Here is a 72,089-nt window from a genome sequence, read left to right as displayed (position 1 = left end):
AACAAGAATACCAATGTTTGAAGACATTAATTTTGTCCAGGGGAAGCAAAATGTGTCATAAAAAAAAAAGTGTATTTTGCATATGTGTTTTTAAACCAAGTAAAGTGTCTTGCATGTTCACCTTACCTTCTCAAAAGGTCCTGTAAATTTCAATATTTAGTTCTGCCAAACTGCCTTTTTCTTAGGAAATAAAAAGAGGAAAGAAGCAACAAGACTTCCCCTGTATTTTAAGCATAACAGTTGTACTCTCAGGTGCCTCAAATATTACATTATTTTCACCTGTAAAAACAACCCAGAATGTGAAAAGCAAAGGCAGTTAAAAATATCTAAAATATTTCCAGACTGGAAAGGTTAAAGGAGACTCCCAGTCTGGGAACACCTCTTTTCAAAGACTGTTTCTCTGAGGAGAAGCTGTGGTGAGGGCTCTCTAGCTTAGGAGGGAACAGAAACGCCTTTTAGAAAACGTGTAGGATGACGGAGAAGTAGTGACATCATCACTGTGTTTTAAGAGAAAAAATAGCTATTTAGCAATTTTGAATATAAGTTGTACCTCTCCCCTGAGTTGGCCATGAGGAAGCATAACAAGCCTACTGCACCCTTTTCTCTTAATTTAAAGCCGTTGCAGAACACTGCAGAGAGGCTTTGGCTCTGGAGAGCTGGAATAAAACAGAGCTACTGAAGGTTCACTCTAAGGCGGTGTTCGAGCCCATTCCTGTGACTGCCCTGACCCCTAGTGACTGCAGAGACAGTTAAATAATTTACAGATTCAATTTAAAAAAAAAAAAGAAAAATATATATTTACATAATGTCTTGCTATACAAGGGAGCTTTTATCAGCACATGTCTTCATTAGGAGGAGATTGTCAAAATTCTTCTATTTTAAGCAATCTCTACAATTCACTAGAAAGTTTCATTCCATTTTTATTTTACAACAACCATTTTTTTTCTCATTTGGGTGTTGACTTGAGATGGATTTTGCTATCTTAATTGATAAATAGCTTATTTAAAATATCAGTGCTGCTAAGATGCTGGGAGTTAATGGTTGAAATTTAGCCATATAAGTTTGTTCAGGAATGCAGGATCTTAGGCTGAAAGCTTTGCAAACTTTTAATAAAATACAGGTGGTACCACTGTCAATCTGTTTGCTATCTAATATGATTCACCTGCATGAGATGTCTTATGACCTTTTAGAAGTACCATCTGGAAAAACATTAGTATATTTTAACATGTATAAGGTGAAAGGAACAAATAATTTCTTTCCCTTGGTGTGGAAATTAAGAATTGGTAGTTAGCAAAATGTAAACTGACCTTGAGGTTAGAAGAATGATTGTGGATGAAGGAGGCAACATTACGGAACACCGTGTTGCGAGCTTGAGAAACAACAGGTCGGAACACCACCTGCAGAGTGCATGGTGAGCGTGTGAGCAGTAAACAGACAAAATCTGAAGGTCAGTAGGATGTAGAAGTAGAAATGAACCTATGTAAACAAGTGGTAATAAATTGGGAGCTGGCACACAGTGCAGCAGCATTTGCTCTTGGCAATGCTCCCCCTTCAACAAACTTGAGCGAGTTTGTCATTCTTCTGCGTGTCGCCCCAATCCTGGCTGGTCCAAGATCAGTAGTTTGGACCCCAAAAAAGGGCTTGTACCCTCAAAAAGGCAGGTTCAGACCCTAAAATAAGGGTTTGTAACCTAAAAATAAGGGCTGGAGCATAAAAAGGAGCCTTTAGAACATAAAAATGAGGCTTTCAACCCCAGAATCAAAGCTTTGGACTCTAAAAAAAAAGCCTTTGAGGATAAAAGTGAGGGTTCGGGCCCTAAAAGTGAGGGTTCGGAGCATAGAAAGGATGCTTTCAACCCTAGAATCCAGGTTTTCTAATGTTGCACTGCAAACCATGACCCTTTACATTGGTGAAACAACTGTGCATTGGCAACAGTGCTATCTGGCAGAGAGTCAGACCTGAGCGAGAAGGTAACAATTTCTCTGGCTACCTTATTTCAGTTGGCTGCACGATATCTGCCAGAAACATTAAATATCTGAGGAGCAGGATTAGGTGAACCCCCCCAACCCTAATCAGTCATGCCCAATAGTTTATACCGCCACAACTTGCAAAGATTTTTCCCCACAAAACTCCCCTCTGCTGCACAAACAGCATAATCAGCGGCTACTGTCAACTGATTAACTGCCCCCCAAATCTGACTTCAGTAGTGTTCAGTCAAAGTTCAGTCTGTAATCTCACTCACTCCTGACAAAGGGCCTTCAAGTTTGTTATCAGAACAAACATCACCTTTGGGTGGAGTCCAGCAATGGGTCCCATAGTATGTCTGAAGAAGGAGATATTCAATACCATCTGTGACCTCTGAAGATGGTGCTGCAGCCTCCTGTAGATGATCAAGCCACATGCTCTCACAGCCATGCTCCTCTGTTAACTGCATGTGGAAGAACACAGGGGATCGAGCAGGAACAACATACAACATGGAGTTCAAACAGACTAGTTGTATTTAGTCAGGAAATGTATCTTAGCATGGGCTAAAAGTCATCCAACCCTTTACAGTTATTAAACAATTAAACTGCATCCTAATAATTATCTTTGAAATGTAAAAAGTCCATTCCTTTTAAAACCAGGAAACAGGAATCTATATAAAAGCTCTAAAAAAAGTTATCAAGAAGCATGAAATATGACCTGCATGACATTTTTTTGCAGCTGATATATTACAAACCACATTGTAGGGAGAAAAAAAAATATAAAGCAAAAGGAATGCCAGTGATTCCCACTTTGAAGCTTTTCCACTGCAAAAATCCAAAAGCCCTGTGAAAAGATAATACCTCAACATTATTTGCATACAGAAATAGTTACCGAACACAGATCCCCTGCAGCAGATAATTCCTCAAGATGCCCATGGCAGAGCTGAGAAAAAGAATACCAGAGGACAGTGATGGGCAGAAACAGACTCTAGAACTCGGAGAGAGTTATAAAGCAGGTATGTTTATTCCAGCATCTGGGTGCAAGGGGATTTGTCCACAAAGCTTGCACACCCACATCACATTTTACCAGAAATTTATAGAGTGTAGATATACATATTCATAGAGTCACACAATACAAACATACATATGCATGAGTAAGGCTGGGTTAGTTCAAAAGGCTGGTGTCAGCAGTTTATGTTCTCTTTGCACCTGCGCATTGCCTCCTGGTGGGCATCCTCAGAGGTCTTCTGGAGGAAAGTTCGTAGTCTTTCTCACCTTGTATTTTTCACTCCGTTCCTCGGAGCATGCACATATCCTCCTAAATAATTTCTTGAGCCACAAGAGTGGTCCCAACCAGTTTACTCCCTCTATCTTATCTAAAAGCACTAGCATACTAGTTTCTACTGTCCATACATGGCTATCTGTACTCCACAAGGACTTAGCTTGTTAGAACACATCTGTTTCCCAAGGACATGTCTCTTGTTTTTGCCAAACACATTAGTCCTTGGTAAGTTTCCACAGAACAGTCAGGGCAAGTAGGATTATTAAGCAATATTCAGAAATCATTATAAGTTGCAAAGCAGGTGATCATTTCCCTGTATCAACAGGCTCTCTGTTGTCTTGGCTAGACGTGAGGCTATTATACAAAACTAAAAGCTTCTTGGCATACACATCAAGCACTAATTTGATGTAAATAGCAAAGAATACACCTCTTAAGTGACAAATATTGTAATCAATAAGCTACATAGCCAGGACAACCGGTCCTATACAGAAAAAGACAGACTGCAATGGAAATGAGAAATCCATTTTAAAGAATATGACAATCCCCAGTCCCAGGCAAAGATTTGTACTTTGACAGAACTACACATTTTAACAAATAATACATTTACACAACAGTGGTTTTCCCTGGGATGCCCAGTGAGGTATTGTGACACCTCCAGTTTCCAAACTGTGAAACCACAACAGACTCTTCTACCAGCAACCAAGCCCCAGCTGTCTGGGTTAACCTCTCTTTCAACACCTCAATTAGTTTCTGATCAGCCATACCAAAGATAACACCTACTATCAGCCACCAAATCCACAGACAGCACGGGGATCAACTCTACCAAGAGGCCGCACAAAGCGGCAGACCAGCCCCATCTCCCGCGCGTGCCTGGAAACGCAGCGCTCAGACGCCCAGAACCTGAAAGGACAAACACCTCTGAGGGCTGCTAGGCTTCGAAACCCCCTCCCCTCCCGGCGCTGCCAGTCATCCCGGGGCCACCACACCCCTCCCTCCCACCCGTAGAGGGTGGGTCCCCAGGTGCTACTGGGCCACTCCCAGAGGGCAGAGCATCCCCAGCATCGGGCTGAGGCGGGAGAGACTAGGCCTGGCGGCCCGGAGGAAAGCAGAGCCCCTTCAGAGCGTTGATATGGAAACGGAACAGATCCGATGCACACCAAAACACTGAAGAAACCTACCATGAAAGCTTAGGACCCGAACTACCCACGCCCTCACCTTCACTTCTAGGCCAGGGAGTAGGCGTGGCGTGGCGCACGACTGAAGGTAGCTTCAACCAATCACAGCGGCACAGGCGCCGGAGGCAGCTCCTCCCCTCTCATTCCGTCCCGCTTCCCCCTTCCGCTTTTCTCTCGGCTCCGCCCCCTCCGGCCGCAGAGACCTCGGATTGGTTTCTCCCCGCCGGGACATGTCCCATCTGCACTTCCCCCTCGCCCCGTTTGTTGGCTGTGGGTGTGAGTCTGCGCGTGAGCATTTGAAGCGGGAAAGGTGTTCATGCTATAGAGACTTGGTCTAGTTGCTGCTGCTAGAGCATCCGTCCCTCGCTTTAGTGGCGTCACTGCCGGTGAGTGGCTGCGGGGGCCTCCGGCTGCGAGGGTGCCTTCCTGTCGTGAAGTGAAAGTAGGTGAGAGTGAAAGTAGGTGAGGGTGAAGTGAGTGGCTGCGCCGAGGGAATATTCCCGGGGGCTGTCACCTTTCCCAGGTGGCAGGGCAACGTCGTGGTTTCTCTCAGCCCTGTCCTGCTGTGGAGCCCGAGCTGGCTGCAGTTCGGTCTGCTGGGCCACCCTCTCCTACGGGCTCTGCCCGGTTCTGGTGTGTGCGGGCAAGAGAGGGGAAAAAAAACCCCAAACAACCAAAATGGGGCAGAACATCACAGGGAAGGAGAGGAGAGCCTGAACATGGCGGGGTGCAGGGGTTGCTGCGGGAGGGGCCCAGCAGTTGGCAGGATGTGATGCCCCTGCCTCAGCCCTATGCTTTTTCTTCCAGTGGATGAAGCTATGAAGTTCCTCAGTCTGGGACTACATTCAGTGAGGGAAGCTATAAATCCTTAAAGGGCTATATTCAGTAACTATGACCCCCCTGAGTTGTACAGTATAATTCCAGATGCATGGTGGTTTGTTTTGATACAATTTACCTGAAGTCATGGCTAACTGGGGAGGTCCCATTGGACTGGAGGGTGTCAAATGTGACACCCATCTACAAGAAAGGCAGAAAGGAGGATCCAGGAAACTATAGACCTCAGTGCCAGGGAAGGTCATGGAGCAGGTCATCTTGAGTGCCATTGAAAGTCATACAATGGACAACCAGGGGATCAGGCCTAGTCAGCATGGGTTTATGAAAGGCAGGTCCTGCCTGACAAACCTGATCCCCTTCTATGACAAGATGACCGGACTATTGGACGAGGGAAAAGCTGTGGATATTGTCTACCTGGATTTTCGAAAAGCATTTGACACAGTTCCCCATAGGATTCTCATAGAAAAACTGGCTGCTCATGGTCTGGATGAACGAACGGTCTGCTGGGTCAAGCACTGGCTGGATGGACGGTCCCAAAGAGTGGTGGTCAATGGAGCTAAATCCAGCTGGCGGCCGGTCACAAGTGGTGTTCCTCAGGGCTCGGTGTTGGGACCATTTCTGTTTAACAACTTTATTGATGATCTTGATAAGGACATAGAGTGTATCATCAGTAAGTTCGCAGATGACACCAAGTTAAGCGGGAGTGTCGATCTGCATGGGGATAGGGAGGCACTACAGAGGAACTTGGATAGATTGGATTGGTGGGCCAACGTTAACGGGATGAACTTCAACAAGGCCAAGTGCCAGGTCCTGCACTTGGGCCACAACAACCCCATGCATCGCTACAGGCTTGGGGAGGTGTGGCTGGAGCTGTCTGGAAGAAAAAGATCTGGGGGTTCTAATTGACAAACAGCTGAACATGAGCCGGCAGTGTGCCCGGGTGGCCAAGAAAGCCAACAGCATCCTGGCTTGTATTAGAAATAGTGTGACCAGCAGAAGTAGGGAGGTGATAGTCCCCCTGTACTCTGCACTGGTGAGGCCACACCTTGAGTATTGTGTCCAGTTTTGGGCACCTCAATACGAGAGAGATATCGAGGTGCTGGAGCGAGTGCAGAGGAGGGCAACGAAGCTGGTGAAGGGCCTGGAGAACAAATCCTGTGAGGAGCGATTGAAGGAGCTGGGACTGTTCAGTTTGAGGAAGAGAAGGCTGAGGGGAGATCTCATCACTCTCTACAGCTACCTGAAAGGACATTGTAGAGAGGTTGGTGCTGGTCTCTTCTCACAGGTGATTAGTGACAGAACAAGAGGGAATGGCTTTAAACTGCAACAGGGGAGGTTTAGACTGGACATTAGGAAAAAAATTTTTCACAGAAAGAGTGGTCAGACAGTGGAATAGGCTGCCCAGGGAGGTGGTGGAGTCACCATCCCTGGATGTGTTTAAGGGTCGTTTAGATGAGATGTTGGGGGATATGGTGTAAGGGAGAACTCTGTAGAGTAGGGCTGATGGTTGGACTCGATGATCCCAAGGGTCTTTTCCAACCTGAATGATTCTGTGATTCTGTGTGAATTGTGAAATAAATATTGACAGCCATTTGGTAAATGTTGCTGGCAAGAGAAGCTCAGGTACAATTTTCAAATAATCAGCATTCTAACATAACTCAGAATATTTTATTAGTGTGATGTTGAATATTAGACACTTTCTATTTCCATGCAGCTGTTGTTTTAAGCAGTTGTCAGGAATCAGCTGTAGGATGGAGTCTTTTCTGCTGAGGTCACCATACTTAGTGTGAAGGAATGATTATGAAAAATACTCTGTTTGAAAACAGAAAAAACCCAACATTTAGTTGTTGGTTTTAAGCCTGTTTCAAAGAACACTGAAATTAATTGTAGTTCTGGTAACTGACTCTGTCAGTTGTAAAGGATGTAGGAGTATTGCTGCAGGGAGAAGATCTGCATCATGGTCCAACTGTAAAATAGTTGTCAGTTAACGTTAAAAGTATTCCCCCCTTTCCAATTACTGTTGCTATTGTCCTGGTTTTGGCTAGGATAGAGTTAATTTTTCTTGAGCTGGGAAGGTGCACAGCCAGAGCGCTGGACCTGGATTGGCCAATGGAGCATTCCATATCATGTGACATCATGCACAATATATGAAGGGGGGGCAGTTGGGAAGGAGGGGGTTCTTTCTTACTTCTGGGATTGCAACAACAGGATCTTGGTTCTTTAGGGATCGCTGGCTAGGAGCAGGCTGGGTATCGGTCGGCAGGTGGTGAGCAATCACATTGTGAATTACCCGTTTGTACTTTCTATTATTGTTATTGTTTTGTTTTATTGCAATTACTAAACTGGCTTTTTTTATCTCAACCTAAGAGTCTCCCCATCCCCCTTCAGTCATCTTCCCCCATCCCCCAGGCAGGGGGAGGGTGAGCAACTGGTTGCACGGTGTTTGGCTGCCGGCCGAGTTCAAACCACAACTATACAGAAACTATAGGTGGTGTCTACTGCTACTATTCAGCTTTTTTACTCATATCTTCAAAACAGGCTGCTACAACGCTTGTTCCAAGAAGCAACAGAACGTTTGATACTATGTTGTGTACATGCACAGGGAGTTGCATGGTGTAATCCTATGATCTTACAAAGTGTTCTGCTGCAATGATCTATGAATGTTTCAAATTGTTTCACAAATCCCAACCTACTGCATTAAACTAAAATTATGAATTTGTGTTACAGTAGAGATTATCTCTTCTTATGGAGCTTGTGCTTATAAAAGTGCAACTGCATCCTGACCCTGTTCTTAACAGGAATACCCTAGTATCCAAGGGATGGGGTCAGAATGATTAAAAGTCAAGTGGTTTATGTGGTGCTCTGGAAAAGCAAATAAGCCATTTACTTCTGGAGAGCTAAATGAGATTTGGCTTTGGATCACAGTTTAAAAAGAGCTTAATGTTCAGATGAATAAGAAATAAAGATGGATGACCGGTGACATGAATTAATAAGTCTTCCTTTTCTCTTTTGTAGGATTGCCAGTAAAGATTGGCTTCATCCTGGTCTTCTGCTTCTATACCTCAAAAACCAACAAACAGCTTAGCACAGAGACTGTGCTGAAGACTTATTTGGGGTAATGTGGTGGTGTCCACTAGAGCCTTATACTCCTGAGGGTGTGACGTTCCAGGTCATCAAATCCACACAGTCCAGTAAACCTGGTTGTCCCTTTCCTCCATCTGGCTGAAGGCAGGGCCCCTCTAGTCCTGGTCATAGTATGCTCTACTCGCTTCTTGTAAAAACGGACTAGAATTCCTTTCCATAGGATCAGGAGTAAAAGCAGCCCTTCCACTCTGGGAAACTGCCTGCTGGAAACTGGAGTGGCATTTTTCCTGGAAGAATCCCCTTTTGTGATTGTTATTCCTTGCAACTCACATACCCATGCCTCTAGGGTTGAGGTACGTTTTCCATCCCGCTTTCTCATGTCCTCTCCATGGTCACGCAGGTAAAACCACAGGGTACCCCATGGTGTGTACCTTCTATCTTCTCTCTCTTGAGCAGGGGAACTCTTAATCCTAATGGCTGAGATACTAGTACGTACAGGTGGGGGATAGGATATATCCTCTTTGAACTGCTGGAACTCTCGGGATACTTTCTCAGCTAGTATGTCCGGTAACTTCTCCAGAGCCACGACAAGGGAGGAAGAGAGACTTCCTCCGTATTGCCAGAGTCAGTGAACCAATTCATCCACCGTTGGTCCCTCTTCATCTTTCCAGTCTGTTACTGCCAATGCTTTGGCATATGACAATGGTGCACTCTGTACAAACTTCCGCCACATGGGCCGGGTGCATTGGACTTCATCTGGATCTGTGGGTAACTGCGCATCGTCTGGGTCATAATAAACCATCTCCTGCACGGCTAATTTCCTCAAATAATGGATACCTCTCTCCATGGTGGTCCACTTGCCTGGATGACATACAATGTCTTCCTGGAAGGGATACCTTTCCCTCATGCTTGACAGAAGTTGCCTCCAGAGGCTGAGGGCTTGTGTCTTTTTTTTTTTTTTCCCCAATTGTTTTGTCAATGCCCCCTTCACTAGACAGGGATCCCAGCTGCTTGGCTTCTTTACCCTCTAATTCCAAGCTACTGGCCCTATTATCCCAGCATCAGAGCATCCAAGTGTGCTCACCTGAATGACAACTGAAAGCTTTTCGCATATCTTGCAGGTCACTCAGGGATAGGGATCGGATGATTACCTCTGGTTCTGCCTTTTCCTCCTATTCTCGTGATGACCCTGGTTCATCTTCATCCCTTACTAAGCAAACTGATTTTTTGGTATATTTCTTCTTCTGTATGGGGCAACTGATACCGGCATGGGTTGGTTTGCTGGTTCAGGTGCACTGCCTGTTGCTGGGGTTTGAGTAGCCGCAGTGCTTGTCACGGGGGTTGATCTTTGGGTGGTATTCTTAAATAGTTGTTTAACCCTAAACAAGACCTGAACCGCATTCAGGATTCCTAGCAATAGGACCATGCTGGTTTCAACATTCCAAGGATATTCAAAATTTTCAGAATTCTCAAACGCTATTGTAATTAGCCTGGTGGAGAAGGGGAAGATCTGGGAAGATGTCTCCTTCATACATTGGCTCTCCAAGAAAAGGTAAAGGTGTAAGTATGAATAGTTTCCAATAGCGGGCTCCTGAAATACAGAGGTGACAACAATGCTGAGTATAAATACCAATTAGTTTCATGACTAACACTTATATCATGAGCCAGCGTTGCCACCAACAACATGATAACTCTAGCTGAGTTCCCACGGGTGATAAACAGCACAACAGGGAGCATATACTCTGCAAGTAAGGTACTACGTAATGCAGCTTTAAGAACAAGCGCACCAACTTTGAGAGCATATGAATCAACGTTGTGACCAGCAACTATTAAACCAATACAGTGAATAGTTATAACAAATTTCTTTTAACACATTCTGATCAGATCTGTCATTATCTTAACCCTTTGAGTCCCACGTTGGGTGGAAAAAAGGGCTGTCGTGGTTTAACCCCAGTCAGCAATTAAGCACCACACAGCCACTTGCTCATTCCTCCCTGCTCCCAGTGGGATGGGGGAGAGAATCGGGGGGGGGGAGGGGAGTAAAACTCATGGGTTGAGATAAGAACAGTTGTAATTACTAAAATATAATAATACTAATAATCATTGTAATGAAAATGAATATAGCAAAAAGTGAGAGAGAAATAAAACCCAAGAAAAGACAAGTGATGCACAATGCAGTTGCTCACCACCTGCTGACCAACCTGAATGATTCTGTGATTCTGTGACTGTTATTACCACTCCCAAGGGACAGGGAGAGCAGGAGCCAGGCACATCAAGGGGGTGCCTTAACACTCTGGTCCACTGCCATTTGCAATCCATATCGCCCTAGGTTGGCGCATGGCCCAGGAGGGGGGTTGGAATCACACCAAGCACCAAGCGGCCTAGCAAGGAGGGGGGAGGGGAATTGCACTGCCACATGGACACAGAGGAAGCTTCTAGCAGCTTCTTACAGAAGTCATCCCTGTAGCACCACCACCCCCCCACTACCAAAACCTTGCTGCACAAATCCAATACAATCATTAACTCTGTTGCATAAAAACACATAAAAATGATGGCTTCACATTTACTTTTGGGGTCTAGTCCTGAATGGCACCAGTGTCACATCTGCCCATGAGACCAGGAGTCACTCAAGAGCTGAGAGCTGATTCATTTAGCAGCTGAGCTGTCAAATTAAAATAGTGCAGTGTTGGCATCCATGCAAGGGTATGGGCTTGGGCCAGAGTCTTGCAAAGGTGCAGTTCCCTCTGTGCCCAGCCCTGGGCTGTCGGCTCCCAGCTTTCCCCCTCTCAGAGAGGGTATCTGACTTCAAACTGGACTGACCTCTTCCCACGTGGATACAGATACAGAAAAAAAAAAGGGAAGGTTGGGGTAAGTTCTTGCTCTGGCAAGGGTGCTCCTGTCTGGCAGTAGTGTTGTGGTTGAGAAAAATACTGCAGAACTGGTATTACTGCTTTCTTTGGGATTACTGGTCACTTTTCCCCATGGGAATGTGTCAAGTTGCACTAAATACCAGGCATTTTTAATTTAAAAAAGAACAAACGTTAAACTCTCCTCTGCACAACTGGGGTTGAAAACGCAAATATTCTCCACTGCGTTTGCAGAGCGAGCATGTCTCTCCTGGGGAGGAGGAGAAGAGGGAAGAGCTTGGGGTGGAGGTGTCTCCCTGGTGGATGGAGAGTGTCACAGCAAATATCCTGGTGAAAAGGTCACTGTGCTCTTCTACCATGGATCATGCTACGGCTCTGACCCTGGGAGGTGGTACATCTGTGGCAACTGAGGCACGGACTCCCGAAGAAATCCAGAGAGAAAAAGAGTTTATTGTTACAATGATACATACTTATGCTCTCGGACGCTGTCGGAAAAGCTCTTACTTCATAGTTAACAAATCAGCAATTAGACAGCTCTCAACCTTTTCTCCTATCAGCATAAGACCACTCTCACACGCGCTGTGCAGACCAATCACCCTCTCGTTCACGCGCTGTTCTCGCGGTAGCAACTTCTCACAGTTCGGTACTTTTCCACAGTTCAGTGTTGCAGCTGTCCGTTGTTTTTCCCTGCCACCTTGGCATAGCTCAACAGCCTCTTATCTTTCTTCCAAGGCCTGTTTTTCATCAAAGCCTAGCACTTTCTCACAGGCTGTGCAAGGCTGACAGGCCAATGCCTCCTACATCTCCCCTTTCTTTGTTTTGCACCTGCACCTGCAAGACTTTATCAATTAAGGGTTAAGCAAACTTGAAAAAACACAGCATACTTAATATAGTTCCACAGAAGGCTAGAAACAATACAGCAGTTACAGTTACTAGTTAAAAAGAGTAGGCTAATTTCACTACTTTGAGGGATATGAATAAATACTACAAAAATAAACAGTAAGGAAAATACAGAATAGCACACTTACTTAATGGGGTACTAATATTCAGATCCGCAATTGCTGGGGAACCCTGGATGCAGCGAGAATTTAGAGTACCCTTCCTCGCAAACCAGAAATCCTACGCGATGCGTCCATCCGTAGGTGAGGCATCCAACATCGCTGCAAGCAGGTCCAGCCTCTAAATCAGCAGGCCAAAATAACTGGCAATTTTCTTTGAGCGGAAACATCTGATCTCATCCTCCTGTTGGGTTCCACCCAGAGCCTGGCCACCACTCAAGGGGGAAAACCAAGGGAGTTTCTAATAAGGTTAAACACTTGAGTTCCTAATTCTTAATATTGCTAAACAAAGAAAGTTGAATACACACATTCTTACAGCATTTCATCCTTATTAATAACTACATTTTGTCTAAGCTACATCTTTCACTGGTGATTAATAAGCTTATATATTTCATTAAGAAGTTGCAATTACTGTTAGCATTTTCTCTTAAAAGAGTTGGCAATGGTAGTGTATTTGGTCCTATTGCAGCAGCAAGCATTACCCATACATTCTGCTTAAATGATCAGTCGAAGAGACCGCAAACTGTCGGCACAGGGGCACCCACAGCACCCACAGCCGGCTCCTGAGTGTCCACCAAAAGCTGCCTCTCACGCCTCAGGTATGGTCGCACACACCTTGCCAGTAACCACCGGGGACCGTGACCTGTGGAGACACAAGCATAACCTCTTCCCCAGGTTATTAAAGGATATGGTCCTTCCCAGTTACCACTTTCCAGGTTTTTTGCTAACACTTGAGCCTTGCCCTGGACTTCTTGTTGATCTGGTATCTGCGACAAGAAGTGATGCAATATTGGTGGCACCTGTGAGACAGGGGAAATGTTTAAAAAGTTCATGACATATAATGCCTTATTTAGCCTTTCGTGAGGTGTAGATAGATACCCTCCATCTCCCCCTTTTTGTTGTTGTAATAGATGCTTTAGCGTGCCATGCGTACGCTCCACAATGGCCTGTCCGGCCGGTGAGTGGGGAATGCCGGTCAGATGCTTGACTCCCCACTGTTGAAAGAAAGAAGAAAGAGAAGCAGAAACATAACGAGGTCCATTGTCTGTCTTAATCTGTCCTGGCACGCCCAAGGAAGCAAATGCAGCTAAAAAGTGTCTTCGCACATCGCGTGCTTTTTCACCTGTATGGCAGGACGCAAACAGTGCTCCAGAAAAGGTATCAACAGACACATGTACGCATTTTAACGTTCCAAATGCGTGACGGGCTGTATACTAAAGCTGTCCAGGGTAGTCACAGATCGCTGTCTGGAATTCTAAAGACATTTGTATTAGTCATGTAACATGTGCAGAGTAACCGGAACAATGATACACACATGTTCCTGACCAGCAAGTAATAGTAGGCGCTGCCTACCTTTCATGATCAGTTTGGCAAACATTTCTGGACAAGTAGTGACCACCTTGTGCATTTGGTGTGACAAAAAATTCCATACCATAATAACAAGAGGGTCACTAAGTGTTTCATCCCATTGAAACAGCAGAGCATAGGGCTGCCCTGAAGGATTAATCAATATCAGTTGATACGGATGGCCGGGCACACATCGCGATGCTTGTGTTTGAGATGGCGTTAGCTACCCGGTGGAGATCTTGTTTCGCTTTCTCTGTAAGTACTCTGGGTGATGTCAGTGAAGGATCTCCTCGCAAAATATCAAACAAGCTATGCAGATCATCATTAGTTAGGCCCAACAACGGCCGTATCCAATTTATGGCTCCGAACAGTTTCTGTAAATCATTTAAAGTCTTAACATCAGTTTTAAGTTTAACCTGTTGCGGGACAATGGTCTGTTCACAAATTCTCCACCCCAGGTACTGCCACGGTGATGATCGCTGTACCTTTTCAGGTGCTATTTGTCACCCCATTTGAGATACTGAGTCTTTGGTTAAAGCAAGAGCCTTTTCCATGATCTCCTGTGTTTCTGCTGCTATGAGGATGTCATCCATATAATGATATATAACAGCCTGGGGGACCTGCATTCTAACAGGGCTCAAAGCCTTTGCAACAAACTGCTGACACATCGTGGGACTATTTTTCATGCCTTATGGTAAAACAACCCACTGGTACCGTCTTGCAGGTTCACTAACATTAATAGTGGGAACAGAAAAGGCAAATTTAGGTGCATCATCCGGATGCAAGGGAATGATAAAAAAAAAAAAAATCAATCCTTTAGATCAATTATTACAAGATGCCAGTTTCAGGGAATCATTGTTGGGGAGGGCATTCCTGGCTGTAACGTACCCATATCCTCCATGGCATCATTAATGTGTTGGAGATCATGTAAAAGTCACCATTTACCATTTTTCTTTAAAATAACAAACACCAGGGAGTTCCAAGGACTGGTGGTAGGTACCATATGTCCAGCACTTAACTGTTCCTGAACTAAATCCTTAAGGTGGCACAACTTTTCCATTGGCAAGGGCCACTGACCCACCCACACAGGTGATTCTGTTTTCCAGGTTAGTTTCAGGGTGGGTTTAGGGGTGGGTTGTGCTGCAGTGGTGATTAAGACAAATTTGATCCAATTTGAGTTCCCCATTGAGCCATACAGTCACAACCCCATGATGTAATAGGGGTTTCCAATATAAATGGATGAATATTTGCTACCCAGTTTTCTGGGCCCCTTACATGAATGAGATCTTTGCTTTGAAATGTTACAGCAATTCAAGACAACAATTAACACAGAATTACTGCCTCCTGCTAGAGGAGATATTTCACCTGTGACACTTAAAACACTGAACCTGAACAAACAGGCAGCACCAGTGACCCAGCAGGCAGGCACTAGGGCGCTCTGTCAGAGAACTCCGCACTCCGCAGCTGGGCTGCGCCTCACACCCGCAGAACAATCACACACCCACACAAAGGGGCCCTTACACTTATTACTCACACAACATCAAATGACAAAGACTACAAACATCAAACCACCGTTAAGAATATATAAAGCCATTCCTTATTGATTATGTGGTGTTGGCAGACAAGGGACGCCGCATCCCAGTGTCAGCAGCTTCTGTAAAAACTGCCGCTTCTGGCGTTGGGGCGGGGCGGGCCGAGGGCGCGGTGCCGGGCTCGGCCGCAGGCGGTTGCTCCGCGGTGGGGGGGGCTCGGGGAGGCCCGGGGCCGCCGCCGCCAACTCCGCGCTGGCAGGTGGGGGGGGGCGAATGCTGAGTACAGAGATCCACACACTCGGTTTCCAGATAGAATACTGTGCCGGCGTTAGTACCGTTTTTAAAAGTGCCAGCCAATCCCATGGGACCAATTGATAGCCATGAGCGATTGCCTCCAGTATACCTGTTGTAAAGGAGTTTTGAAGCCCGTCCTCATTGTTATAGATTAAAAGTAATTTAGTGGGAAATAACCACTTCTCAATTTTTAGTGATCAATAATAAATTTATTAGCAAGCGGCGAGTGAGCAAAACAGCACTGGGTGTGCCGGGAGTCTCTGCTCTACCAGGACACACACCTGACCCGGCAGAACCGAGTCCCTTTCTAGTGTAGGCTTCATCCATATTCATGATGGGCGTACCCTGAGGGGTCTGCAAAGGTGTAAACAAGTTTTCCCGGGCTTTTCTCAGGTTTTCGCGGGCTTTTCTCAGGTTTCGGCGGGCTTGTCTCAGGTTTCCGTCACAGAAGGGGGGATGACTCAGCACAAGTGTTTTTGTAGTGGCTTGAAGATGGGGGCCATTTTAGCTCCCTTCTAACAACTGATTTTAACAATAGAAACTATATACATATATCTTATTTCTTATTTACATAAGAGAATTACAAAACTGTTCGGCCACAACATCCTGACTACAACTTCTTTTTCCCCTTGAGATTTGAATAACAAATACCATATATGTTTTATTACACTCATTAACACTTTTCTGTCGTTCTTTAATAACAGAAAAATGCAGTCCTTCCCAATGTGACTGACGTCCCGGCTCATAGATTACAGGAGCAACAATCTTTCTGGCCGTGTCCATATCCCCTTGCGCCAAGGCTTCTTGCCTCACTTTTACCCAAGATCATCCCCAGCTAAGGGAGGACACAGGCCAGGTTCTCTTTTGGGATTTACAGTGTCAGGGTCTAAAAGATTATCACAGTCAAAAGACCCAGCATATAAAGCTTGCTGCAGGGGTTCAGGACATGTGTTCTCGCCCTGTGTGTCCTCATCCTCTGTCTTAACAGCCTGGCCATGTTCCTTATCTTGTCTTTTTATTACCTCAAAAAGAGTTCTCCATGTTGGTAAGAGTTCTGCCGCAACCTCATTCCCTCGGGTTGCACACTCCCACAGTCTTACTCCTGCTTTATCCCATATCGGAACAGTGAATATAGTAACCGCGGCTGCTACCCACTTTAAAATTCTCTTCAAGGCATGCAGATTAATATGCACCTTATATTTAGCTAACAGTCTTTCCATCAGTGCAAGCACTGACTTTTCTTCCGAGGATATTAGACTACCCATCGCTTCCCCACAGCTCACCTTGCTCACACTGCAACGGTGATTGATGACAGGTTCTGCTTCCTTTCAGCAGCTAGTTAAGTTCTGTGGGGTTTGCCACCGGGGTGATCCAAGTTGGTCACACTTATTTCCTGCAGACACGGGGCACCATTTGTGGCAACTGAGGCATGGACTCCCGAAGAAATCCAGAGAGAAAAAGAGAGTTTATTGTTACAATGATACATACTTATGCTCTCGGACGCTGTCGGAAAAGCTCTTACTTCATAGTTAACAAATCAGCAATTAGACAGTTATCAACCTTTTCTCCTATCAGCATAAGGCCACTCTAACATGCCCTGTGCAGACCAATCACCCTCTCGTTCACGCGCTGTCTCGCAGTAGCATCTTCTCGCAGTTCGGTATTTTTCCACAGTTCAGTGTTGCAGCTGTCCGTTGTTTTTCCCTGCCACCTTGGCATAGCTCAACAGCCTCTTATCTTTCTTCCAAGGCCTGTTTTTCAAAGCCTAGCACTTTCTCAGAGGCTGTGCAAGGCTGGCAGGCCAATGCCTCCCACAGTACATCTCCTGTGTTTCTCCTTCTGGCCCTTCCATTCATTTCATACAAGGGAAACCAAGGCTGCCATCTGCCCAAAGCCACGAAGGCTGTCTCTGAGCTCCTGAATCCCAGATTTCTCCCAATTCACTGGATCACGGTTGCTTTTTAACACCCAGAAAGACTTTCCCTGTACATGCCAGGAAGGTGTCCTTCTGCCAGGCATGGGGCTCTCAGGAATATTTACTGCAGTTTTAGTGAGAGAAGGATCATACCAGGACAGGCCACAGGTATACCCCCCCAGGTCTGAATCTGAGGATGCTGAGGGAAAACTAAGAAATCAGTGTGTCCATCTCTTTCCCTGCCATTTTCAGCTCAGGATTTCCCAGTCCTGGTGTGTTCAGCAGATCTCCTGCCTCTGTGTGATGGGCAGCTCAGATTTTGCCCTGGGCAAGCCCCTGTCAAATCTGTGGGGAGAACGATCATGCCCTCATCCCCTCTGCTTCCCTTCATTCTGCAGATATTTAACCTTGTCAGGACCTTCCCTCTTATTCTGAGTCTCCTCTCATCAGGGCCTTTTTAACTCTGTCTTTAGGAAATCCAGGTGTACTATTTCCACTGGACCATTCTTATTCCCATACTTTTAGACTCTTTCATAGAAGTGCAAAGAAGGAGGCTCATTAGAGTGCATCTCAATCCTCAAAGAGAGATGTACACAGGATGCAGGGCTCCCTCAGTATCTTCCACTGGGAATGCAGCTGAGTTCGCTTCATTTTTCCACATTTACATTTATCTGCCATTATGGGTGGGCCTCTCTGTTTCCTTCACCAGGGTGTGATTCCAGCTTTTTGAAGGGTATCTGTTGTGGAGGCTCTCAAGATAAACAGATAGTAATTAAAATAAAATTTATTTTAATACAATCAATTGGCACTCCAGCAATCATTCACAAACAGCAGATCCAAATGTCCATGAGATGAAAAGACTACACAGACTCCTAGGATTTAACAACAATCCAAAACACTTGGTCACTCACCTAAAAAGTGAGGGCTCTCAACCTCAAGGAATTTCTTTGGGCAGCATCCAGACCCATAGGGGAAACCTCAAGGAGTTTCCTTGGGCAGCATCTAGACCCAGGGGGAGAGTCCTCAGCCACAGCATGCTGCTCCATAGGATAAGCTCAAAATGGCTCCCCCAGGGGACTCCATTTATACCCAGGCCAAATCTGATCTGTGGTCAATATCAGCCCTTATTGGCTGAGGGCCCCAATTACCATAAAGTCCTGAGAACAAGGGCACAAAAAAAGAAAATAGCCACTATAATTCAGCATCCAGGAAGCCCCATTTTCATTGGGTGGGTGCACCTGCCACAGTATCCTCTTACTTCAAATAACCTCTCTCACCTTCTGTTAAGCCACGCTCACTTCCTTGCCCTAAGGAAAGGAAGGAAAGGAAGGAAAAGTCTCTAACTTCTTCTAGTGGGCATGTGCTGATGCTCCCCTTCCAATGTGGCGTCCTGAAGCAGCTCTGCTCAGCTGTCCCCTGGGTCCAGTGCTATCACCTCCGGCTGGCTTCAAGGGTAACGAGGGGTGCTGCAGCACAGAGCCCTCCCTTGGGGCACTGGACCGGAGGTCTGCTCCATCCAGAGATCTGCTCCATCCGAAGATGCACCGTAACACTGTATCCAAAGGCAAATCCCTTTTTTCTGGCTTTGGCAATCCCTTAATGAGATATAGGATGTTCATGCTGCCACTGAACTTCCCACTAGTGCTGAATTGAGGAAAGCCTAACCCAGAAACCAATGTCATTTTTAAGCCCTGGAGAAAAGTGGTTAGTGTAAAAGTGATGTGTCAGCACAGACAAAAATGAATCAGCTTAACATCAGCCACTGAGATTTTTAGGGTTTCAGGGCAGCACTTTGGTCTTATTTCTTATACATACAGGAAAGTATTTGCATATAAAATTGCTCTGTAGCCGTTAGAGCCCGTTCTTCCGCAGTGCATTGGCTTGCTTATGGCATGGTGTAGCCTCATGCGTAGGGATACTTTCTCCAAATTGTTTCCACAGCTTTTCCCAGGCTGCCCCTAGGAGAGAGCAAGCTACTTTCCAACTGTGGTCTCTCCCACATGGAGCAAGATAGTCCCATAATTGCTGGCTCTCAGTCACATAATTTCCATGTCCGATTAGTCCTTGCCAACTCAAGTCCCATGGAGCAACCTTGTTCTTGGCTTCATTGTCAGTTTGATGGGTGCATTGCTTTTTCCTCTTCATTTTGCAGCTCAGTGAATTTAATCAGACTGAAGTGATGAGCAAGTGAAACTTCATCTCCTGATGGGGACATGGTATTATCCACCACATCTTCAAACACAGGGATCACTCACCAGTCACCCAAATATAGCCCTGTCTGGTGTGGGACCAGTGCTGCTTTCTGGCACGCAGCAGCTTGGAGAGTAAGCAAAGCCAAATATTTTGCTAGCCTAAAACCTGAGGGATTCTGAGGACCAGCACAGCCATCCATTAGGCTTTCACTACAACCCTGGAGCCAGCAAGACTCTTTATGAGACTGGGGACATCAGCGAGCAGCTTAAAATCTGAACACAATCCTGTACTCTCAGTGTCATCCCAGGAAAACTCACACTGGGTCCCCTGAGGTGATGAGGGCTGGGGCTCTGGGGAGTGTCTATGATTGTTCAGTATTTTAGGGATGAAATTTTCCTCTCCCCTTGGGCAACCTTGTTCGGGCATAAGTGCAAATGCTCATTAGCTTTCTTTTCAGCCATCTGGCCTTTTGCAGGTTTTTCTGTCTGTGTGCCTGGTTCAAAGTGCTTGTGAAAGGATCGCCTTCTGCCATCCTGGGTAATTTCTGAAAAACTCAGGGAAGTCTTGCTTATTACCAGGCTGAGTTTCAGTGGTAAGACCTCTAGCATGCCCCTCTGTCTGCTGGCTGGCACTAATTCATTCCTCCATCCACATCCACTTTGAAGATGGTCTTTCATTGCCCTGGTTGAAGGTGGATAAGTGCTGAGGCAAGCTGAGGGGTCTGGCCATTGTGGGGGTTGTCTCTGCAGTGATTGCAGAGAAGCCCTTGGCATCAAATGTGTAGGAAAGTAACCACAGCAAAGATCCTGTATCTTTAAGAAGGGATGCAGAAGGCAGAAGAGATTTTTACATATCCAAACTCTCCCGTGGCCAGGAAGTCAATCCAGTTTGGGATAAAGCAGCATCTCCAGAGATGCCTGGGTTAGATGTGGTCCTCACAGCCCTGCTCCCATGTGAGCAGCAGGCTGAGACTGTAGAGAGCCCAGAGCAGATGCCCTCAGCCTGCCTGAGAGGCTCTTCTCCCACTGTGGGTGCATCGATGCTGTAAGAAGTCCCATGGGGACAGGCATGAGATAACCTGCCCAGGACCCCTTGCCCTGGCAGGGCAGTTGGCTTAACCCATGCAGAGCTCGAAGCATCCTTCAGGGCCCTACCTGCAGTGTTTGATGCTCACAGTAGGTCTCTGGCTTATTCTCACAAGCAAATAACAACCAAGAGTGGTTCCCCCTCCTAGGTGAAGGTCTTCAAGCTATTGAACCTCTTTATCTCACTCCTGTTGCAGGAAGCTCCCAAGGGCTCTCTCTCCAAACAGAGCCTCTGACTGAGCCTGGGTCTAAGTGGGGCAAAGCCCAGCTCAGACCCAGGTCCCTTCTTGGCTTAATCTTTCACCTGGCACGAGCCCAGCTCACTGACTTCATTCAGAGCAGCCTGAGATAAGAGCACCTTTCCCCCCCGCCTTTTCCTGTATTTCCACTGCCCCCCAGCCTGCCCAGCACGATTGCAGCTGCAGTACATGACAACCTGTTTTTCCCATTGTCTGCACTTTTCTTATTGCTCTCTGGTTTGCTTCTTCATCAGGGAAAGGCACCTCCAAAGCTCCCTGGAGCTCCTCACAAGCACCGATCCTGACCTGACAGGGTCTGATGGGCTCGGCGCTGCCCAGGGGACACCCAATAACTGGTCACCCCACAGCCCTGGGATCAGTGTCGGAGTCACCATTAGCCGGGGTCCTTATTTCTCCGTGCGGGAACAGAAACGACGCAACACCAACGTGATGATCAGGTCGTCCATCTTTTATTATAGTTATTGTTCTAGTTTTTTTCTATTCCTTTTCTGGTTACATTTATACTCTACTAAGTTCCGTACACGCACTCATCTATCTTCTAATATGCTACAGGTTATCTACCCGCGCTGTTCACGCGCCTCTACAAGCATTTGCATTGGTTAATTGCAATTAGCACGTAAAGCCCAAAACTTGCCAAAACTCCCTTATCTCATACCCTGTTTTGCTCAGACTTGTGTGCTTTTGCTGACCACAGGTGTTTCTCACTTATCTGCTATCTTGTGTGTTTTTGCCAGCCTTATTTTGCTGGCCTTGTCTTCGTCCTTGCATTCTTCTGTCTGCACTAACTTTCTCCCAGCGCGGCCCAGACTCCTACATCTCCCCCTTTTTTTTTTATTTTTTATTTGCTCAACCAAACTTTGCAGCATCCTCTGCAAACATTGGAACAAGCAAGGAAGAATCAACATCAAAAGCAGCAATACCATCAGTACCATCAATGCTCCTTTGACCAATGTTTGTAACCAACCTCTCAGTCTGAGATCAATGAGCCAATCTGAAAAGGAGCCATGTCCCTCTGTAATATGTTTCATGTTATGTTGCATTTCCGCTAATCGTTGGTGTATGCTCTGCGAATGGTCAGACAAATTAAAGCAACACATTCCTTCAAAATCTTCACATCTATGCCCATGTGCCAATAATAAAAATCTACAGCAGCGTGATTTTGCAAAGCAGCATGCCTAACACTATCAACATCAGTAAGCAGCGCACTCAGCATTTGCGAAGTTAGATTAAATTGCTTTTCACTCCAACATGCTAATCTGCATATATATTTTTGCATTTATGGCAGCCATTCCTTGCGGAAAGAAGAAAGAAGTAGCTATAACAGTGGCTAATGAAGGTAGCTGCACGTTGTCGTTGCAGGTGTCGTCAAAGGTTCGAACAGATCCGTGTGATCTTATCCTTGTGCACCTGCCAACTTCGAGGAACGTTTATTCCAACACCACAGCTTCTATCCACTACCTTATTATTTTGCCTAATACATTGCAAAGCTAAGCGTTTACAAAACTCAAAACTAATTTCTGCTAAAACTCTTTGCCCAAGATCTTCAATTAGGCTTAAAGCCCTAGAAAACTGCTGTTGTTCTCTAAAACTCTAATCTGTCCTTCTGTACTAACAGCTAATCGCTGATATACTGACCTACCTATAAAATCAGACAACCAATCTGCTTCGGTAAAAGATAATCCGGTCAGCACACAAGTGACATTTATACGCACTTTCCCGATCATGCGCACGTGTGACTCTCCAAGTTCCCCTGTCACACCATGCACAATGTATAAAAACCCAAGGTCGACAGTTTAGACCATGTTCCGTACAAGCTGTGTCATGTTCTTCAAGCTGTTTTATGGTGAGCGGCTGTGTTCGAATATCCGCATAAAATGACTACAGATTCGGTAAAAGACACAGAACTTCACTGTTCGCTGGATGTAGTGCCGTTAACAACGGCGTCAGGACCAAGTTCAATCGATGTTGGTGTCTCTGGAGTGCCTCGGGACACAGGGTTGGTGTCGTCATTCTTTGCGATCCATGGTTTCACCCACTTTGCGGGGACCCATTTGGGTGGATCACTACCTGTGGAAACACAAGCATAACCCCTTCCCCAAGTTAGCAACTGCATAGGTCCCTCCCATTGCCCAGATTGAGGGGAATACAATTGCACTTGAACCTTTTGAAAAGAATAATCATGCTTGTTTGTTTGCATATGTATTCGCGCAGGCGGTTCATCTTGCCCTCCGCGTATATTAAGCCAATTTAAAACAAATAATGTTTTTGCCAATATCTCATGAGGGGAACCCCCCGTCTCCCCCTGTTTTTTCAAAATAACAAGGTGATGTTTCAATATACGATGGGCGCGCTCAACGATTGCTTGCCCAGTAGAGTTGTGTGGTACTCCATGGAGAAGCTGAATTCCCCAATGTTGTAAAAAGGCAGTGGTGGAGGCTGTCCGATATGCAGGACCATTATCAGTTTTAATTTTCTTTGGACACCCCATAACCGCAATTGCTTGCGTCCAATGTTGACGAGCTGCTGCTGCCGAGGCAGAAGCATGAGCAGAGGCCCATATAAATGAGGAACAGGTATCCACTGACACATGTAAGTAGCGAAGACGCCCAAAAGGCGGAAACACAGTGATATCAGTTTGCCAAACTTCCCGTGGCTGTAAGCCACGAGGATTCGCACCACCGTCCTGTAGCGGTGTGAGAGTGGCACAGTCTGGGCAAGCAGCCACTATCGCCCGTGCTTGGGTCTTAGGGATGTTAAATTGCTTACGTAATGCAGTTGCAGACTGGTGAAAAAAGGCATGAGATTTATAGGCTTCTTGAACAATGTTATGCTTGTCTGCTAAAGCGGCAACCAACTGATCAGCTCGAGCGTTGCCTTCTACAAGACCTCCAGGGAGCCTAGTATGGCTCTTTATATGCATGATAAAAACCCGATGCGTGCGATGATTAACAGTATTTCGTAAGTCGACAAAAGCCTGAAAAAGGGTGGGATTGTTTACATGTCCTAACAAGGCCCTTTCGATTCGTTGTACTACACCTGCCACATATAAAGAATCAGTCACAATGTTTAAATCTTGAATGTTCCAGCGGTTAAGCACAGCAATCACCGCTTTAAGCTCCAAAATCTGTACAGATGTATCGCAAACAAAGCATTCTGATTGCCATATTCCATTCTCCTTCCAAACAAATCCTGCCGTTTTGGTCTTGCTGCTGGCATCTGTAAATACTGTTAAAGCCTGTAAAGGTTGTCGACTAATGACAGGAACAGTAGTCATTGTTAAAGCAGTTTTAAATAGTGGATGCTTTGGATAATGGTTGTCAATTTGATAGGATTTGTTCATCACAGCCAGCGAGAAGGACATAGATGATTCACACATAGCCTGAATTAGGTCTAGTGCATACGGCACAACTACTCGATCCGGTTCCTTTCCAGCAATAGATATTGCTCGCCGAACACCTTTTCGAATAATACTTGCTATCGCATCCACACGTGATGTTATTGTTCTATGTCCTCTGGCTGATAAAAATAACCATTCGATAATTCTGAGGGGATTAGATTGTTGTTCACACCATTGTCCTAAAAAAGCTGATACTTCTGACTCTGTATTATATACAAACAATTGTAATGCTTGAACAGGGTCAATACGAGCTGCAGAATTAACACTCAATTTCAGGGAAATATTATCCAGGGCGTGTTTAGCTGACGCTGTTAGAGACCTAGGTTCTTGAGGATTACAATTTCCTTGCAACAACTTAAATAAAGGCTGTAAATCTGTGTTAGTAATGCCACAAATACTGCGGATCCACTGAATATCTCCCACCAATTTCTGTAGATCATTTAATGTTTCCACTTTCTGTGTTATTGATAGCTTCTGTGGCCTAACAGTAGATTCAGTTAAAGTCATCCCTAGGTATTTCCATGGCTCAGTCCGTTGTACCTTTTCAGGGGCCACAACAAGTCCCATTATATTTAGAGCTTCTATCAGTTCCTGAATCAGTTCTTCAGAGGTGGGTGTTTTTTGGCAAAGCAACAAATCATCCATATAGTGATACAAAATACAGTTGATATGATGTTCTCGAAAGGGTCGTAGAGCTAAATCCACATACCATTGACATATTGTGGGAGAATTTTTCATGCCCTGTGGTAACACTACCCAATGATATCTCTCAGAAGGTTTTGCTCTATTTGTAGAAGGGACAGAGAAGGCAAATTTTTCATAATCCTCCGGATGCAAAGGTATTGTAAAAAAACAATCTTTCAAATCAATAACCACAATGTCCCAGCCCTGAGGGAGCATGGGAGATTGGGTAATCCTGGCTGAAGTGCTCCCATGTCCTGCAGAACTGCATTAACTGCTCGCAGATCTTGTAACAGTCTCCATTTTCCAGACTTCTTTTTGATGGTAAACACAGGTGTATTCCACGGACTGGTAGAAGGGACAAGGTGTCCAGCATTCAATTGTTCTTGCACGAGATCCCTTAAATGAGCGAGCTTCTCAGTTGGTAGCGGCCATTGCTCCACCCATACAGGAGTATCAGTTAACCAGCTCAGTTTTAAAACAGGACGGGGGTCGCTCGCTACAATGGCCGCCTCTAAAAAGGCGTTTGTAATACACATCCCCACTGAGACAAGACATCTCGCCCTAATAACCAGAGTGTCATATGCAGTACATATGGTTTCACTTGTGCTCTGAGACCTTCTTTGTCATCTATAATGGTAACAAAATGTGCACTTTGCTGTGTAGGGGATGCTCCTCCAATTCCTACAACCATGTTGGATGCCATAATCAAAGGCCAAGAAGATGGCCATGCAGCATATGGTATAATGGTGACATCAGCTCCAGTGTCAAGCATGACTTGTTCAGAGCGGATCTTAACTCCATCATTCCCAAGTATTGTGACTGTTCTCATAGGCTTATTGTTGGTGATCAATTGTGAAAAGGCAACAGTCACTGGTCCAGTAGACCCAAATCCTTGATCGCCTCTTTCGCGATCTTGACTCTTAATAACATGTGCTTGAAACGGAATTAATTGAGCAATACGGTCACCTTTATGCAATGTGGCTGGAGGGTTTAGAATTCTCACCATTATCCCAATTTGTCCAGTATAATCAGAATCAATTAATCCAGGAATAATCATAATTCCTTGCTTCGATGCTGAGGATCGTCCTATCAATAATGGACTAAGTCCATGTCCTAACGGTCCTGTAACTGCGGAAGGAACTACATGCACTGAATCATCTATTATTGTGATGTCGACTCCCACGGCCAGATCGAGGCCTGCACTTCCTCGGGTGGCTGCTGAGAGCTCGTCAAGGCAGCCGCCACTTGGGGGAATTTGAGTGTCTTGGCGCCCCCCGGAAAGGCGCTCTGCGAGGAGTTTCCTGGCAAGGGGCTCCCGTCTTTCTTGAATTTTGATCGACACTCGCTGGACTTATGCCCAAATTTATCACATCGGTTACAGGTACCGGCAAATGGCGCTGTTATGGTAGCTTTCTTTGCCTGAGGACATTGTCGCTTAAAATGATCAGGTTTACCACATAAAAAACATCCTTCCTTTTTCCTAGCATTTTTAAGTCCAGGATCTCCTTTTCCTTGACTTGTAACAGGTCTTAAAGCTGCAGCAAGGGCTCTTGCGTGGATAGTAGCCTTTTCTTGCTCTTCCAATAATGGTGGCAATCGTGAACATGCCTCAACCATCTGTGTCAGGGTAGCACCTCGTGGGAGACTGGCAATCACTTGTTGGCATCTTTGATTTGCATTTTGATATGCCAAATCTTTCCCCACTGCTGTTTTAGCATCAGGTGTAAGATTAGGTGCAGCATCCAGTGCCTCTTTCAATCGATCAATAAATTGCATATATGGCTCATCTGGCTTTTGCTTCACTTGATGATAAAGCAGTCTCAGTTTTCCAATTTGAGGCAGCTCTTGAAGCGCCTCTAAGGCCAGTGCCTGAGAGTGTTGTGTTATACGAGGGTGCAAGGCTGCCTGTGCTGCTCCATTACAATACTGTCCTGTCCCCATAAGTTGATCAAGTGTAACAAATCTTAAAGGATCATGTCCATCCAACTGATGGAGGTTGTTTACCATTGCAATCTCACATTTTTCATGCCATCTTTCTTTAAACAGCATAAAAGCAGTAGGGGGAAGAATAATCTCCAAAAGTGCTCTGATATCAGTTGGCACTAAATCTTGGTTGCGAAAGAAGGATTGTATCACGGTCATAACTTGTTTGTTATCATACCCAAAGTCCATGACTGTTCTTTGTAACTGAGTCACAGTCTTCCAGTCAAATGGATGCCACACCCGCTGGTTCCCTTGCACGACAACTGGCATTGCCATGACACTAGGTGGCAGCATCTGCCCTTCTATAACTGCATGTTCAATCACCCCCCTCCATCTCTGCCCAACAGTATAATTAGGGTCCTGTGGGGGGGGCGGATCAGGCGCGGAAGGACCGGATGCCGAAGAAGCGGCATTGTTTTCATGTCCTTTTCTTTCGTCTTTGCCCTGCAGCCATCCAGCAACCTGTTTTAATGGAGTCGTTGAACTAACTTCCCCTTCTCCGTTCTCTACCTGTTTATATTTTGCGTATGCTTGGCGTTCCTTTGATGTAAGCCCATTTCCAAATTTACCTCTCAGATAACTATCCGCCTCTTCTGGAGTCATCTCTCCGTCCTCTAACAGCTGCATTACCCAAGCTCTGGCTCTTTTTTCCTTCTCTCTCAATTCCTCCTCAGAAATCTGAGTCTCTTGTGGGGGTCTCTCAGAATTATTTTGCCCACCGGGCGCACCCCTAGCTTCTGGCGCACAGACGCTCTCTTCGACTGCTTTCAAACCATCCCTTATGGCTTGATGAGCGTTTCTATACGCCTCACGAATAGCCTGTTTGGCTGACCCACGATCTAGCCGTTGCATTTCATCCAAAAGGTCAGACATTGCTTTCTCTTGTTGTTTTAACAGACTAGCAAGGTGTTCAGAATGAGGTTTAGGATAGACTGCCCGAGACGACTCATCATCCACATCCATAGGGAGCGGCACTTTAACTGGGTCTATGGAATTCGACAAAGTACCAGGAGGAGGTGAACCAGGCAAAGGTGGGGCAGAGGGCATTGTTGGCGGCACCCAGGGTTCGATCTCAATCCTAGGACCTGCCCAAAATTCCCTTTCTGACACGGGACACACAACTTTAGAGGACGCAGGCACACCATCAAATAACAAGTTCTTTTCCTCCTTCTCTTTCTCCTCCTTGTCACTCTCTTTCCACTCAGCGGCAGCAATCGCGCGAGCAGCGGCAGCAGCAACACAAGCCCGACCTTTCATTGCTTCCAATATCACTTGCACCTTTCGATAAGTAGGTGCTAATTTTCTCGCTTCCTTTTTCCCTGCTTGAATCGATTCCCACAAATCAGTCCCAATAGATTTCCAAACTTCTTCATCATACAACTGATCAGTATTAGTGATTAATGTCCTACGTCTACACCAGAGAAGCAGCGTGGCTAAATCCCCTTCCTTGAGATCCACCTCTGTCTCCTCTGCGAGCTGCATCAAAGTTCGAACTGCAGCCTTTTCTGTCGCTGATGCAGCGAGCCCCATGCTGTCGGTATCTAAGCCCCTACTTTCCCGGCTTAGCGCGGATCCGCTCCTGCCTCTCTCGGGCAGCCCGGCTTACCTCCGATAATGCCGGCTGACAGCCCCCGCCTTCCTCCGGCTTCTGTTCAGACGATTCTATCAGAATCAGCGACGATTCTATCACGTCGTAAATCACGTCGATAGTAAATCACTCACATTGATAGCAGGTCACATCGGCATGCCAGCACGTCAGCACTTTGGCACGTTGGCACGTCGGGGTCACCATTTGTCGGAGTCACCATTAGCCGGGGTCCTTATTTCTCCGTGCGGGAACAGAAACGACGCAACACCAACGTGATGATCAGGTCGTCCATCTTTTATTATAGTTATTGTTCTAGTTTTTTTCTATTCCTTTTCTGGTTACATTTATATTCTACTAAGTTCCGTACATGCACTCATCTATCTTCTAATAGGCTACAGGTCATCTACACGCGCTGTTCACGCGCCTCTACAAGCATTTGCATTGGTTAATTGCAATTAGCACGTAAAGCCCAAAACTTGCCAAAACTCCCTTATCTCATACCCTGTTTTGCTCAGACTTGTGTGCTTTTGCTGACCACAGGTGTTTCTCACTTATCTGCTATCTTGTGTGTTTTTGCCAGCCTTATTTTGCTGGCCTTGTCTTCGTCCTTGCATTCTTCTGTCTGCACTAACTTTCTCCCAGCGCGGCCCAGACTCCTACAGATCAGTCTGGCACCACTCTCCGGGTTTCAGCCCGGGCCACTGGCTCAGCAGATGGAGCTCCTTCCCAATGATGCAGGCAGAGCAGCTCTTTGTGTGCAGCGGGATGCTGTGCCGAAACGCTGCTGCAGCTGGTACTTGCAGCTTGGAGCAGCACACGGATGTTGTGTGCAGGCTCAGGAGTCAGAGAGAGCCCTGAAATGGGGAAATAGTTGATTTTGTAGATTTTTTTCCTTCTGTCTTGAGAAGGAGGAGTTTGTTCACTTAAGAGGATGGGAGCGGGACTTTCGACTCCCAGCTCCTACAGCAATTAGGACTAAAAGACCTGTGCAGTAAACTCTTCTTTATTCCCAGTAGTGAGGGGCTGGGATTCTCTGGATAAGGAAAAACCCCAGGTAATATTTCTGCTCCAGACCTGAGCTGGACTCGCATGGCTCCGGGGGGCTTATAGCACAGTCAAGCTTGCGTGGGGATACCAGCTTTGCAGTAGCACTTTGTACAGGCAAAAGCCACCAGAGTCTGTGCAGCCACCTTCATGCTGAGATGAGCTAAAAACCCTCCAGGCATCAGGAAAGGGGGGGAAGCAGTGCAGAGACACCAAAACCAGCATGGTTACCAGAAATAAGCCTGCTCAGAGCAGTCCGGTGGGCGTGAGCTGGTGTGGGTCTCTCCATGATGCTGGTGCATCCCTGCAGGATACAGCCACAAGCTTCCCGGCAGGTCGGACTCTGCTACTGATATGGAGTTAATAGTTGGCGAGGCACGCAGCTGCGGCAACGGTAAGTTCTGTGGCTGAGTGCTAGATCGAGGCATACAGGGGGGTTCCCGGAGCCAGGGAAACCCGAGAAAGAGCAGAGAACCCCACCAGGAGCCAGCAGCTCTTGCAAGAGAGGTTGATGCAGTTTAGGCATTGCCAGAGGCAACTGTGGGGGATTTAAAGGCCCTAGGGAGCGCTAGTGACTAGGAGTACTGTGAACAGGGTGTACAAACAGGGATCGAGAGGGCACAGAAGGGTGCATGAGAAGGGCTGTGCACCCTGCTTGTAGGCCCACAGCCCAGGGAAGTGCTCTAGGTCTCTGCCATAATGGTGGGCGCTTGCCTCAGAGTTCCTCTTGCTCAGAGAGCCCTCTGATGCTTCCACCCATACAGAACTGCTAAGGAAGGAGACTTCAGTACAGACGATAGGTTGCAATGGGTGCCCAGACCCTTCTCCTGGAGAAAAGGTAAGTACCTGCAACAGATGTGCACAGGTTGATAATCTGTTGCGTCAGGTGGCTGAGTTGCAGGAAGCAGTTAAAAGGCTGCACAGTATTAGAGGGCCAAGATGGAGATAGATAAGTGGTTTCAGAACCATGGTGGACACCAGAGAGAATGAGGCACCTTGGACCCTGGTGAACCACAAAATCAGGACTCTGCTTCAGTCCCCACCCTCCAGCATTACAACCAAAAACAAATATGAAGCTTTAACAGCTGTATACACCCATGAGCAAGGTCTGCAAGGAGAAACTGTACCAGCAGCACACAGCAGATACCACAAAAAGAAACAATGAGTGCTCTGTTAAGGGGCACCGAGGCACCCACCTGCTGGCCTGACAGAGAGTCACAAGAGGTACGCTGACTTCTGGGAGCTAAAGTCTGAGATATTCCCGAGAAGGTGCCACAACTTGTAAAGAGCACAGACTACTATACATTGCTACTCATTCATGTGGGCACAAATGACACGGCAAGCTGGAATGTGAGCAGAATCAAGGAAGACTACAAAGCCCTGGGGGTGCAAGTGAAAAGTATTGGTGCCCAAGTTATCTTTTCTTCCATTCTACCAGTTAGAGGAAAGGGTGCAGCCAGAAATAGACGTATAACACAAATCAACTTCTGGATTTGTGGCTGGTGCTGTTGTGAGGGTTTTGGCTTTTATGACAATGGGACATTCTTCGATGACTGTTAGGGAGGGATGGGATCCACCATCTAGAAGATGCAAGGGAATCTTTGTCAGCAGGCTGGCCAATTTGGTAAGGTGGGCTTTAAACTGAAGGACCCGGGGGTGGGGTCCAAAGTGGCAACGCTCACACCATTGCAACCAAATGGGGAATAAGCCAGGCCAACCAGAGCAGGGACAAATGTTCCTTAGCTGCCTCCCAAGATGAGAACCAGAAGACCAACCACCTCAAGTGTATGTATACTAATGCATGGCCAAGGCCAACCTAATTAGTGACAGTGGTTGTGCCTCTGTGATAACATATTTAAGAAGGGGAACCTGAGAGTGATTTGCGGAAAACAGACTCCACAACTCAGAGAGAGTTATAAAGCAGGTATGTTTCCTCTGGCACCGGGGTGCACGGGGATTTCTCCACAAAGCTTGCACACCCACAGCATATTTTACCAAAAACTTATAGAGTGTGGATATACATATTCCTTGGATTACATAACACAAACATACATATGCATAAGTAAGGCTGGGTTAGTTCGAAAGGCTGGTGTCAGCAGTTTATGTTCTCTTTGCACCTGTGCATTGCCTCCTGGTGGGCGTCTTTGGGGGCCTTTTGGAGGAAGGCTCGTAGTCTTTCTCACCTTGTACTTTTCCTCGGAGCATTCGCAGATGCTCTTAGCCAATTTCTTGAATAACAAGAGTGTTTTCAGCCGGTTTACTCAATCTATTTTATCTAAAAGTACCAGTGGAACTTCTACTGTCCATATATGGCTATCTTTATTCATTACCAAGACTAAACAGACTAAACTAGTTAGAGCACATCTGCTTTCCAAGGACAAGAAACGTTTTTGCCGAACATAGTAATTCTTGGTAAGTTTCCACAGCAAACTGCTTTGTTTTGATGAACACAGTAGCCCTTGGTAAGCTTCCACAGAACAGTCAGGGCAAACAGGATTATTAAGCAATATTCAGAAATCATTGTAAGTTGCTATAAGTAAATAAGTTGGAAAGCAGGTGATCATTTCCTTGTATCAAGAGGAAGAGGAGTTGTGAGGAGGAGTTGTGAGGGAAATACCCATGCAAACACTGAGGTAAGTGGAAGAAATGAGGAGGAAGTGGGGGAGGTGTGCCAGAGCAGAGACTCCCCTGCAGCCCGTGGTGAGAGGGCAGGCCGCCCCCCTGCCACCCATGGAGGTCGCCAGTGGAGCAGATGCCTACATGCAGCCTGTGGAGGACCCCATGTCAGAGCAGGTAGCTGCACCTGAAGAAGGCTGGGACTCTGAGGGAAGCCCATGCTGGAGCAGTCTGTCACTGGGAGGACTGCAGCCTGCAGAAGGGATCCACGCTGGAGCAGTTCATGAAGAGCTGCAGCCTGTGGGAAGGACTCATGTCAGAGAAAGTTCATGGAGGGCTGTCTGCTGTGAGAGGGACCCCATGCTGGAGCAGGGGAAGAATGTGAGGAGTCCTCCCCCTGAGGAGAAAGGAGCAGCTGAAACTACGGGTGATGAACTGACTGAAACCCCCATTCCCTACCTCCCTGCGCCACTCGGGGGGAGGAGGTAGAGAAATCGGGAGCAAAGCTGAGCCTGGGAAGAATGGAGGGGTGAGGGGAAGGTGTTTTTAAGATGTTGTATTTCTCACTGTCCTACTCTGTTTGATTTGTAAATTGGGGGCAGTCAAATTAAATTGATGTTCTTTTTCTTCCCCTAAGGAGTCTGTCTTTTGCCCATGACCATAATTGGTGACTCATCCCTCCCTGTCCTTGTCTCAACCCCTGAGCCTTTTGTTGTATTTCTTCCTCCCAATCCCTGAGGGGAAAGGAGTGAGGGAGCGGTTTCGTGGTGCTCAGTTGCCCTCTGGGCTAAAACCACAACACGTGGCTATAGGCTGTTTTGTAAAGACAGGCAGGGAAGAAGAGGAGGAGGAGACGTGCTCTATGTTAAGGAGAACCTTGAATGTATAGAAATCAGCTATGGTGACTGTGGAAGCCCTATCGAATGCCTCTGGGTCAAGATCAGAGGGGTCGTCTCCAAGGGGGATCTTACAGTAGGCATCTGCTACCCACCTCCAAACCAAGACGATAAGGCCAACGAAGCAATGTTTGGGTCACTTAAGCAAGCTTCAGGCCAACAGAACCTGGTTCTTATGGGTGACTTCAACTACCCAGACATTTGTTGGAAGAACAGTACAGCAGCTCACATGTCATCCATCAAGTTCCTGGAATGCGTAGAGGACTGCTTCCTCATACAAATGTTAGATGTGCCAACCAGGAATGAGGCACTGCTGCACTTGCTACTCACAAGCCAAGAAAACCTGCTTTGTTATATCTCGGTTAGTGATAGCCTTGGCTGCAGTGATCACATCGTGGAGTTTAGGATCCTGCTGAGCACACTGAAGGTTAGTACTAAGACAAAGGTTTTAGATTTTAGAAGAGCAAACTTCAGCTCACTCAGAGCTCAGTTGGGAGGGATTCCGTGGGAAGCTTCCATGGAGGATAAAGGAGCTAGCAAGCGCTGGGAGTTTTTCAAGAATGCTCTCCTGGAAGCACAAAACCAGTTCATCCCCTTGTCATGGTTTGAACTCGGCTGGCAGCCAAACACCATGCAGCTGGTCGCTCGCTCTCCCCCCCGCCCAGTGAATGGGGGAAGAGAGGGGAGGGACACAAGGAAAACTCGTAGGTTGAGATAAAAAAAAACATTTTAGTGACTGTAATAAAGCAAAACAATAACAATAATGGAAAGTACAAACAGGTAATGCACAATGCAAGTGCTCACCACCTGCCGACCGATACCTAGCCTGCTCCCAGCCAGCGATGCCGACAGAATGAAGATCCCACCTTCGCAAAACCGGAAGCGAGAGAGAACCCGCCTCCTTTATATACTGAGCATAACATCACATGATATGGAATACTCCGATGGCCAATCTGGGCCCGGCCCTCCAGCTGTGCCCCCTCCCAGCACAAGAAAAGTTAACTCTATCCCAGCCGAAACCAGGGCACCCCTTTAAAGGTAAGGGAAGTAGGTGGAGCAAGAGGCCCCCTTGGCTTAACTGCGAGCTTCTGAGTCTGTTCAAAACCAAGAGAGAAGCGTACCAGAGATGGAAAAGCAGATGAATACCCATTGAGAACTACAAGGGCATTGCCAGGGTGTGCAGAGATGCAGTTAGAAAAGCAAAAGCTCAGCTCAAATTGAAATTAGCCAGAGATGTCAAAAACTACAAGAAAAAAGGGTTCTTCAGGTACATAAACAACAAGCAGAAACAGAAGGAAAATATTGGCCCACTGTTAAACAAGAGAGGTGAATTAGTCACCAACAACGCTGAAAAGGCAGAGGTTCTCAACACTTTCTTCACCTCTGTCTTTACCAGCACTGTTGGGCCCCAGGCCCTGGGAACAAAAAAATCCAGGTTGATGCAAACACAAACCCACTGTCAGTGAAGGAAGAGTTGGTATGTGAGCTATTACAGGAGCTTGACCCCTACAAATCAATGGGCCCTGACAATATCCACCTGGGGGTGTTAAGAGAGCTGGCTGATGTTGTTGTGAGGCCGCTCTCCATAATCTTTGAGAAGTTGTGGAGATTGGGGGACATCCCAGAAGACTGGAAGAAGGCTAATGTCACCCCCATCTACAAGAAGGGCTTAAAGGAGGATCCAGGAAATTATAGGCCCATTAGTCTTCCATAACTTTCACAGGGACTGAAGTAATGAATCCTCCCGGGGGCTATCTGTGAAGTCAAATGAAGCACATGATTGGGAAAAGCCAGAATGGATTCACCAAGGGCAAATCATGCTTGACAAACCTGATCGCCTTCTATGACAAAGTAACCTGCTTGGTTGATGTGGGGTGAGTGGTGGACATTGTCTACCTGGATTTCTCCAAGGCTTTTGATATGGTTCCCCGCAGCCTCCTCCTAGAGAAACTGATGTGTTACCGTCTAGACAAGTGGTCTGTGTGGTGGGTGGGGAACTGGCTGACAGGCCGCACCCAGAGGGTGGTGGTAAATAGCTCTTTCAAACTGGCAACCTGTCACAAGTGGGGTCCCCCAGGGATCGATGTTGGGCCCAACGCTGTTTAGTATCTTCATAAGTGATCTGGATGATGGGATCAAGTGTACCCTGATGAAGTTTGCTGATGATACCAAACTGAATGGGGAAGCGGACACTTTGGAAGGGAGAGCCACCCTGCAGGAAGACCTGGATAGGCTGGAAGAGTGGGCTAACAAGAACCTTATGAAGTTCAACAAGGACAAATGTAAGGTCTTGCACCTGGGAAAACATAATCCAGGAGTGCAGCACAGGCTGGGATCTACCTGGCTGGGGAGCAGCTCTGTGGAAAGGGACCTGGGGGTCCTGGTAGACAACAAGCTCAATATGGGTGAACAGTGTGCTGCTGTGGCAAAGAAAGCCAACAAGATGCTGGGTTGCATCAACAAGGGCATCACCAGCACAGACAACGAAGTCATTATCCCACTCAGCGCTTGTCAGGCCACACCTGGAATACTGTGTTCAGTTTTGGTCCCCGCTATGCCAAAAAGATGTGGACAGGCTGGAGAGGGCCCAGAGAAGGGCCACAAAGATGATCAAGGGACTGGGCAGCCTGACATATGAGGAAAGGCTGAGAGAACTGGGTTTGTTCAGCCTTGAGAAGAGAAGGCTTAGGGGAGACCTTATCACCATGTTCCAGTATTTAAAGGGTGGCTACAAAGAAGATGGAGACTCCCTTTTTACAAGGAGTCACATGGAAAAGACGAGGGGTAATGGGTGCAAGTTACTCCTGGGGAGATTCCAACTGGACACAAGAGGAAAATTTTTCACAATGAGAACAATCAGCCACGGGAATAATCTCTCCAGGGAAGTGGTGGTTTCCCCAATATTGGACACTTTTAAGTTCATCTGGACAGGGTGCTGGGCCATCTTGTCTAGACTGTGCTTTTGCCAAGAAAGGTTGGACCAGATGATCCTTGAGGTCCCTTCCAACCTGGTATTCTGTGATTCTATGACTATGAACCAAACTGCTGTTTCAGCCCAAGGACCTGATGTAGCAAGATCCCCACAGGCCAAGGGTCGAGGTGGCAAGGCCAGCCATCACTGTTACCCTCACTGGAGCTATCAGGAATTGCTCAAAATCTGGAACTGGGGTGAGGGGTGCATGCAGTACCATGGCTAATATCCTCCCTGCTTTGGGACACAAGCAAGCTCTGTGTTTATTTTTTTTTTTCCTCCAGCTCTCAGTAGGAGCAGGATCCTGCACTGCTCCACAGGAGGGACACTGGCCATATCCAGGGATGTCAGTGCCCCTCTCTCTGCACTGCATGGACTGCAGAGAGTCCTTGGCAATGTCACCGCACCCTCTGCATCCATCCCCCAGTGATTTCCCCCTTTTTTTAAGCATTGTTGGCTTTGTACCTAATTTGTAGCAGCTCATGTGATAACCTTTGCTCTCCCTCACTCCCTCTCCTTGACTATAGCTATAGCAGATACCTCTTTTCTCACGTCATATAAATACACAGGAAAAAACGGTGAGCAAACCTCCCCCGTGCCCCATTTAGTAATAAATTCCCCATACAATGCCTGTGTGTGCCAGGCTGCTATGGGAAATGAGAGATGATGGGAACTGCTTTGGGTGTGTTTTCCGTTAAAAAGGTCCCATTAGAAACAGTTGAAAAAGGCTCAGTAAATTATTGATCAGTTCTTGCAGAGTTTGACAGAGCAATAGTTTATGACTATGACTTATAGCTTCCTATGGCGCTTTCTACTAGAACATGTTATATACATTGCCTGCGAGTGCCTGATAATGACTCTTATGTGTTTGATAACCTGTTATAAAAGGAATCTTAATATAGAAAACAATCCCTTTATTTAACAATAGAATTGTTTCCTGGTGGGTTGTTTGACAAATGATGCTGTTCCTGCACCAGCAGGCAGCTAAACGTGTTGTAAAGGCAAAAGTCTGAGGATTCAGGTATCACATAGCTGGGACCCAGACCAAGGCCTGATAAACTTGTGCCATGTGTGCCAAGAGATCATCAGGGTTGCTGGGGATAGATTTGGTCTGGAGGAGGCTCTGTGGGTAGGTGCACAATGGGGTTTAGGCATGTAGCTTCCCTTTGAGCTGGCTGACATGTGTTTCATCCCTTGAAACCCTTGCTTAGCTCCTGTTTAACAGGGTCTAAAGCCCCAGCTCATTTTCTGCATGTCACGGTGCCAGGTATAGCAATGTTTAAGCCATGCATGCTAAGGGCTGCTCAGATCCTCCAGGTAAGGAATCCTGGCTCCTTTCAGAGGAAGGCCTAGTGGAATGATGGGGATGGACCTGTACCAGATCAGCATTTGATAAACCATCCCAAATATAACACAACAGTGCCTGTGTCCCTGAGGCATCTGGCTTTTGGGGTGCTCTGGGAGCATTCGGCCCATCCTTCCTTGGAAGTGGTTGCATGTTACATGGGTGTTGTGGTTTGAACTCAGCTGGTATCCAATTGCCACATGGCCAGTTGTTTACTTTCCCAACCCCCCCTCCCCGGTGAAATAGGGGAAGTACAAAAGAAGAAATTCTTAGGTTGAATAAAAAAAAATTTAGTAATAGTGACAAAAACCAACAGTAACAATAGTAAGTCCAAAATGGGTAAAATGCAGCAGTGGCTCACCGAGTGGCGACCGGTATGGAGCCCATCCCCAGCAGACATCCTGACTGCACCGGAAAAGTCCCGCCACTCCGACAGGGTGTAGGAGAGCACACATCTGCCTATATACTGAGCATGATGTCACATGATATAGAATGCTCCAATGATCGATCCAGACCCCGCCCTCTAGCTGTGCTCCCTCTCAGCCCAAGGGAAGTTAACTCTATCCTGACTGAAACCAGGACAGTTTAAGTATTCAATGGATCAGAGAGGCTTTGTGAGGACCGGTTAAATATTCATGGCAAAGGGACGCTGTGATGCCATAACCCCGTGGACGGAGTGAGGAAAAGGCTGGATCCAGGCTATGGGTCACCAATGTACACCCCTTGGCAGGACTCATCATCATCCCCAGGCAGCTCTCAGGCTGCTGGCTTGGCCAGCAGATGTTTAACACTTTCATGAGACATAAGCCTTGAAGGGCAGGAGTTCGCAGCCTCAGAGACTCCCTTACCCTGAGAGGATCCATCCTGGGAATCCCAATTTCATCCTGGTCGGCTTACAGATGTGCCAGTGTCTGCTCGGCCCACCGACCACATCTCCCATGTGGTACCTGTCCTCTGTGAGGGGCAGAGCTGGAGTACCAACACAGCCCAGCATCTCACCGCAAAGGAGGGAGGAAACCCCAAAAGGCCCTGGGGACAGGACAGCTTGGGCCAGGAGCTCTGACTCCCTTGTATACCATCTTTCTAGCACTGATCTTCTGCCCTCAGGGTAAACCAAAGGATTCAAAGTGGTTGCCAGGGAGAAAAGTCATGTGTGTGCATAGAAATCTGGGAAACTTCCCACATCTCTTATTCTTGTAGGGATTTTGGAGTCCTGATGTCCATGTGGGTTTTTTTTTTTTAAAGGTGCTGTTGTTTAACATTAAAAAAGAAAAACTTATTTCCCTCTCCCTTTCCCTTCCTTTTTTTTTTTTTCACTCTGGAAGAAAGGAGAGTCCTGTCTCCAGGATGGCTGGAAGGGTGAAAGGAAGAAGGAGGAGGAAAGCTCCAAGAATGGCAATCGAGGACTGACCCAGCACATAAAAACATCTTCAAAGTGCAGAGGTTGTTTTGCAAAAACACCAGGGTTTTGCTGGAAGCCACCTGAGCTGGAGCTGCAAAACTGTGTCAGGAGCCGGGCCAGCACCAGGGAGGCTGCCAGTTCTGAGCACTTTGTGACTGGCAGAGTGCCCTGAGTGCATGTGTAACCCAACCTGCTCCCCAAAACTGTCCCTGTCCCAGATCACCATCTCTTTGGGGCAACAGCAACCTTCCTTCTCTCACCCCCCCACCCCAGCCAGGACTTGCCCAGGAACACTTTTCTCCATTCTGACTCTTTTTCATGGCAAAGCCTCGCTTACCCCGAGGGTGCATTAAATAAAAAAAAGCGATCAGATCCTTTGGGTGGTTGGGAGGCTGCTGCGATCAATCCCAAACATGGTGACCTCTGTATTTTTAATGTCTCCCTGGGCAGTTTATCATCTCTGTATACTTACATATTGATGTTAAGGTGGCATGGGTAAATACACCCGGCATGTAAGCTGGTTCTTTTTCCTCCTCTCCATACAGGCTGCTTCCACAAATTTTCATCCCATCAGATCACACAGACCCCCAGGATGGGGCCAGGGAAGCCAGGAGCCCGGTTGCACAGAGTGTGTTGCCTCGTGCTGCCTGCTTCAGTTTCCCCCACCTGTCACTTTTGTTGGCAGTGGATGCTCTTTCAGATGCTGCGAGCTGTACTGTGCCAGCTGGCTTGGTGACGCTTGATGCAGCTGGGACGTGTGTTGTCTTCTTGTGCATTTCTCAGAAAAACAAGGTTTTCAAGTGGTCCTGGTCTTGCAACAACTTCTGTTTAACACCTACATCCCCAAACTCTGTGCCTAAATATCTTCCACCCTCTGCCATTGCACTGTAGTCTCTTGCCTGGCATAAATCAGATGTGTGTCCTGGGAGTTACAGGAATGGAATTAGGATTAAAAAAATGGAGAAGTGGATGCAGGGAAGCATCCTCTTTTTCTCCTGCCAAGGCAAGAGGGGCTGTCCCAGAGTGACTGCTCTGGGATGGGCAGCAGGGCAAGCAGCTGAAGGCTCCAGGCAGCTCAGCACCAGCCACAACATGTGTGCATCCCTGTGTCCTCATGTCCCTATGTCCCTGCTGCAGCTCAGGTGCAGGGAGATAAAATATCACTCGCTGTCTGCATCCTGGGGAGCGGGTGGGCAATGGCAGGCAGAGGCTGGACACAAGTGCAGCATTTCCCTGCCTGCATCTGATGCAGAGAAGTTATGGACAGGTGGGGAAATCTGGCAGGGCATATATTTAATGGAAAAACAGTTCAGCTTGTGATGTCCAGATTGACTGTTCAGGTACCAGTCCCTTTCCCTGGCCCCATTCTCCTCCAGTCTCTGTCCTGACTTTCATTCCCACATTCTGTTCAGCAGGACGCAGTGGGGCTGCAGCCAAGAGATGGTCACAGGAATCCTGGCACAGCCCCGCTCCAAAAAAGCTCAGCCCAGCTGCTCATGAACAGGCTGCTACTGCACAGAGCAAAGCAAGCCAGAGTTGCAGAGACTGCTGGGCTGCAAACAGGAGGCGAGGAGCTACAACTGCTAGGAAGATTTAATTGTTTTTTTGCTGTTTATAACCCACTGTTTCATAAAATAACACTGCAGGTGTGAGGGGCCAGGCTTTGGAAAGGAGACTCTGACCAACTTCATGCAGCATCTTGAATTTTCTGTCCACCGGTTGGAGAAAAAAAATTCAGCAGCAAAGTCTATCATCAAGTGTTGAAGCTGTCAAGGAATCATGGAAATTCTGATTACTCACTATGCAGGAAAACATGTAAACGCTCAAAAGGGGGATGCTAAAAAAACCTGTTTGCCCCAAAATGTCACACTGGTGAAGCAGAAGCCTTCCAAGGAGCTGAGGCCCATGCTCGGGGCCATTGTGCTGGGCCTGTCCATTGCCACAGTGGTGGCCTGGTGCTACTACACGGTGTCCATGCAGAAGGTGGATTGTCTCAAGATGGAGCTGATGGACCTGTGGGTGGATGGTTTCATCATCAGGAACCAGCAGGGAGACGTGGTCTTCTGTCTGGCCTTCCACTCGGGCAACCTTGACCTGGAGTCGTGCTCCAAGGAGGGTGAGATTTTGAGCTGCATGTGGTTGGGCAGGGGACTGCTGAACTTCTTCATCCAAATGGTTGTCCTGGTATCAGCTGGGATAGAGTTAATTTTCTTCCTAGCAGCTGGCACAGTGCTGTGTTTTGGATTCAGTGTGAGAATAATGTTGATAACACACTGATGTTTTAGTTGTTGCTAAGTAATGCTCATCCTAAATTAAGGATTTTTCAGTTTCCCATGCTCTGCCAGCGAGCAGGTACACAAGAAGCTGGGAGGGAGCATGGCCAGGACAGCTGACCCTGTAGGAGTCTGGGCCGTGCTGGAGGGAAGTTAGTGCAGGCAGAAGAATGCAAGGACGAAGACAAGGCCAGCAAAATAAGGCTGGCAAAAACACACAAGATAGCAGATAAGTGAGTGTTTTGCTGATTAAGGATACCAATTAAACTCGGACACCAGAGTGAAAAGAGTAGGCGTACTTTACTAGTGATAACCAAGTAATGTAACAGCGTGATACAGAGAACATGCAGTAAGAATAAGCAGAACAGTGCACTTAAAGCAACAAACAGAGTAATGCATCAAATCATTACTACACGAGAGAGAGAGAGAGAAAATAGTAATTAAGAGAAATACATCACCACTTGCATATATAATCATCATCATCCAGATCCGCAGACGCTGGGGAGCCCCGGTTACAGCGAGGATTTGGAGAGCCTGTCCCGGCAAGTGGGAAATCCTACGCGGTGCGTCCACCCATAGGTGAGGCATCCAAAGTCGCTGTGAACGGGCCCAGCCTTATATACCAGAGATCGACAAGCCAGAATAGCTGGCACCTTTGTTTTGAGCGGAAAGTTTCTGGTTTCATTCTCCTGTTGGATTCCACCCAAAGCCTGGCCAGGGCTCGGGGGGGGAGACCAAGGGAGTTTCTAACAAGGCCAAATACTTGGGTTCTCAGCCTTGAAGAAGGCTGCAAAAGGAAAGTCGGATACATTCTCTCCTCTCTACTGATTATATTTTGTCTTTCACTAGCGAGTTTACATATTTTATTAATGACTACATGCTAAGTTAGCAGCTTCAGCTTGGGGCCTGTTGTTCAGGCTGCAGTATTTCAATGCTTTAGCACTTTTTACACCAGCATAAGTGGGTTGTTATAACTTAGTACAATACCTACTAGCACAATGGTTATCAGTTATAAAATATACAGGATTCATCTATAGGTCAACTCTGGCTTGGGCCTGTTGTCCAAGCCTTAGCACTTCATTCGGTCCTTTGACCTATAGGTCAATCATGGCTCTCAAACCATTTCTATGATTAGTGACATTAGTTTTCATCCATCAGTTGATGTCCCGATCCACTATCAGGGAGGTTTCTTAAATGATCCTAGGAGTGAACTTAAGACACAAATGAGGTTAGATGCCATACAACCTCGTAAGCTCTATTTCCCATAACAAGCAATAATAGTGATAGGACAGAGAGAAGAAGAAAAAGTCAGAATACCTAAGCGAGCAAACGGAAGAGATGCAGCAAGATCATTTACCACCACCACGAATCCAGCGACATTCCGTTGTCTCAGTCTCGGTACAGGTTATAAGGTTGCTCCAAGCTCCACCAAGAGAGAGATGTCGAAATCCCGAAATTTCAGCTCTGAGTCCTGAGAGAGGAGTACGCAGTCCTTTTATTGTCCCAGTCCCCACAATTCCTCCAAAGAGTGTGCCCGTTTCCACGGAGTTCATTGTACATGCCACCCCGTGTTCTTCCATATTCACAGGCCCAGGTGTTCACGGTGGTCTTCACTTGGCTCGCGTGCAAGCGCAATTTGACAGGCACTGCCAAGGGTGTCATTGTTGTGGCTTCAGGCAAATATGGCAGTTTCTTTGGGACAGTTCATCTCCTTCAGAGCGTACTCCTCCGTGGTGACAGGATGTTGAGGCCAGGTAGTGGTAGTGGAGCAGCAGCAATGTCAAGACAAGCACAGTCTAACACAGTCTTTTACACCATCCTGTGGCTCGACATCGCTGTCCTCGTGGTGGCACGAAGGATAGATATATAAAGAGAGAGAGAAAGGATAGAAATAGCACGCAACATGATAACTAATAACATTTCTGATGGATGTATAAATTTTCTGTTAATAAACATGTAACTAATAATATCTTTAACAAATATGAATATCTTCAGTTAACAAGCATATCTAACAACATCCCTAACAAATATGTCATGCTCAAAATTAACTAAATCTACAAAACCAAAACATTTTATAAGGCTATATAGTAAATTGGAATCACCACTAACATGTGATCCATTATTTTTCCGTGGTTCTGGCAATGTACCACTGAGTGTTTGCGGCCCTGGCAGTCCACGCGGTCTGCTGCCCTGGTCTGCCGAAGTTGGGGTCAGCATACGCAGCAGGAAAATTGGTTTCCACGCCCCCTTATCCCAAAGCACATGTGTCATCTGGGCCTAGAAATGTCAATCCCAGATTTAAACAAAGGTAAATGAGCAATAATACTACAAATAACAAATAAACCAATATTAACACTAACAATGGTTAGCAACATTTTAACCAAACATATAATAAAGGTAACAGTAACAACAACCATGTCAATTAATAGTATTTTAACTAAACATATTTAACCAAAATGTGTCTGAGGCTGGGCCTAAGGATGTGTTCCCGGTCCTTGGGAATTGGGGGAAGAAGGTGGTTGTCTGCATGAATAAGCACAATTACAAGGCAGTTTACATGGACACTGACAAGCTGAACACTTACATACCACAAGAGAAAATATAGCAAGAGCTAACAGAGCAACTGCCACAAAATTAAGTATCAAAAGGGGATAAATTCTGGTGGTTGTTGTCAATTGTGGAGCTGAAGATGGTGGTCTGGCTCGCTGGAGCTGGGGTCTGCCTACGCAGCAGGAAAATGTATTTCCACACCCCAGCCCAGAGCGCATGTGTAACTTAGGCCTTGGTATTTCCATCTTGCCTTCATGGGCTCAGTAATGACCTTTTAAAGCCCAGGCCCCATTAGCAAAGGGACCTTCCCCTGATTTGGTATCTATTGTTTGCTCATAATACTGGCAACAGAATGACCTAAAACCACAAATTTGCTTTCCTCCCATTCTTGGTTAACACTTCGGAAGCCGGAGCTTCCCCCTGAATCAAGGGAGAGAGAATGGTCACCCAAAGCAATTTTGCAATGATAGACAATACATCCTAAAAACATGAATAAGACAATGAACACCAACACTATATAAAAACTTAAATTCACATAAGGATCCCCTGTCGTGACTCAGGATATCTGTCTCCGGGGGGTTTTACCTGCAAGAAAAAGGAAAGAAAAGCTTCTCGGTTCATTTTGAGAACCGGAAGTGGGTTATAATTAGAAAGATGGAATAATCTACCTTGTATTAATTTTGTGCTCCTTTCCATGAGCATCTTTGGCTTTCCAGGTGTACTTGTTTATTGGGGTATCCAATACCAATGGTACTGCTCCCACCTTGGGGAGTTCGACTAAGACAGGTTGTCCTGGAAAAGGAGATGGATTTCTGGAGTGGTCAGGGCCATGTGGGGCTGGCATGATTGTTGGAGTCTTTGGACAGAATGCTGTGATCTTTGGGCATTCATTTACTGACACATTTAACTCCACTTCTCCCTACTGCAGAGGCCATAAATCAAAAGCCTTTTGAATGGTTTCTTTAGCTAATTCAAAAGCATCTTGCTGTTCATTTCCCCATTCAAATTCATATTTTTTTTCCTTGTCACCTTATACCAAGGGGTTAAAGTTTGTCCCAAATGGCAAATATGTCGCCTCCAGAAGCTGAATAGTCCAATAAATCTTTGAGCTTCTTTTTGTCTTGCGGTACAGCAAAATCTAAATTTTTTTGTTTGGTTGGTTGGTTTTTTTTTTTTTTTTTTGGTTGGGCTTTAGGCAGTATTTCTCGATGCCCACAGTGCCACTAAATTCCTAGAAACTTCACTGTCTGAGACGGTCCTTGGATTTCTGCAGGGTTAATTTCCCAACCTTTCTGTTTCATGTGATCTACCACTAATTCAAGAACATGTACCTCCTCATCATCATTTCTTTGAATCAAAATATCATCTATATATTGACTTAATTATGTGTGAGGAGGCAGCTGTATTTCATCTAAGTGTTCAGCTACAATTCTATAACAGATAGTGGGGCTATGCAACCACCCCTGTGGTAATCTAGTGAAAGTATATTGCCGGCCCTGCCATGTGAAGGCAGATTGATCCCAATGCTCTTCTGCAATCGAGATGGTAAAAAATGCATTAGCCAAATCTATTACAGTGTACCCAGTTCCTGGATGTTTCTGAACTTCTATTAAAGTGACAGTGTCCGGCACAGCTGCTGCAAGTGGTGGAGTATGTTTGTTTAGTTCTCTAAAATCCACCGTCATTCTTCAGGATCCATCATTTTTCTTGACAGGCCATATCGGATTGTTCCACGCTGTTGTGGTGGGCTTTAAAGCTCCTACATCTAATAAATCTCTAATTGTCTGTGATATCTCTTCATGTCCTCCTGAAATTCTATATTGCTTCATTATGACTAACTTAGTTGCAGCCGGGATCTGCACAGGAGGCATTTTCACTTTACCGACGGTAATAGGTCTGGCACTAATACAGGGTTTAACTCCAAATTGATACCGAGCATCAGAAAGATTTAAAGTTAGTCCTTTTAGAATGTCTATACCTTTTATATATCCACGAATGGGGACAATCATGATTAAATATAATCATTTTGGGAGGTTTCTTATTTTCATTTCTATTTGTGTTTGTACAGCTTTAATTTATTTTCCTCCTAAACCTGTGATAATTACAGGTTGTCCTTTAAATTTCTTGTGATTCCAATATATTAAGGAGGCCTCCGCTCCAGTGTCAATCAGGGTATTTACAGTTTGTGGGGACTGCTTGTTCTAAAAAAAATTTTAAGCTCCACATGGGGTTGTCGGTCCTTCTGCACCCACTACCCTGGAGCTTGGCCATTAATTCATTTGTACTGATCATAATATTGATTCACTTCCTTTGCCTCGTGCAAAGGGTACAAGTCAGAAAACGGTGTCTAATCGTCTTTCAACCCTGGAAGCGGTGATCAACTTACGGCGGGGGGAAGGGGGCCTTCCGTGGGCAGATGCAGGGTCCCGTTGAGGTTCGAGAAGGGGTGCTGTAGGCTGAGTTGTCCCTGGATTCTTAGTTTTAGAACTCTGCACTCTCTTGCTAGGTTTATTCAGCCCTCTCTGTGTATATATTCACCACAGCTCGTTAGTTGGAACTCTATAATTTTTTTTTTTCTTTTTCCCACGAGACATGCTGTCTTTTAGCAAAGCCATAAACATTTCCTTACGAGAAATCTTATTTTCACTGTCTTTAGGGCTGTCTTGAGTATCTCGATTCCCTGCACTCCTTCGGGGGTCCCACTCCCCAAGGTCACCCTGCTGCTGTATTTTTCTATCGCATCACAAAGGGGATTTCCTATCTCAGCAATCAAAAGAGTCATGACAACACTTTCACAGCAGTACTGCATCTCACACACTCACACACACTCTTACATTAAACAGATTGATCTTATATTACCACACAAGGAGCTCCCTTACACCATCTACACAAACAACACAATTACACTTATAACCACAAGTACCACTAAGACAATTATGACAAACGACAAATCTAAATTTAACACCATACGTACAATATACAAGTTCCAAGTCTCAGAGTCAATATCGGTGCCAATGGTCAAAGTTCACAACAAATCCAGCCCTCTCCTTTTTCTATACTTACATTGTGCTACTCGCACTGTGGCTTTCTCTGCCACTGTCTGATAAGTATCCAACTTATCAGCAAGCAACTTATTCCAGCATTACAACATCACTATTTGACTCTGCAAATCACATATCTGTCGCTCCATCTGGGAGCGCTCCAACAACAGCCTCTCTTTACTCTGGTGTTGTTTTCTATATGCAGTTAACATAATCCACCCTCGTTTACTTGAATTTGTAGTCTCTTTTCCTTTTCCAATAGGTATCCTTTTCATATAATTTAGAACATCTAATGGTTTGGCTTCTTGCAGCCAGCTCTCCCACTGTTCACACGGTCCTCCGACCTGAGCCCACTGCTGGGCCCAGGAACTACAGAGAGGATTTTTCCAACCGGGAGTATCTGGTGGACTTGACAAATTTCCTTTGAACTTAAATAATGGCATTTTTTTGTCGGATCCCACTCCTGACACCAATTTATGTTTTGCTTATTAAGGATACCAATTAAACTCGGACACCAGAGTGAAAAGAGTAGGCGTACTTTACTAGTGATAACCAAGTAATGTAACAGCGTGATACAGAGAACATGCAGTAAGAATAAGCAGAACAGTGCACTTAAAGCAACAAACAGAGTAATGCATCAAGTCATTACTACACGAGAGAGAGAGAGAGAATAGTAATTAAGAGAAATACATCACCACTTGCATATATAATCATCATCATCCAGATCCGCAGACGCTGGGGAGCCCCGGTTACAGCGAGGATTTGGAGAGCCTGTCCCGGCAAGTGGGAAATCCTACGCGGTGCGTCCACCCATAGGTGAGGCATCCAAAGTCGCTGTGAACGGGCCCAGCCTTATATACCAGAGATCGACAAGCCAGAATAGCTGGCACCTTTGTTTTGAGCGGAAAGTTTCTGGTTTCATTCTCCTGTTGGATTCCACCCAAAGCCTGGCCAGGGCTCGGGGGGGGAGACCAAGGGAGTTTCTAACAAGGCCAAATACTTGGGTTCTCAGCCTTGAAGAAGGCTGCAAAAGGAAAGTCGGATACATTCTCTCCTCTCTACTGATTATATTTTGTCTTTCACTAGCGAGTTTACATATTTTATTAATGACTACATGCTAAGTTAGCAGCTTCAGCTTGGGGCCTGTTGTTCAGGCTGCAGTATTTCAATGCTTTAGCACTTTTTACACCAGCATAAGTGGGTTGTTATAACTTAGTACAATACCTACTAGCACAATGGTTATCAGTTATAAAATATACAGGATTCATCTATAGGTCAACTCTGGCTTGGGCCTGTTGTCCAAGCCTTAGCACTTCAGTGAGAAACACCTGTGGTCAGCAAAAGCACACAAGTCTGAGCAAAACAGGGTATGAGATAAGGGAGTTTTTGGCAAGTTTTGGGCTTTACGTACTAATTGCAATTGACCAATGCAAATGCTTGTAGAGGCGCATGAACAGCACGTGAAGATGACCTGTAGCCTATTAGAACTTAGTAGGATATAAATGTAACCAGGATTGGGAAATAAAGGGATGATCTGATCATCATATTGGTGTTGCGCCGTTCCTGTTCCCGCATGGAGAAGTAAGGACCCCGGCATTTGGTGACCCCGACGTGATCTGCTACCAACGTGATCAGGTGAACTGTCCATTTGGAGCCGATGTGATTTACTATCGATGTGATTTACTATCGATGTGATTTACGACATGATAGAATTGTCGCTGATTCTGATAGAATCGTCTGAACAGAAGCCGGAGGAAGGCGGGGGCTGTCAGCCGGCATTATCGGAGGTAAGCCGGGCTGCCCGAGAGAGGCAGGAGCGGATCCGCGCTAAGCCGGGAAAGTAGGGGCTTAGATACCGACAGCATGGGGCTCGCTGCATCAGCGACAGAAAAGGCTGCAGTTCGAACTTTGATGCAGCTCGCAGAGGAGACAGAGGTGGATCTCAAGGAAGGGGATTTAGCCACGCTGCTTCTCTGGTGTAGATGTAGGACATTAATCACTAATACTGATCAGTTGTATGATGAAGAAGTTTGGAAATCTATTGGGACTGATTTGTGGGAATCGATTCAAGCAGGGAACAAGGAAGTGAGAAAATTAGCACCTACTTATCGAAGTGTGCGATTGATAGTGGAAGCAATGAAAGGTCGGGCTTGTGTTGCTGCTGCCGCTGCTCGCGCGATTGCTGCCGCTGAGTGGAAGGAGAGTGACAAGGAGGAGAAAGAGAAGGAGGAAAAGAACTTGTTATTTGATGGTGTGCCTGCGTCCTCTAAACTTGTGTGTCCCGTGTCAGAAAGGGAATTTTGGGCAGGTCCTAGGATTGAGATCGAACCCTGGGTGCCGCCAACAATGCCCTCTGCCCCACCTTTGCCTGGTTCACCTCCTCCTGATACTTTGTCGAATTCCATAGACCCAGTTAAAGTGCCGCTCCCTATGGATGTGGATGATGAGTCGTCTCGGGCAGTCTATCCTAACCCTCACTCTGAACAGCTTGCTAGTCTGTTAAAAGAACAAGAGAAAGCAATGTCTGACCTTTTGGATGAAATGCAACGGCTAGATCGTGGGTCAGCCAAACAGGCTATTCGTGAGGCGTATAAAGAGGCTCATCAAGCCATAAGGGATGGTTTGAAAGCAGTCGAAGAGAGCGTCTGTGGGCCAGAAGCTAGGGGTGCGCCCGGCAGGCAAAATAATTCTGAGAGACCCTTACAAGAGACTCAGATTACTGAGGAGAAATTGAGAGAGAAGGAAAAAAGAGCCAGAGCTTGGGTAATGCAGCTGTTAGAGGACGGAGAGATGACTCCAGAAGAGGCGGATAATTATCTGAGAGGTAAATTTGGAAATGGGCTTACATCAAAGGAACGGAGAGCATACGCAAAATATAAAGAGTTAGAGAAGGGAGGAGGGGAAGTTAGTTCAACGACTCCATTAAAACGGGTTGCTGGATGGCTGCAGGGCAAAGACGAAAGAAAAGGACATGAAAACAATGCCGCTTCTTCGGCATCCAGTCCTCCCGCGCCTGATCCGCCCCCCCCACAGGACCCTAATTATACTGTCGGGCAGAGATGGAGGGGGGTGATTGAACATGCAGTTATAGAAGGGCAGATGCTGCCACCTAGTGTCATGGCAATGCCAGTTGTCGTGCAAGGGAACCAGCGGGTGTGGCATCCATTTGACTGGAAGACTGTGAATCAGTTACAAAGAACAGTCATGGACTTTGGGTATGATAATAAACAAGTTATGACCGTGATGCAATCTTTTTTTTCGCAATCAAGATTTAGTGCTGTACCGGGTCTGGCTGAGCCAGAATTGGTTTTCCCCTGTAGCAGCCCTCATGGTGCTGTGTTTTATGTTGGGAGCTGGCAGGGTGTTGATAGCACACTGGTGGTGTGGCTACTGCTGAGTAGTGCTTACACAGCACCAAGGCTCTTTCTGACATTTTTCCCCCACAGTGGGACGGGGTGGGCAAGATCTTGGGAGGGGACACAACCAGGACAGCTGACCCAAACTGACCAAAGGGATATTCCAGACCATATGACGTCTGCTCAGTATAAAGCTGGGAGAAAGGAGGAAGGGGTGGGGTCACCCTTGGTCCTCCGAGGCAACCACTACGCGTATTGGAGCCCTGCTTCCTGAGAAGGCCCGACATCGCCTGTTAATGGGAAGTACAGAATAAATCTGTTTTCTTTTTTTTGTTTCCGTGCGCAGACCTTTGCTTCGCTTTGCTTATATTAAAACTGCTGTTGTTTTACCCACAAGGGTTGTTTTGTTTTCCTATCTTATTTTCTTTCCCTTCTTTGCCCTACTGAGAAAAAAAGGGGAAAGGGGGGGACGTGATAGAGCGACTTGGTGAGTACCTGGCATTTAGCCAAGGTCAAACCACCACAGTCTTTTTTGGCGCCCAACGTGGGGTGGGACAATGGCAGTTTTATATTAATTGTGCTATAGCTATAGCAGTTATTAAGCGACAAGCTCTTGTGCTGGTCACGGGTTTGTTTATTGCTCTGCTTATCTTTATTTTGCTAAGCTCGGGAACATGCTGGAAGAAATTGGGAACATCATGAGTGGTTTTATTCTGCAAGCTCCCGAAGTACTTATTCATCATTATGTGAGCGCTTTGATACTGTTCATTAATGCTGTTCGCCTATTGTGGGTTGTGTGGAGCTCGGTAAGTTTTTGGTGTAAGTGAAGGCAACTTTTGGGAGAGCCAATACCAAAATGTGCCCTGAGGCGGCCTGTCCCTGGGTGGCAGGGGGAGTGGAAGGATTTGGGCAGATTCCTAGGACGGTTATCACCTCCTGTAGCCTGGGATCTTACCCCTGAACAGGCAAGCAACCCTGCAAAATTGACACACCACCTGATAGAAGGGTGCCTTGTCTATCCCGATGAAAATCAGCAACTCCTAGCGCTGTACTGGGGCCTGGCCTATGCTTATCGAGCTGCAGTTCAGTGCTCTCAAAGGACTGTGGTGGAGATGGGAACTCAAACAAAAACAACAACAGCAGAGATTGCCCCAGTAGTAAAAAAGAAACAGTGGACAAGGAGAACAACAGGTCCATACCCTCGATTAATAAGGGAGGAGAAAGAGGAGGAAGAAGCGGGTCCTTCAGCAAAGGGGTCAGAAGAGGGAATAACAGAACTCAAATAGGAGGCAGAAACTACCCGGTCCCTGACATCATCAGAACTGCGAGATCTGCGGAAAGACTATAGCCGCCAGCCAGGTGAGCGGATTGCTGCCTGGCTGCTTCGATGCTGGGATAATGGGGCTGATGCTCAACGGCTGGAAGGTAAGGAAGCCCAACAGCTGGGTTCCCTTGCTAGAGATCGAGGAATTGAAAGGGGAATTGGAAAAGAAACAGGAATTTGCAGTCTGTGGAGACGGCTCCTTTCAAGTGTTAAAGCAAGATATCCTTTCAAGGAAGATCTTACGGACAACTCCCCAGGGAAGTGGACTACTGCAGATGAAGGTGTCCAGTACCTGAGAGAATTAGCAGTGCTGGAAGTCATCTATGGTGATCCAGATAATGATGAAGCCCCTAAAAATCCAGAGGATGTCCTGTGCACACGGGCCATGTGGAGGAAGGTGATTAAAGGTGCACCATCCTCATATTCTGCCGGCTTGGCTGTGATGTACTATCCATAAATGGATATGGGAGAAGGACTAAGATGTACACCAACTGTGGAGGCAGTCTCTTCCTGGCTTCAGAACTTTGAAGAGAGTCTTGGTACCTCCTCACCTCTACGGGCGAGTGCCTTAGATGTCAGGAGCACCCCAAGAAATTGGTTCTCTTCCACCCCAGTCAGAGGGAAAGGGAAACCTAGGCGCATGACACGTGGTGAACTTTGGTTCTTCCTGCGTGACCAGGGGGAGGACATGAGGAAGTGGGATGGTCAACCCACCTTCAAGTTGGAAGCTCGTGTACATGAATTGCGAGGAAAGACCCCTGCCAAGAAGAAGACATCCAATAAGGTTGTTAATGTAGCTGGTGTGAAACCGCAAGAAAGTAATCAACGATCTCCCAGATACAGGAAGACTGAGATCACCTCCCTTGGCCCTGATGAAGGAATCTCCGGCCTGGCACAGCAAGGGTCAGACAGTGAATACTCTGACCAAGAACAGGAATAGAGGGCCCCTGCCTCCAGCCAGGAGGAGGAAAGGGATGATCGGATGTATTGGACAGTGTGGATTCGATGGCCTGGCACATCAAATCCACAGAAGTACCAGGCTTTAATCGACACCGGAGCACAGTGTACATTAATGCCATCAAGTTATAGAGGGGCAGAACCTATCTGGATCTCAGGAGTGACAGGCGGATGTCAAGAACTGTCAGTACTGGAGGCCGAGGTTAGCTTGACCGGGGACAAGTGGGAAAAACATCCCATTGTAACTGGCCCAGAAGCCCCTTGTATCTTGGGCATTGACTACCTCAAGAGGGGGTATTTCAAAGACCCAAAAGGATACCGATGGGCTTTTGGTGTGGCAAGTGTGAACACAGAGAAGGTCAAGCAGTTGTCTAATCTGCCTGGCCTCTCAGAAGATCCTTTTGTTGTAGGACTGTTGCGAGTTGAAGAACAACAGGTGCCAATTGCTATGAGGACCGTGCACCGACGGCAGTATCGCACAAACCGAGACTCTCTGGCTCCCATCCAAGAACTGATCCGTCAACTGGAGACCCAAGGTGTCATCAGTAAGAAACATTCGCCTTTTAATAGCCCAATATGGCCAGTGCGAAAGTCTGATGGAGGGTGGAGGTTAACAGTAGACTATCGTGGCCTGAACGAAGTGACGCCACCACTGAGTGCTGCTGTACCAGATATGTTAGAGCTCCAATATGAACTGGAGTCAAAGGCAGCCAAGTGGTACGCCACAATCGACATTGCCAATGCATTCTTTTCAATTCCTTTGGCAGAAGAGTGCAGGCCACAGTTTGCTTTCACGTGGAGGGGTGTCCAATATACCTGGAATCGACTACCCCAGGGGTGGAAGCACTGATATCAGAGCACTTTTGGAGATTATTCTTCCCCCTACTGCTTTTATGATGTTTAAAGATAGATGGCAGGAAAAATGTGAGATTGCAATGGTAAACAACCTCCATCAGTTGGATGGACGTGATCCTTTAAGATTTGTTACACTTGATCAACTTATGGGGACAGGACAGTATTGTAATGGAGCAGCACAGGCAGCCTTGCACCCTCGTATAACACAACACTCTCAGGCACTGGCCTTAGAGGTGCTTCAAGAGCTGCCTCAAATTGGAAAACTGAGACTGCCTTATCATCAAGTGAAGCAAAAGCCAGATGAGCCATATATGCAATTTATTGATCGATTGAAAGAGGCACTGGATGCTGCACCTAATCTTACACCTGATGCTAAAACAGCGGTGGGGAAAGATTTGGCATATCAAAATGCAAATCAAAGATGCCAACAAGTGATTGCCAGTCTCCCACGAGGTGCTACCCTGACACAGATGGTTGAGGCATGTTCACGATTGCCACCATTATTGGAGGAGCAAGAAAAGGCTACTATCCACGCAAGAGCCCTTGCTGCAGCTTTAAGACCTGTTACAAGTCAGGGAAAAGGAGATCCTAGACTTAAAAATGCTAGGAAAAAGGAAGGATGTTTTTTATGTGGTAAACCTGATCATTTTAAGCGACAATGTCCTCAGGCAAAGAAAGCTACCATAACAGCGCCATTTGCTGGTACCTGTAACCGATGTGATAAATTTGGGCATAAGGCCAGCGAGTGTCGATCAAAATTCACGAAAGACGGGAGCCCCTTGCCGGAAAACTCCTCGCAGAGCGCCTTTCCGGGGGGCGCCAAGACACTCAAATTCCCCCAAGTGGCGGCTGCCTTGACGAGCTCTCAGCAGCCACCCGAGGAAGTGCAGGCCTCGATTTGGCCGTGGGAGTCGACATCACAATAATAGATGATTCAGTGCATGTAGTTCCTTCCGCAGTTACAGGACCGTTAGGACATGGACTTAGTCCATTATTGATAGGACGATCCTCGTCATCGAAGCAAGGAATTATGATTATTCCTGGGTTAATTGATTCTGATTATACTGGACAAATTGGGATAATGGTGAGAATTCTAAACCCTCCAGCCACATTGCATAAAGGTGACCGTATTGCTCAATTAATTCCGTTTCAAGCACATGTTATTAAGAGTCAAGATCGCGAAAGAGGCGATCAAGGATTTGGGTCTACTGGACCAGTGACTGTTGCCTTTTCACAATTGATCACCAACAATAAGCCTATGAGAACAGTCACAATACTTGGGAATGATGGAGTTAAGATCCGCTCTGAACAAATCATGCTTGACACTGGAGCTGATGTCACCATTATACCATATGCTGCATGGCCATCTTCTTGGCCTTTGATTATGGCATCCAACATGGTTGTAGGAATTGGAGGAGCATCCCCTACACAGCAAAGTGCACATTTTGTTACCATTATAGATGACAAAGAAGGTCTCAGAGCACAAGTGAAACCATATGTACTGCATATGACACTCTGGTTATTAGGGCGAGATGTCTTGTCTCAGTGGGGATGTGTATTACAAACGCCTTTTTAGAGGCGGCCATTGTAGCGAGCGACCCCCGTCCTGTTTTAAAACTGAGCTGGTTAACTGATACTCCTGTATGGGTGGAGCAATGGCCGCTACCAACTGAGAAGCTCGCTCATTTAAGGGATCTCGTGCAAGAACAATTGAATGCTGGACACCTTGTCCCTTCTACCAGTCCGTGGAATACACCTGTGTTTACCATCAAAAAGAAGTCTGGAAAATGGAGACTGTTACAAGATCTGCGAGCAGTTAATGCAGTTCTGCAGGACATGGGAGCACTTCAGCCAGGATTACCCAATCTCCCATGCTCCCTCAGGGCTGGGACATTGTGGTTATTGATTTGAAAGATTGTTTTTTTACAATACCTTTGCATCCGGAGGATTATGAAAAATTTGCCTTCTCTGTCCCTTCTACAAATAGAGCAAAACCTTCTGAGAGATATCATTGGGTAGTGTTACCACAGGGCATGAAAAATTCTCCCACAATATGTCAGTGGTATGTGGATTTAGCTCTACGACCCTTTCGAGAACATCATATCAACTGTATTTTGTATCACTATATGGATGATTTGTTGCTTTGCCAAAAAACACCCACCTCTGAAAAATTGATTCAAGAACTGATAGAAGCTCTAAATATAATGGGACTCGTTGTGGCCCCTGAAAAAGTACAACGGACTGAGCCATGGAAATACCTAGGGATGACTTTAACTGAATCTACTGTTAGGCCACAGAAGCTATCAATAGTACAGAAAGTGGAAACATTAAATGATCTACAGAAATTGGTGGGAGATATTCAGTGGATCCACAGTATTTGTGGCATTACTAACACAGATTTACAGCCTTTATTTAAGTTGTTGCAAGGAAATTGTAATCCTCAAGAACCTAGGTCTCTAACAGCGTCAGCTAAACACGCCCTGGATAATATTTCCCTGAAATTGAGTGTTAATTCTGCAGCTCGTATTGACCCTGTTCAAGCATTACAATTGTTTGTATATAATACAGAATCAGAAGTATCAGCTTTTTTAGGACAATGGTGTGAACAACAATCTAATCCCCTCAGAATTATCGAATGGTTATTTTTATCAGCCAGAGGACATAGAACAATAACATCACGTGTGGATGCGATAGCAAGTATTATTCGAAAAGGTGTTCGGCGAGCAATATCTATTGCTGGAAAGGAACCGGATCGAGTAGTTGTGCCGTATGCACTAGACCTAATTCAGGCTATGTGTGAATCATCTATGTCCTTCTCGCTGGCTGTGATGAACAAATCCTATCAAATTGACAACCATTATCCAAAGCATCCACTATTTAAAACTGCTTTAACAATGACTACTGTTCCTGTCATTAGTCGACAACCTTTACAGGCTTTAACAGTATTTACAGATGCCAGCAGCAAGACCAAAACGGCAGGATTTGTTTGGAAGGAGAATGGAATATGGCAATCAGAATGCTTTGTTTGCGATACATCTGTACAGATTTTGGAGCTTAAAGCTGTGCTTAACCGCTGGAACATTCAAGATTTAAACATTGTGACTGATTCTTTATATGTGGCAGGTGTAGTACAACGAATCGAAAGGGCCTTGTTAGGACATGTAAACAATCCCACCCTTTTTCAGGCTTTTGTCGACTTACGAAATACTGTTAATCATCGCACGCATCGGGTTTTTATCATGCATATAAAGAGCCATACTAGGCTCCCTGGAGGTCTTGTAGAAGGCAACGCTCGAGCTGATCAGTTGGTTGCCGCTTTAGCAGACAAGCATAACATTGTTCAAGAAGCCTATAAATCTCATGCCTTTTTTCACCAGTCTGCAACTGCATTACGTAAGCAATTTAACATCCCTAAGACCCAAGCACGGGCGATAGTGGCTGCTTGTCCAGACTGTGCCACTCTCACACCGCTACAGGACGGTGGTGCGAATCCTCGTGGCTTACAGCCACGGGAAGTTTGGCAAACTGATATCACTGTGTTTCCGCCTTTTGGGCGTCTTCGCTACTTACATGTGTCAGTGGATACCTGTTCCTCATTTATATGGGCCTCTGCTCATGCTTCTGCCTCGGCAGCAGCAGCTCGTCAACATTGGACGCAAGCAATTGCGGTTATGGGGTGTCCAAAGAAAATTAAAACTGATAATGGTCCTGCATATCGGACAGCCTCCACCACTGCCTTTTTACAACATTGGGGAATTCAGCTTCTCCATGGAGTACCACACAACTCTACTGGGCAAGCAATCGTTGAGCGCGCCCATCGTATATTGAAACATCACCTTGTTATTTTGAAAAAACAGGGGGAGACAGGGGGTTCCCCTCATGAGATATTGGCAAAAACATTATTTGTTTTAAATTGGCTTAATATACGTGGAGGGCAAGATGAACCGCCTGCGCGAATACATATGCAAACAAACAAGCATGATTATTCTTTTCAAAGAATTCAAGTGCAATTGTATTCCCCTCAATCTGGGCAATGGGAGGGACCTATGCAGTTGCTAACTTGGGGAAGGGGTTATGCTTGTGTTTCTACAGGTAGTGATTCACCCAAGTGGGTCCCCACAAAGCGGGTGAAACCATGGATCGCAAAGAACGACAACACCAACCCTGTGTCCCGAGGCACTTCAGAGACACCAACATCGATTGAACTTGGTCCTGACGTCGTTGTTAATGGCACTACATCCAGCGAACAGTGAAGTTCTGTGTCTTTTACCGAACCTGCAGTCATTTTATGTGGGTATTCGAACACAGCCGCTCACCATAAAACAGCTTGAAGAACATGACACAGCTTGTACGGAACATGGTCTAAACTGTCGACCTTGGGTTTTGATACATTGTGCATGGTGTGACAGGGGAACTTGGAGAGTCACGCGTGCGCATGATCGGGAAAGTGTGTATAAATGTCACTTGTGTGCTGACCGGATTATCTTTTACACCGAAGCAGATTGGTTGTCTGATTTTATAGGTAGGTCAGTATATCAGCGATTAGCTGTTGGTACAGAAGGACAGATTAGAGTTTTTAGAGAACAACAGCAGTTTTCTAGGGCTTTAAGCCTAATTGAAGATCTTGGGCAAAGAGTTTTAGCAGAAATTAGTTTTGAGCTTTGTAAATGCTTAGCTTTGCAATGTATTAGGCAAAATAATAAGGTAGTAGATAGGAGCTGTGGTGTTGGAATAAATGTTCCTCGAAGTTGGCAGGTGCACAAGGATAACTGGAAAAGAGAGGTAAAACGATGGCGATGTGTCAAACGTGGGTGATGTTTATTTTGATTTGTTTTATAGCAGGTAGTGAAGGGATTTTCGACATTACACCCAGAACAAATATTTGGGTAACATGGACAAATACAGCTGGGATGTCAGATTTTTGTTTGAGTTTGCAACAGGTGGATAATCCTTTTCGAACCTGTTTGATTGGCATTCCGTCGCAGGAAAATGAAACTGACTTTGATGGGTACTGGAAACAACAGAGGGTGGACCTGACTAGTAGCGAAAGTGAAACTTGTTTAAGTCCAAATGGCATCTATGTTTGGCCCACTATGCATAGTGCGGCCTGGCAGAAGACAGTCATCGAAAATTTAAATCAATCAGCTCATTTACCTTTACAGGAGCTGGACTTGCTAGCTAGCGTTGTGCCTGTCGAGTATGTTGATGTTACTGCAACTAATATGCAGGACTGTAATGATACAGTTCCTCAACTCCAGCCAGTGAATGGCACAGGAGTGGTTTGGTTCGATGGCCCATGGTATGTTTGGTTGGCATGGAGTGGACAACAAGGCTTGTTTATAGGTTGTCAAAATGTAACAGGGCATTCTCCTTGGAATGATTTGAAAACAGGAGGGTTTACCATAAACACCAAAGGAGGTTTTAAACTTCCACCCGGAGTGTTTCCGATTTGTGGAGATAGAGCATGGCCTGGTATTCCTGTACGACCTGTTGGTGGTCCATGCTACCTTGGGCGGCTAACATTGTTTACTCCGCATATTGAATGCCAGTAGGAGACATGAGTCAAGATCACACGGATCTGTTCGAACCTTTGACGACACCTGCAACGACAACGTGCGGCTACCTTCATTAGCCACTGTTATAGCTACTTCTTTCTTCTTTCCGCAAGGAATGGCTGCCATAAATGCAAAAATATATACGTAGATTAGCATGTTGGAGTGAAAAGCCATTTAATCTAACTTCGCAAATGCTGAGTGCGCTGCTTACTGATGATGATAGTGTTAGGCATGCTACTTTGCAAAATCGTGCTGCTGTAGATTTTTATTATTGGCACATGGGCATAGATGTGAAGATTTTGAAGGAATGTGTTGCTTTAATTTGTCTGACCATTCGCAGAGCATACACCAACAATTAGCGAAAATGCAAGATAACATGAAGCATATTACAGAGGGACATGGTCCTTTTTCAGATGAGTGCGTGTACAGAACTTAGTAGAATATAAATGTAACCAGGATTGGGAAATAAATGGATGATCTGATCATCATATTGGTGTTGTGTCGTTCCTGTTCCCGCATGGAGAAGTAAGGACCCCAGCATGACCCCAACTAGCCAAAGGGCTATTCCATACCATAGAACATCATGCTCAGTATATAAACTGGGGGGAGTTGGCCAGGAGGGGCAGATTGCTGCTTGGGCATTGGTCAGTGGGTGGTGAGCAATTGCATTGTGCATCACTTGTCTTTCCTTGGGTTTTATTTATCTCTCTTTTTGCTATATTTCTTTTAATACAATTATTATCATTATTTATTATTATTCATGTTATTAATATAGTTTATTCTATTTTAGATATTAAACTGTTCTTATCTCAACCCATGAGTTTTACTTTTTTTCAATTCACTTCCCCATCCCCCTGGGAGGGAGAAGGAGTGAGCAAGTGGCTGCGTGGTGCTTAATTGCTGGCTAGGGTTAAACCACGACAACGATGAAGCCCAAAGATACAGTGATGTGCTACCACATGTGCTGGGAGGAGCTGGCAGCCGGCCTGGCAGTGGACCACACCCTGTTCTGGGAGGATGCCCACTAGTACAGGGGTTTGGAGATGAGCACCCAGCACGGGCCCATCCACCTGGCTGGCTACCAGGACCCCGTGCCCTACGTGACGAGTGACATCTACTCCTTTTGCGACAGCTTTGGTGGCATCCTGGATCACTACTGCCTCTCCTCCAATGCGTCAGCTATCAAGATCAACGACTCCGTGTCCTTCCACCTGGACTTCAATGCCACTGAGTGTGCCCTCTTCTTCCAGGCCCACTACAAGGACTCGCTCTACAAGCCCCCACTGGGGCAGCAGCCCTTTGCCAAGCTCAGCTACTGAGTGTGAGTGGTCTCTGTGAGAGATGACTTGTAAAAACAGATCCTGAAAGAAACAGGCCTGTGAGAAACAAAGACTGAGAAAAACAGTCTGAGAAAGAGATAAAAGATAGCAGGGGGAGTGGAGGCCCTCTGACCTAAGGAATGTCTCAAACACTCTCAAGTAACGAAACTATAGTCACAGGGTGGATAGTGTGGAGGTCAAAGCTGATAAGGCTGCCTGAATAACACAGGATGCAGCTGGAGGGGGGAGCCCTGTGGAGACAGGATGGTTCTGCTCTGGTGCACCTGGTCAAATTTCAAGGGCCATCTGTCCAGTGAATGACCTTTGCTTCATTATCCATGAAATGTATATTAAAGTTAACACCCCTCAATATGCTAATTATGATTAACAATATCATGCTGATTACATCATCCCATGAAACACCTCACCCCTCCCCATACATGGGATACGTAGGTATGTGGGTTGACCTAGGGGATGGACCCAAGGAAAATGTGTATAAGTTGAGAGGGGGCAAGGAGGGGGTGGGGGAGAGAGTGATGTGCGGAAAAAAACTCTACAACTCAGAGAGTTATAAAGCAGGTATGTTTACTCCGGTGCCGGGGTGCAAGGGGATTTCTCCACAAAGCTTGCACACCAACAGCACATTTTACCAAAAACTTATAGAGTGTGGATATACATATTCATTGGATTACATAACACAAACATACATATGAGTAAGGCTGGGTTAGTTCAAAAGGCTGGTGTCAGCAGTTTATGTTATCTTTGCACCTGTGCATTGCCTCCTGGTAGTTGTCTTCGGGGGTCTTTTGGAGGAAGGCTCGTAGTCTTTCTCACCTTGTACTTTTCCTTGGAGCATGTGCAGATGCTCTTAGCCAATTTCTTGAACTACAAGAGTGGTTCCCACTGGTTTACCACCTCTATCTTGTCTAAAAGCACCAGTCTATTCATTTCTACCACCCATATATGGCTATCTATCCATTACAAAGACTAAACTTGCTAGAGCACATCTGCTTTCCAAGGACACGTCTCTTATTTTTGCCGAACATAGAAATTCTTGGTAAGTTTCCACAGAAAACTGCTTTGTTTTGATGAACACATTAGTCCTTGGTAAGGTTCCACAGAACAGTCAGGGCAAGCAGGATTATTAAGCAATATTCAGAAATCATTATAAGTTGCTATAAGTAAATAAGTTGCAAAGTAGGTGATCATTTCCTTGTATCAAGAGTGAAGTGAAGCGAAGAAGGCGGATGCCTCCTTGAACCCTCACTGGCAGGATCAATGCAGAAACCCAGACCAGTGATCTCTATTTCTACCTCTCTCTCCATCTCTCTTCTTTTCTTTTTCCCCTTTTCCCTTATTACCATTAAGCAATGCAAGGCATACTATATCGCTTGCCATAGTTCGTTATATACTTAGCCAATTATGCATCCAATTGATACATCGTGGGAAATTAATAAATGTCTGTGTCTGGACTTTGAGACTTGTCTCACTGTTGTCAACTCCGTTGGGGATTTATGAATCTAAGTCACTTGTCTCCCTCGTCTGAGCGGGATGTGACAGGCTCTGACATCACCTCCATCCATAAGTACATGGTGCGCAGGTACTTCAACAAGCCCTCCAAGATCCCCGCCAAGAATGCCTTCTGCTACCCCATCTGGTCCACTTGGGCCCTCTACAAGATCAATATCAACCCTGATAAACTCGTGTGACTTGCTGAAAGCATTAAGAAGTACTGTTTTAACTGCAGCCACATTGAAATCAATGACATGTACATGACAGGGTCAAAGTCAAAGTCCCCATAGGCTTGCAAGTTCCCCAACGTAATGGAGATGTTTGCAAAACTGAAGGAGGATGGGTTTAAGGTCACCATGTGGACTCACCCTTTCATAAACTACAATTCCTCCAATTTTGGGGTGGGGATTGAGTGTCTGCTGTTCATCAAGGAGCCATTGGGGTGGTTGCCGGCCATGGTGGAGTGGTGGAACGGCATTGGGGCCATCCTGAATTTCACCAACCCGGCGGCCCGGGACTGGTTCCAGAGCCACCTGCACCAACTCCACCACAAATACGACAACTTGTCCTTTAAGTTTGATGATGGCAAGACCAGCTACCTGCCCAAGAAGTTCAACACCTTCCAGCTGCTCTTGGACCCCAGCATCTGGTCGCAGTGCTACATGGCAATGGCCATCCCCTTCTACGAGCTGACCAATGTTATAAGTAGATTTCTCAAATTGATGTGAGTCAGAGTCAATCAAAATTTCAATTGTTTATTTAGTAAGCGGTAACAAGCAAAACAGCGTTGGGCAGCCGGGGAGTTTTTGCTCCACCAACGGCGCGTACTCACTTCTCGAGGGTCTAATTGTATATGGTCTAATTTCAAAAATTCTTGGGCTAAGCACGACTGTTGGTTGTGTTGGAACAGTATGAGTAGTCTGAGTAGTCTCTTTGGGAGTGTGGGTTGTGGTTGTTGTAGTTTCCTCCTGTATGTTCAATGGAAATCAGAAAGATATAGTTTGATCTCCTGACCTGGTTCTTCTCAAATAAACTATGGACATTGGTTGGGTTGCAGTAAATGTATACCAACAGGTCTCTGATTCACAATGGGTTTGAGTTATTTTAGATTTTGTTTTGTCTTTGATAATGATTTGAGTAAAAGGGGGTTGACGGACGGTTTGAATTAAAGGGTGTCGACTTATTATCACATTTATATTGAATACTCTGCAGTTTATCTCTATCTCATCTCCTTTTTTAGTTGTCCAGGTATGGGATGAATTCTCTCATTTATATGTTTGGAGTGTTAGGTTATTGTTTAGTATGGTAGTTGTTAATTTTGTTCCATACAAATCTGTATTCATACTTCCTGTATGTTCATAATAAGCATCTGTTTAAGGTCATATAATTTGGTTAGTTAGGGTATGTTCAAAAGGTTGGTGGGATTGGTTAGTCGTTCTAGTTCATTCTGGTAGTGTATTCATTGTAGTTAATACACTTAGCCAGACTATCCAATAGCTCCAATAGAAGGTTGGCGGGATTATTTTATAGATTTGTATATTTTTTTTTTTTTTTTTTTTTAGTCTTTTTTGTATCAGGGTGTCTGGCACTCTCGTTTGGTCCTTCTCCCTCAGAGGCCCTTTTTTCTTCAGAGTAGGGTAGTAGAGTTTTCCCCACTTTGGTATGTCTCTGTCTCCTCTGCCTATTCTGTTGCTTAGAGCAGCAGGGTGTTCCATCTTTTCGGCAGCAGTCGTATTCTTCAGGGGTACGTTTGTCTCTACTCTGGGACACATAGGTCTCCCAGTTTTTATCTTTGATCTCGGGTTCACGACAGGGGACCCAGGGGATCTGTTTTCTACAGATCACCCTTAGGATCTGAGGGTGTTATTCAGTAGGTCAATTAGAGTGAGTGTACTCTTTTTCAGGATTTATCTCTTTAGTAAATATTTCCTATCAAGTTTTAGAATCTTCAATTATTTTCCTGTTTTTACTCCAATTTTTAGGGCTTGATTAGTTAATCTCCATTTTTGTTAATAACACTGATTATAACTAGACCGGAGATTTATTCCATGTCTATTATGAATCCCCCAGCCTTCTTTACATACATTACACTTTATGTATATAAAAGGAAAACAAATACAAGTTTCAATTGGATAAAATATTAGGGTCTCACTCATCGAGTCCTTCGTAGGTTCTTATCTCACAATGTGTAGAGAGTTCTTTCAGGTTTTCCGAAGGGTGACTCGTAGATCCCCAGGAGGGCTGGTCATTTTCCAGGTTGGATCCTGTATAGGTCCCTTTACTCGGCTTGCGTGTGTCCACCCCTTCTCAGCAGTCCGAACAGCAGTTTCTGTAGTGATAAGAGTAACATAGGGTCCTTCCCAACGGGGGGGTCAAAGAAGATTCTTTCCATGATTTGGTTAGTATTTTATCTCCTGGTTGGATTTGATGCATGGTCACATTCAATGGAGGTCTTTGTACTACCATCCCCTGGGCCTGTAGTTGTTTTCTCCTTGTCATTAGTTGTATTAGATAGGATTTTATCTTTAATTCTTTAAGTTGGGGGTGATTTGGTGGTATTTCTAAATCATAGGGTATCCCATATAACATTTCGAAGGGAGAAATACTTACATCGGTTCGGGGTTGAGTTTTGATATTTAATAATGCTAAAGGGAGATACTTTATCCATGATATTTTAGTTTCTAACATCAATTTGGTAAGTTGGTTTTTTTTATTTTTTATTCATACGTTCAACTTTTCCTGAGTTCTGCGAGTGTCATGGGGTATGGTATTGTCACTGTGTACCCAGGGTAGTCAAAGTCTCTTTGGTTACTCTGGATACAAAATGTGGACCCCTATCTGAGTCTATTGTTTCTATTGTTCCATACCGAGGTATAATTTCTTCAAGTAATATTCTTGTTACTGTGTGAGCTGTGGCTCAGGTTGTGGGAAAGGTTTCTACAAATTGGGTTAAATGATCTATAATTACTAATAGGTATTTATACCTCCCCACCTTTGGTAATTCGGCAAAGTCTATTTGTATTTTTGCAAAAGGTCTATGAGTCAATTCTTGTCCCCCATATACTTGTTTTCTTATTTGATGTTTATTTACTTTTTGACAAACGAGACATTCTCCTATCACTTGTTTGGTTATATCATATATCCCAATGTACATGTATTTAGTTGTAAATTGATCCACTAATGTCTGAGTTTCCCAATGAGTGTTTTTATGGAATTGCTGTATTATCTTGGTAGTTATGGGTTTTGGGAGAACTTCTCGGCTGTCCGGGAGTTCTCATTTTCCATTAGCTTTCTGTTTAATCCCCATTTGATTTAATTTTGTTTGTTCTTGAATAGTAAAGTTTAAAGTTTCATAGGGTTTTCCATGGAAAAAGCACTACTTAAACCCTGGTCTTTCACATACACATTCTATGCTGTCTACCCCGAAATCGTCCCAGCAAACATAACAGGGGAGGTAATTATCTCCACAATTAACACACCGCTTTCTGGTCTTTATCGGATCATCCAAGTGCAGTGCTAATAGCGCTGCTCTCTTTACCTCTTGATCAGTAAGGTTATTCCCCCGTACTAAAGGATTGAGTCCCCTCTAGTGTCCCTTTAAGTGTACTACCGCAATTTTGCTGGGTCCTCGTATAGTTTGTAAAATTTGTGATATTAACTTCTGATGTACTAGGTCCTTTCCCCGAGAATTGATTAAGCCTCTCTCTTCCCATATTTTTCAAAGGTATGTACTACTCCAAAGGTATATCTAGAACCGGTATATATAGTTCCCACTTTTTCTTTTAGTAATTGTAAAGCCTTTAATACTGCATATCATTCGTATGCCTGTGCATATTCATTTTCTTCCAAACTAAAGGGTTCCTTTGAATTGACATAAATGTTTAAGGTTTGACAGACCCACTCTTCAAAGGACCCCAAAAAAAAAACCCAGGTCAATAGAGATGGTCGCCCTTGATTTGTTTCTCTCCCCGAATCTCCATATAATAATAAATCATTTCTACTTTGTTTTTACCCCGCCTAAAGGGGTAATTTTCCCAATGGTTTAACATTAAGCTTAAAGGGCTATCTGGTGGTATTTGGGGGTACCTCACCTTGGGTCCCACACCACCCATGGGATCAGAAGGCTTGCTCTTCTTCTGTCCCATCTTCCGGAGTGCCTTCACACACTCACACAATTCGCTTCCCCCTTTTCGTGACCCAGTCCCTCGCGGGATATGGGAACTGCACTACCGAGGGGTCCGCACTCGCTTCGCCCTGCTGGGCGTCTCACACACCACGTTCCGGGAAACCCAACCCCAACCGAACGGATAACCGGCCTATACTCACGCAACCCTGCGTCTTCGTCCGGGGCTTCGTGCACAAAGATTACAGGGTTACCGGTATTCTTTTGCTTGTTGCCGAGTTTTGGAGTTCGTCGGTAGAGGGTGTGATGTGATAGCACTCAGTCGGGGCCGCTGAACTCAGCGGGGCGCGCCTCCCCGTATGGGGCTTCCCACCAGACTGCCTCTATCCGAGTCACGGCACCAATTTTGTTATAAGTAGATTTCTCAAATTGATGTGAGTCAGAGCCAATCAAAATTTCAATTGTTTATTTAGCAAGCGGCAACAAGCAAAACAGCGCTGGGCGGCCGGGGAGTCCTTGCTCCACCAACGGTGCGCACTCACTTCCCGAGGGTCCGTCTTTTTTATATCCTCCGCCTTCCGGTATCGGGTCTCTCTGAGGGGCGTACTCTGCGTCTGCGCACTTTGCAGTTAGGGGGTCGCTCCATCCGGGTCTTCCTCGCGTCACCAACTCCTTGTATTTCCTGCTTTCCTGAGAGTGGCTCACAAAGCTTTTGTTTATATCTTACAGAATATAGACACTACCCCCTTTTTTCTTCTTCTTCTCCCCTTTGTCTTTCTCCCCTTTGTCCTTCTTCCCTTTCTCCCTCTTTTCAGTCTTTTGCATAGTAGGAGTCCTTGCTTCAGCATTTCAACTTAGATAAGCACTTGCAGTCAGTTAGTCGTTACACAGTGTAATAGTTAAGATTAAGCTTAGGTCTACATAGTTTATGGAATAACATGTCACGAGCTCCCAGTATCTTTAATGGAATTTGATGAACAAACAGTTTACTGTCTATCACAACCAAGATGTGGGTGGGCTACCAGTCACAGAACATCTCCTGCTTCTTCCGCATCACTGACCGTGACTCCGTCTGGGTCTACGAGCTTGGCCTCAAGTCCCTCATCCCCATGGTGCTCACCATCAGCATGCTGGGGTACCCCTTCATATCCGCTGACATTATTGGGGGGAATTTTTTTCCCCAATAAGACAGATGGGGCAGTGGAGATCCTGGATCAGGAGCTATACGTGCAGTGGCTGGAGCTGTCGGCCTTCATGCTCTCCATGCCGTTTTCCATCCCTCCCTGGCTCTTCAGCAAGGAGGTGGTGGAGATCACATAGAGGTTCACAGAGCAACATGAGTCGCTGGTGGCCCCATGTCACGACCCGGATTGGAAGCCCAGAGAGTCGCAATGGTTCTGTGATCCCCTCGGGTTAAATTAAGGTGAAACAACACCAAATGACCGGTTAAAATGTTTTACTTGCAGTAGAAAACAATTTAAACTTGGAAAAGGATAATAAGCAATGTGGTCTCTTATAAATGTATAAGAAAGGCAAGAAAGGGAAGAAAAGAAAAAGAAAGGAGAGAAAGAGAGTCAAAGAAATCCAGATCACCACCCCTGGATCCAGTGTTGTCTCAGGCCCGGTAGTCTTGGGTGGGGGGTGTACACACAGGAAAGTATTCTGTTGCCTTTTAGATTCATCTTATCAGCTGATTAGCATACTAGACGAGGAGGGGCAGGTATTCCACAAACTCATTTTCATGAGAGATGAGGAAAAAGGTGGAGCATGGGTTCTGCCCATGCATTGAGGAGGAAGTGGGGTGCACCACCCATTGTCCAATTGAGTTGGTGGTCATATTCACCCTGCCCACCTTTGGTTTTTCCTCTGTTCTCACAGATTTTTGCTGACTTCATGCTTCTTGAGAAATCATCCAGCTTCTGGGGCAGAAATGCTCACCTCTTATCAGGCCTTTATCACCTCTTCGGGCTTACACAATGGAGCCAGTGATTATTGATCCTTGTGCTTGATGAGAAACATTTGGTTTCACTCAGTCCAGTTTCCCCCCCTTTGAGGCTTAGCTAAGGAGTTTGTCAATACAACTACAAGGGAGTGGGAGGGTGCATCCTTCCATACACTCCCGCTTCTTTGGGTGACATTCCTTAGACTAATCACAAAGTCCACAGCTTGTCCTTGAGGTTTTCTGTGTCCATGAATGTTTGAGACATTACTTCCTTCAGTTCCTTACACTCCGCTGCTGCTGGAGCTGACCAGGGAGGTCACCAACACAGGTGACCCCATCATCTGGCCCATCTGGTGGATCTCACTCCGTGACAAGGCTTCTCACAGAATCCGCTCCCTCATTGGGGACACCCTCATGGTGGCATCCGTCCTGGAGATGAACAAGCGGAGCATGATGTCTACCTGCCGACAGGCAAGTGGCACAGATGCAAGGGGGAGTTGTTTGAGAAGACTCCGGTGCTGCTCACGGGCTATCCTGTTGACCTGGATGAAGTCATCTGTTTCCTCTGGGTTTCCTAACAGGCTCTTCCATCAGCTTTGCAATGGTCTCAAAGATTAATTAACCACTGACTTTAATGCTCTGAGAATTGTAATAGTTTTTAAAGTAGAAATACCTTGGTATGAAATTCGAAGAAAACATGACCTCTGTTTTGTGTGGCAAATGCTGTAGAATAACTTACTTATTAAAATATATTGGATGTATGTCTTGGTTATTGCAGTATGACAAATATAACATATAGAAGCAGTCTCTGCTCATAATCTTTTTCCCAGCAAAAATGCCACACACGCTTCTGATTTATAGAGGAAATTACATGGACTCCTTTGTTATCCAGTTTCCCAGCTGATCCCTTGAGATATTTATAACTTTCATTTACTTAGTGAAGGAAGCAGTTGGAGCAGAGTACTTTTTTACAAAAAACAGTCTGTGATTGTCCTGAAGAGGAAGGCACCAAATTTTCATCCTGCATGTCAGATGGGTGCTGATGCAGGAGCAAGGGGAGTTTGACTTTCCCATGGCCTGAGTTATCTGAGCAAGCATAAAGAAGCTATAGCACTCGCTAACACTGTGGCAACCATTTTCCCCCTTTTATTGGAAGATATTATTGAGAACCATGTGTTGCATTTAAGGTAATGAATTAATTTGGTAAGAGATGAATCCCCTTGCGTTCTAGCCGATCCTCAGAGATCAGAGGGGCTAGGGGCGGCTGGACTTATCTCTTAATACCTATGCCAATTATGGCCTTAACTATAGGCCTGACACCAGATGCACGAACAGCCCGTATGCTGTAGGTCCGGTGGCATTCAAGAGAAGCAGTCAGGTTCACAAATAGTACGGTTTATTCTGATGCAACATCTACAGATTCTTTGAGATTGCCTACAATAAATGCACAAACTGCAGGTTGGCTATATAGCACTGCACACAAAAAAACGATTGCAATCACACACACTTAATTCCCAGGTAATCGCTCGGCGTAGCCGAGGGCCCAAATCTTGGCAAAAGGCGCCCCTTCTCGGGGGATAGGGAGGAGCACAAACCCATCTATCTGCCCCTCCGACTTGGTGTTGGATTATCGTCCCTCCGAGTTAGATACAAACTCGGGGTAGTATTTATCATAGTATGTATGTGTGAGTGGGTGGGACTGTGGTCAAGCCATTGTTTCTTGAGTAACGACACAGCACATTCCTTGGTGCAAGGTGTGCGCTGGTTTTGTGGGAAAAGAGGAAGAATGAGAGATAAGGTCTGCAGAGTACTGCAAAACAGTCCTTGAGAGAAGGGGAAGAGCAGGAGATCAATCTGCATAGTCATGTCAAATGTTCCTTGAGAAAAGTGGAAGAATGGGACCGCGTGGCCTCCACCTCGCTTCGCATTCCTCCTTGGTGCCACGGCAACACAAATCACTGGATCTCCATCCCGTCCTGTGTTTGTTCCGGGCACCATGTGTTAAGGAAATGTGTGTTTTGCAGTTTTTTTGCTGTTTTGCTTTTTCCACACTTCCAACACCATGTCTGTGGTGTGGATTTGGCCAAGCCTGTTAGCATGTGGTGAAATCTCACTGACAGTCAAGATCAAAACCCAGCACCAAGTCATGCATGGGTTAGGACCTAATAGGATCCATGTGTGTTTTGGGACCACATTTAGATCTGAAGCATGCAATCTATCAGATCACAAGAGAGGACTTGGCCATCATCCTCCTGAGAGCTTGGACAAGTAACAAACCAGCCTGAGTGCTCTTCTGCCTCAGTTTCTCCATGGAAAATGTCCTCCCATGCCACTGGCTGTGTTGATGGAGATTCCTGACCATGAGCCAGCATCCTTCTGCCCATGGAGGTGACTGATGGGTGAAGGCATCTCAGCCAGCACCTGCAGGCTTGGGGAAAGAGGGCTGGCTGTGAAATGCTCTCCATTCTTGGTCCAATCTTCCGTGTTTCTAAGCAAAGAGAAGTTTAAAGGTGACATGACTGAGCAGTTTAGGAGAGTCCTGGGGTCTCTGGGCTGTGATGCACTTTCCCAAAGCTAGAGACTGATTCCTTTGTCAAACCCAGTGGGCTGCTAGTGGGTACCTGGAAGGTAAAGCTGTACACAGCTCCAAAGCAGGAGAAAGCCCCTTTCCTTAGGGATTTGCCCCAGAGCTGGTCCATATAATGAGTAAACAGGGGCTGGAGAGCATCACAGTCACTCCAGAGCTGGTTTGGTCCTCATGTGAAGCAGGCCCAAAAGCCAGCTCACACCCCCATCACGATCAACATGGTCACAGAATCACAGAGTCACAGAATCACAGAATCAACTAGGTTGGAAAGGACCTTGAAGAACATCTAGTCCAACCATTAACCTAGCACTGCCACTTCCCATCTACACCATATCTCTCAGCGCTATGTCGACCCGACTCTTAAACACCTCCAGGGATGGGGACTCCACCACCTCCCTGGGCAATCCATTACACTGCCTAATAACCTGTTCTGTAAAGAAATACTTCCTGACATCTAGTCTAAACCTTCCCTGGCACAACTTGAGGCCATTCCCTCTTGTCCTATGGCTTGTTACTTGGTTAAAGAGGCTCATCTCCAGCTCTCTGCAACCTCCTTTCAGACAGCTGTAGAAGGCGATGAGGTCTCCCCTCAGCCTCCTCTTCTCCAGACTAAACAACCCCAGTTCCCTCAGCCGCTCCTCGTACGACATGTGCTCCAGACCCTTCACCAGCCTCGTTGCCCTTCTTTGGACACGCTCGAGTAATTCAATGTCCTTTTTGTAGTGAGGGGCCCAAAACTGAACACAGTAATCGAGGTGCGACCTCACCAGTGCCGAGTACAGGGGCAAGATCACTTCCCTGTCCTTGCTGGCCATGCTATTTCTGATACAAGCCAGGATGCCATTGGCCTTCTTGGCCACCTGGGCACACTGCTGGCTCACATTCAGCCAGCTGTCAATCAACACCCCCAGGTCCCTCTCTGACTGGCAGCTCTCCAGCCACTCCTCCCTAAGCCTGTAGCGCTGCTGGGGGTTGTTGTGACCCAAGTGCAGCACCCGGCATTTAGCCTTATTGAACCTCATGCAGTTGGCCTTAGCCCATCGCTCCAGCCTGTCCAGGTCTCTCTGCAGAGCCTCCCTACCCTCAAGCAGATCAACACTCCCACCCAGCTTGGTGTCGTCTGCAAACTTACTGAGGGTGCATTCGATCCCCTCGTCTAGATCATCAATAAATATGTTAAACAAGAGTGGCCCCAAAACCGAGCCCTGGGGGACACCACTCGTGACCGGCCTCCAACTGGATTTAACTCCGTTCACCACAACTCTTTGGGCCCGGCCATCCAGCCAGTTTTTTACCCAGCAAAGCGTGCGATCATCTAAGCCTCGAGCAGCCAGTTTCGCCAGGAGAATGCTGTGGGAAACGATGTCAAAGGCCTTGCTAAAGTCAAGGTAAACTACATCCACAGCCTTTCCCTCATCCAATAAGCAGGTCACTCTGTCGTAGAAGGAGATCAGGTTTGTCAAGCAGGACCTGTCTTTCATAAACCCATGCTGACTGGGCCTGATCCCCTGGTTGTCCTGCATGTGTTGTAAGATGGTACTCTGGATGAGCTGCTCCATCAGCTTCCCGGGTACTGAAGTCAAGCTGACAGGCCTGTAATTTCCTGGATCATCCTTCCGACCCTTCTTATAGATGGGCGTCACACTGGCCAATTTCCAATCTGTCGGGACCTCCCCGGTCAGCCAGGACTGCTGGTAAATGCTGGAAAGCGGCTTGGCGAGCACCCCAGCCAGCTCCTTCAGCACCCTCGGGTGTATCCCATCCGGTCCCATAGACTTGTGTGTGTCTATGTGATATAGCAGGTCACTGACTCTCTCCTGGATTGCGGGGGGTCACAGCAGCACAAGAGCAGTGCCAAGAGAGACAAGCCAGAACATCT

General features: G+C 46.0%; 1 pseudogene; it reads left to right on the top strand.

Annotated features, from left to right (window-relative positions):
- The first annotated feature begins 39,307 nt into the window (after positions 1–39,307).
- Positions 39,308–68,201, top strand: LOC141917604 (myogenesis-regulating glycosidase-like; annotated as a pseudogene).
- Positions 68,202–72,089: the final 3,888 nt, after the last annotated feature.

This window comes from Strix aluco, chromosome W (assembly GCF_031877795.1).
Source record: "Strix aluco isolate bStrAlu1 chromosome W, bStrAlu1.hap1, whole genome shotgun sequence".
Taxonomy (NCBI): Eukaryota; Metazoa; Chordata; class Aves; order Strigiformes; family Strigidae; genus Strix; species Strix aluco.
The sequence above is the reverse complement of the archived record's forward strand: the minus strand, read 5'-3'. Positions and strand labels throughout refer to the sequence as shown.